General features: G+C 37.8%; 1 protein-coding gene across 14 annotated transcripts; it reads right to left on the reverse strand.

Moving 5' to 3' along the window:
* Positions 1 to 8,870: 8,870 nt before the first annotated feature.
* LOC145798560 (apoptosis inhibitor 5-like protein API5) lies at positions 8,871 to 36,530 on the reverse strand. Of its 14 annotated transcripts, none has more exons than XR_014339585.1 (8): positions 36,215 to 36,530; positions 33,436 to 33,529; positions 14,034 to 14,148; positions 13,874 to 13,939; positions 13,596 to 13,688; positions 12,583 to 12,811; positions 9,723 to 9,880; positions 8,871 to 9,142 (listed from the first exon to the last, which is right to left on the reverse strand). XR_014339585.1 is itself a non-coding variant. In XM_082886640.1 (8 exons), exons 5-8 carry the CDS (start codon positions 14,109 to 14,111, stop codon positions 9,023 to 9,025), a joined length of 357 nt encoding a protein of 118 aa, XP_082742766.1. In that variant the 5' UTR covers positions 14,112 to 14,148; positions 14,319 to 14,409; positions 24,529 to 24,662; positions 33,384 to 33,529; positions 36,215 to 36,530; the 3' UTR covers positions 8,871 to 9,022. The 14 variants fall into 14 exon arrangements, 12 of the variants coding, with proteins under 12 accessions (XP_082742766.1, XP_082742756.1, XP_082742763.1 ...); XM_082886640.1 differs by lacking the exons at positions 9,723 to 9,880; positions 12,583 to 12,811 and adding exons at positions 14,319 to 14,409; positions 24,529 to 24,662 and having other exon boundaries at positions 33,384 to 33,529; XR_014339586.1 differs by lacking the exon at positions 9,723 to 9,880.
* Between the last annotated feature and the right edge of the window lie 35,559 nt (positions 36,531 to 72,089).

A 72,089-nucleotide genomic window follows, 5' to 3' on the forward strand; every position in this document is an offset into this window, starting at 1 on the left:
GCGGTTCGAAAGATGGTTTGCTAATCTGTCGAGGTTTGCTCCAGAATTGGTGGAGACAGAGGACTTACGTTGTTTTGAGTTTGAGAGTAAGCTGCGTGACGACATCCGTGTAAGGATAGCGGGGTCTTGGCATAAAAGATATAGGGCGCTTGTTGAGGCGGCCGCCCATGTAGAGGCTGCAGTGCTAGCAATGGGGCAGAGTGGGGAGGAAGCCATCTCGGCGACTCCTGTGACTCAGGGTGTTGGTAGGCCTTTTAAGAGGCAGAGGGTTTTAAACTCGCAACAGGAAGGACGGGCTAGAACTGCCCTTCCAGTGTCAGATTTGGGTTCGGGGGAAAATAAGCAGAGGGCCATCGTTTGTTTCAGATGTGGTCTGCTGGGCCACAGGGTTTCGGTTTGCCCACAGAAGAAAGGGGTGGGGTTAGCAGTTCAACCAGTAGTTGTACCACCAGGATCATCCAACCAGCCGGGTTTTGGACCGATTAAATGCTCAGTGGGGAAGCAGTTGTTGGGGTCTTCATCGGCCCAGATTCTGAACCAATCTCGTGCTCAGGCACCGCCTACCTGTTGGGTGTGTAATCAGCCGGGTCATATTCGACGTTTTTGTACTCAGTCGGGAGCTTCTTTAGGGGTTTTGCAACCTAGCCAGGCTCAGTTTCTTTCGACTGGGCAGGAACAGTATCGTTTTGGGGGACTAGCAGGCCAGATTGCGAGGGCCTCAGTAGAGTCGAGTTCCCAAGCCCCAGCTAGGGAAGTTTGTAATTGTTCCAGGTGTGGGCAGAGGGGGCATACCAGTGGTTCTTGTCCGTGACTTGTAAGCTCGTAGGTTGCCTTATGTTCGGGGATGACCAACTTCGGCGGTCCAACAAGGGACGGTAGTAGTAGTAATACTGATGGGATGGTTTTGTTTTGACTAATCCGTTTTGTAATCAGTGGATTATTGTTTTGTGATCATTGGGTTCCGTTGTGTAACCAATGTGTTTTGGGAAGTTTGAAACATCTAAACTGTTTGTTTATCTATATATATACATATATGCTTTGTTTGTTAATTTCCCTAGAGTGGGTGAATTGGAGCATGTCGTAGCTCTAAAATTTTATTAATGTATAAAGTTGAAAAAAAAAAAAAAAAAAAAAAAAAAAAAAAAAAAAAAAATTTATGCTTGTGATTTGATTTGGGGAGGATGAGGGCTAGAGAGCCATGTTTTCAAAATTTGGAAGAACCACCGAGGGGTACGTGTCCTAGCCAAGGTAATATTGGAGCGAGAACTGTTTTACTTGCCGAGTGTGTGGAATTACATGGGTACGACCCATTTAAAGTTTTGTGCGTGGTATAGTTTTTGATCTACTGTCGAGTGAACTTGAGAGGACGTGAAGTGTACGATTAATACTAGATGTAACACGTATTTAATATGGTGTCCTACGGGGGCATGGCACATAATTTTGTCAAGGTTGGACTCGTACCTTCGTGGTAAGTAACGTTGTCAAGATTGCAGGTGTACTGATTGGCCGTTTCAAGTGAAGGGATGTCAGTCCCTATATTAGGTTGTGATTGTTGTATCGGGAGCGATGTGTTGTGAGTAGCTGGTACTATACCTCGGGCTGTAGTATAATGGATGTCTCCCTAAGTTTTCAAATTTCTTTATTTGGATTGAATGTGATAAGTTCGTACCTTAGCACTGGTCAAGTCAGAGGATATTATCAGAAGCGTTAATTGGGTATATAGCCCATGGTTAGAGTGTGACCCGTGGGTGGAGTCACAGTGGTATGGTGTTTGCGGATGAAGATGTGGGTTAATGACGAGGGAGGCGAGGACTTTTACCCCTCTGGAAAGTTAGAAGAGTGAATCTTTGGAAGCCCTATCGGCGACTTGTGACGGTGTCGGGGTTTGGTTCATGATGGTTGCCTAGCGGTAGTGTGGACTAGTGGTTTAGCACGGAGGCCGGGCCTCTTGATGGTACTCTCGAGATGAGTGACAAGTAAGATATAGAGTAACGAGTGGACCCTATGAGTTATTGGAGGATTCGGTGTAGGAGTAAGAGGGCTTGCAAAATAAGGAGGTTTTGCCTAGTACGGTTGAATGTGTTAGATGGGATGGTTTCGAGAGTTGCGCGGTGTTGACAAGACTATATGAGAATGTTCGAGGGAACGTGAGATTTGTATCTCGAGTTAGTGGGAATGGTACCTGTATGCTGGTTCGTGTGTTGGGCCTTGCTAGATAGTGAGTCTGTGGTGACCCCCTTGGTTGTATAGGGGTAGTGTTCATATTGTGATTGGTTATCCATTGTTGGGTGTGGGTTATGAGTGGATGCTGCCAGCATTCTTTGAATTAAGAGCAATTCGTGTTCTAAAGTAATGAATATAGCGTGGGTCAAAGTAGTCCTTCGTATTCGGGATGTTGTGATTGAGGTTGACCATGTCGGTCTTCGGTCAAGGAAGTGAGCAGGCTTGCTAGATAACCATGGCGGGGGATGGTGATTCCCTTAGACGCGATGTTGAGGCGGTTAAATTTTAGGAAATCCGATGAGATTCCAAAATTTGTGGTTCGTGTAGAGAACTCTGTGGTTGGGGTTAGTGGTCTGAGTAGCACATCAGTGTGTGGATTACTGAGTGTAGAGTTTATTGAGTTGACTAGTCAGCTTGTCAGTATCGGGTGTTGGGGTGGCATTGGTCACCTTGAGTTTAGTCTCGTTCGTTGTAGACTACGTATGTTGATTAAGGAAAACTGAAATTAATCGAACATGTTTTGTCGTTGAGTCTGACGGTTGGAATAATACATCTAATATATGTATTGATTGATCATTGTGAATGATTGGCTTTTTATACATTATGAATGTATGGTGTCTAGTTTGATGTTGATACAACACTATAATGTGTATCATTTGTGTGTTTCTGAGCCGTGTTTATGATTATAAAGTGGTTAAGTAAAGGGAGGCGGGATAAAATTGCAAAACCATGAATTTCTTATACCTTATGTGTTGATAGTACGGTTGTTATTTCTATTAATTATCATTATAGAAATGTTGTGTTCCGTGTTGGTTGTGTCATCACTACGTGAGTGATGGTTGTTGATAGTGTTAATTTGGAAAGAAATGGAAAACAAAATTTTCCTAGTGTTTGGGGTCATCTAAATGCGTTGTTGAAAAGTTGATTTAATTAAAGGATTTTCTTTTTTAGAATTCCAGATTACTCTTTTGGGCAAATAAACTGTGGATAACTCTGCGTTTTGGGTAACAGCGTATTTGTGAAAAATGTTTACAAAGCTTTTGAGTTTTCGTATGGAAAATGCAAGATTTATCCTGGAACGTTAACGTTGAAAATTTAAAAATCTTTGAGAAATGCCTCTTGAACAAGAAAATGTTTTCTTATTATCTACTTTAAGATTTGTTTTAGTCGTGTTGTTGAGTAGTGACTAAGCTTGGAGCACTAGTCGGTTTTTGGTGAATTGTTTCGGGGGAGGTTTGGTTTGTTGAGACTTGCGCACCTAAGGTGGTGTTATTTAGAATATGTTCCCTTGGTTGGTCTTTTCCTTGGTAGAGTGAGTCGGAGGCTTGTTTTGAAAGTAATTTCTTTCCTTGGGGTTCGGTTGTTGAATGCTCTATAATCATTTGGCCTTGTGTTTTGATGTATCTTTAATTTCGAGGACGAAATTCTTTAAGGGGGGGAGGTTATAGCGATCCCGGTATTCCCTGTTGTTGTATAACTATAATCTGGACTCAGTTTCGTAGATTCGTTGTTGTCTTATCCTCATTTCTATCCCTTACTCTTTGTTTTAGAGTTTTGGGTTGTGTTGGGCAAGTTGGGAATTAGTTGGTTGTGTTTTAAAGCTTTGAAATTTTGCCCAGGTTTTGGTCTCTCCGCTCGAGCGGCGGTTTTGTGCTCGAGCGAGCTTTTGTTGCTGCCTTTACGCTCGAGCGGCAGTTTGGACGCTCGAGCGTGAATTTCCTTCTCTCAGCATTTTGGTCGTCTGTAGAAAATTCTGGGAGAGTGCACCCGGCGCTCGAGCGGATCTTTGGACGCTCGAGCGTGAACCTGTGTCTGTACGCTCGAGCGGGGTGTTGTACGCTCGAGCGGACCTGCTTTTATATCAGTTCGTGAAACCACCTTTTTGATCACTTTTTGATTTCCTTTCTCTCTCTTACTTTTTCAAAACCTCCATTGGAGAGCACCTCACTCTAAAACCGAACTTCTCTCTTAGGATTGATCTACCTAGAGTGTTTTCCTCACCTTGGGCCTTTGTAAGAAGTGTGTTGATCGTCGAGGGCTTTGTTGAGATCTGAGAAATTTGGGATTTGGAGCACTTCTGAGTTTTACTCATCTTCTCCCTTGGAGCTCTGAATTTGAGGTAGGGATATCCTACTCCTCTCTATGGATTTTGTCTTTAAATTTTGGTAATTTGAGATGTTGGGGTTGGTTTGGTAATTTTGTGAAAGTTTGGGCCACTTGTGTTATTTTACAAAAGTTGGGGTTTTATTTGTAATAAACCTAGATGCATGTTTGGTATAGAGAAATGGAATAAATGTTGAATCATTGATGAAAATGGGACCTAAGGGTGGTAATGGTAATTATGGAAAATGACCTAATTACATTGTTTAATTAATTGAGATAATTAATTGTGGGAAATGAGGAAATGAAATGGAATTGTTGAGATTGGGAGTGCATGGGGTTAAAGGGTGTAGTTGAATTATTTATCACTCACCGAATTGAAATGTCGATTGAATATCCATTGTGCATTTATTTCCTGCTTAGAAATAATTGCTTTGGGCTACCGGTGGAGGGTAGTGTTGATTGTTGTAGACAATGCTTGATGATTAGACAAACTAAAACTAATCAATTGGATGTGTCATAGAGCATGTCGGTTGACAGAATACATTAATTTTATGTATTGATTGATTGTATATGTGATTCCGTGTTTATATGCATTACTTGTGTATGGGAGGAGATAGGGGATGTACTCCACGGTTTAGGGGAAGATGGGGGATGTACCTCTAAACCGGTTAATGGTTTAGGGGAAGATGGGGGATGTACCTCTAAACCGGTTCTTGGAATGTTGATATAGCTCATATGCTTATCGGTTGAAGTGTTGATACAGCTCATATGCTTATCTGTTGTAGTAGTGATATAGCTCATATGCTTATCTATTGAAAAGTTTGTTTGATTTGATATAGCACTAAAATGTATATCATCATTGTTTGCGAAGTATGGGAGTAGTTTATGTGTTATTGATACAACACCATAATGTGTATCCGCCTTGGATTTCGAAAGTGTTCTAGTGATGAACTATAATCTCATCAAACGTTCTGGCCAGAGTACTGAGCCTTGTTTTCAAACTCAAAGTTGAACAAAAATGAAAAGTGAATTGTAATATAGACTTGGCTGTCATGGTAACGTAGGGAGATGTAAATGGAAGTGTCAGTGTTGACCATTTATCAGTTGCTAATCTTTTAGTCATTGTTCATGGTTGGTTTAGTGTATTTCTACTGGGCTGTGGCTCACCCTATATGGGAATATCATTTTCAGGTACAGGTAGCATGCCACCTCCAAGGACGTAGCTTGGGAGGCCAGAGGCGGACTTTTTGTTGTTTTACTTTTGATGTATTACATGTAAATTCAAGCCAAGGGCTTAACGTGTTTGAGTTAGTACTCTTTTGTTGTAACCAAGTGTTAACTTGGAAAGCTGTAAGCCCATAGGGCATTTGCTTTTGTTGTTAACATGTAATACTTTTTGTAATGAAACTCTGATAAATGAAAGATTGTGAAGCTTTTGAATATCAATGCATGTCTTATTTAATGGGTTTAAAGTTATTATTTTGAGGGCGTTACAAGTCCCATGTACTAGGGGACAACAAACTTACTAATACCTCATAGGAATGAAATCTTCTTTGCCTCATGTGTGTGTAGTATTGGGTTGTCATGCCCATCATTTATTCCATATCATATTGATATAGCTGTATAGTAGAGTTGGTTATATACACAAAAACAGAGTTCTAGCCATGGCTACATCCTTTGGGAATTGTATTAAAAAAAAAAAATTAAGAATGAAATTCTAAAGCCAACAACATTTTCATGAAAACCATGAAGAGTGTGACACCTCTCATGCCACCTGACAACCAAACTAAACAATAATGGCTTGAAGCAACCAAATTAGAGGCATAACCACAACAAAACAACCATGGTCTGAACCAACCCAAAGAGGCACAACCTCCACCAATGTGAAAAATGATTAGCAAATACACTATGGTGGTATTCTAAGATTTCATTTTCTTGGTGTTCTCAATGTTAGTATTGATACAGATCTTTGCTAATATTTTAAAAAAAAAAATGGCAACTAAATTATTATATATACATGGAATTTAATTAAAAATAATCTCTCTTTATCTCATTTCTTTCTACTAGCATTATACTATTTAGCTTCTAATGAATTCAGGCACATTCTTAAGTTGAAAACAATTACAAGTAATCTCACTTTTTTTGGAGTTAAATAAGCTTAAAAAAAATCAAATAATCTAGAATCTAGAATTGTAGTCAAACACCATCATTTGACCTTTTTTTTAATCCAATAATAACACTAAACCCAAAGATTTATTTATAATTACAAAAAAACAAAATTCAAACCCATTAAGAAATGAATTGAACAAATACAAATTCTATTAAGAGAGTGGAATTGAACAAATACAAATTCTATTATATATTAAAATTAAGAATTCTATTAATACAAATTCTTTTAATCAATTGGGCTCTACCAGAATACGACAACACTTTATTAACTCACGATTGAATCCTCTTAGTAATCCTAGCAACCAATTGATCAGAATCTATTTTACACAACTTAGTAGAGACAAGAGGAACCCCCAAATACCTCATAGGAAGCTTCCCATATTTAAAATCCATAATAGAAAGCAACTCACCTCTCAAGTGACAGTCCATATTCCAGCAAAGAACATACGACTGTTAGGATGAAAGATCTTATGGGACTCTATTTATGAAAAATCTTATTCATTCATATACATTTTGTGTCAAATTGTACAAAATTGATATCTGTGTTACAGATTTATTCATAATTATGTACGCGCATGACTAAACGGAAGATAGATATCTAGAGGAAGCAATAAAAGCTTTATTTTTTATTCAATCTGAAATCTAATTCCAATGAGATGCAAAAAATGTAGACCAACTAAACTAACCTCAGCTGATCAAGAAACAAATGATGCCATATTACTGTCGTGACCATCAAAAATCAACCAGCCCTAGGAATTGATCTTGAACCCCAACAAATTAGGGCCTTCTAGATGACTATTTAAACCCTTCATCAATCATTTTTTGGTTTTAAAATTTTAGCTGATAAAGCAGAGAACTCATCATCGGTTGTGAGAGTGGATTGTCATATATATAACTCATCATCTGATCGCCTTATGTAGAACTCATCGAGGGTTTGAATTGGGGTTTCGGTTTGGGAGGGTTTCAAAGGGTAGATCGAGATTGAGAGAGATAGTGAGGCAGAGATTGAGAGCGAAGGTGAGGCAGAGATAGAGATAGAGATAGAGATAGAGAGATGGTGAGATAGAGATGGAGCACTCCAACTGGGACTGATCTTTGCCAGATGTCGGAGGTAAGGGTTTGACTAGAAAGAGGGTTGGGGTTAGAGAAGCGGACGGTGGAGAATCTAGGGTTTGTGGTTGTAGTGCTGGTCGTTCTGGAGAAGAAACAAAGAAAAAATGATGGAGAGAGAGAGAGAGACGAAAGCTATGGAGAGAAACAAACAGACAGAAAGACACAGAGAGTGCTAATGCTAGGTAGTGTTTGACACTCTGAAATTTTATTTTGGTGCTATTTTTTTTAGTCACATCTTTTAGGATAGCATTGTGTATTATGGAAAGTGTAATATTTTAAATGGTTAATTTTTTGTGGGTCGTGAAAAGTATAATTTTTAATGATTAATTTTTTGTGTCGTGAAATATTTAATATTTTTATCAATTTATAGACGCATGTTGTGTATAGTTGATTAATGTATCATCACTATGAGGGTGTAAGTATGCTAATTAATGTATCAACACTAATTATAACATTATTATTGACCCTATTCATTAATCACATTACAAATACCAAAAACCTCTTAAATTATGTCACATCATCAATTGGTATAATAGTTAGTGTACAAATTGATACATATAACATTATTCAATCAACATTGATACAATGAACCCACACAAATTTTCTTTTCAAGGAATTACCAGCTAGGGCTAAACCAAATTTTAGTGTTTATTTTTTATTTATTTATTTATTTTTTTGGGTAAAGCACTTTATTCTCCGAACTAAAGTTACAGTTTAAAAGACAATATTCAAGTTATTCAAGTTGTAATTTTTGTGATGAATAAAAAGTTAAATATTTCTTTTTGGTGAAAAACTAAATCATTTTATGACTTATTTTATAAAATTTTGTAACGACACCCCCATCTTTTTATAATGCAATACCAACCTGAGAATTTTGCTCCCCACAAAAAACATAAAAATAAAAATAATAAAAATAAATTAAATATATAAAATTTAGAACTTTTCTTTCTTTCTTAAGAGTAAACTTCCAACAGAATTGCTTCAATTCACCAAATCGAATTGAAAAATCACTCAGCATCAAACCTTAAGGCAACAGAACAATCAGATGAAGCTCCAGAGAGAAGAATTAGTGCCGGTCCATAATCCAAACCTCATCTGCTACAATTTTCAAAATTTGTTACAGTAGATAAGATATAATAATAAAACATTCCATGATTCTATGCTCGTATTCATCTGGTTAATAATAACTTGGTACAAAATTCAACCTTGTGTTACCGTGGATTTTAACTTATCACGCCCTACTTTTTATTACTCGGATTCTATTACCAAAACCATTATTATAAATTCAATTTTAGAGATAGCATACAGAAACTCGTTATATTTACAAGGAATATATAAATAATGATTCTCTCATTCGAATACAAAATGAATGCAACAGGAATACATCCAAATAAATTGCCCGAAGGCTTACATCTTAGAAGGCAAAGAAATGACTTAACCCTTTTATATCAATGGCATTCCGCCCACAAATATAAAGCCCCGTGGCTAACAGATAAGGAAGATCCATAGCCTTGAAACATTTCTCCATGTTCACCTGTAAAGATTAGCAACGTGGGATGAACATATAGTCCAGTAGGAATCTCAACATGATCCTCAACAATAACCTATAGATAGCTATGATCATGAATACTTAGTCTCATATTATATAACAATGTAACAATTTATAACTAAAGTATACTTACATAAATACTTTTCTCAAAATCATCTAGTTTATTCAACACAAAGGTCCGCTTTTACCTCTCATTTTCCATTTTAACAAATATCACACGACAACCGCATTTTTTTCATTTTTAGCAAAATACCACATAACATCCGTTTTAAACACATTCACAAAACCCAATTTTCTTCGCATTATTTATAACCCAATACATAACCAAAGTCCGTCTCCACACGTTCATCACATTTTCGACCTTAAGCTCAAGGCTAAAAAGATACTTTCAATAACTAATTTATGGTAGGAAACTCCTTCAACCATTCTCTAACACGTCTAAATATACATATACACATCTACTCAACATATAAGACAACTCAACCTTACTGAAACATGATCATCATAATACATGACACACAGTCAAACTGACACAACAATAATAAATAAGCTCTGCTCTACTTGCCTAAAGCGTGGTAAGCCAATGATACATCTCTCCACAATGAAATGCCAATTTACCAGACACCGACTGGACGGTAATGGTACATCTGCCAATTCTCCGGGCGCTAGCTGGAAGGTAATGGTACCTCTCATTCTCAGCGTAGCCAATTCTCCAGGCGCTAGCTGAAACGTAATGGTACCCTCTCATTCTCAGCGCATTACACATTTTTCCAACCATCACATTATATAACAATCATAAAATACTCGAGTGTACTACAGACACATAACCATTTCAATATTCATAATGTCATCCTCCACCTATAACCAAGGACAAAACCTCTAAGCAATATGTATTAAATGCATAAAATACAATCATCCAATTCTTATGAGGCATTAGGTCCAACAACAACAATGATGTTCCAAGGTTTTCAACTTTTACCAAGTGAAAAATCTAGAAATCCTCTAGATGTTGATTTGTGATTATGTATCAATTTTAAGCAGAATATAACAATCCCAATCAAACAATCAAGACAAAGAGACACAACAATTTTAACGTGGAAAAAACCACAATTGGACACCACCAACTGTGATAAAAAAACCACGGGCAACAGCCACAAGAACAATCCACTAAGAAGATTTAAAGGAATTACACAGGTATACTCTCAATTACCTAGCGAATCCACAACGCCTAATTGAACCAACCTCTATGTGCCTCTTCCAACCCCATCTTCACCACGGAATTGTCTTTCTGATGAGCCACTCCGGATTCCACCAAAGCTTCAGGCTCGAATTCTTCAGAATCCACAACTGAAGAATAACTCTCTCTTTTGTGTATAACAAACAAACCTTTGATGTACTCTCTTTAAATAAGACTTAATAGAAGCATCAAAGAAAACAAACAAAATATCTCCAGATATAAACCTTAAGATCCAAAAAATAAGATCTGGAGAACTTCAATCAAAAAAATTAGTTTTGGGAGAAAACCAAGTATTTATAGAGAACCAAAGCAATCCTAGATTTGGAAGAAAACAAACTCCTTGAAAAATCCAGATTCTGAGGCTCGCTCGAGCGAAGATTTGCTGGCTCGAGCGAGGAGTGTATTTTTCATGATTTCTACTAGTGCCTTGGCTCGAGCGACGGATCCTTGGCTCGAGCGAGGAATACACTCTTTCAGGTTTTTGTATGGACACAATCCTTGGCTCGAGCAAGAACTCCTTGGCTCGAGCGAACATGGGCGGACATGCAATTTTGAATGCAATTTTGCAATTTGCTTCGGCCGCGAGCTGACCGGTCAGCTCGACCCCCGTAATAATCAGCGAAGTGGCAATCTTGAAAGCATTAACATCACAAAATTCTCTGCATGGTTCGATTCGGGTTTGGATTCGCATCTAATAAACTCATAGCCTCACTGAAATAAAAGTGCGAAAAAAAAAATACATCTGAAAGGAGTTTTGTCAAACGGGGTTGCCAAGAATAAAAACCTAACACCAAGGTTCTTTCTTAATTTGCAAAAGAGTTACAATCACCTCTATCTTTCCAAGTCAATTTCCAAAATTTTCAATTCGCAATACACCAATTTAATATACATGTATATATACAATAAAAGAGACTCATTTCATTCATTTAACTAAAAACTCAACCCATAGATAACAAAGCCATAATCCGCTCAATTTCAACTCAACAAGGGCGTTGCCCAAAATTCCTAATCTCATGGTTAACTCCTCATTAACACTAAACAAATTATCCATTCGTTATATTCAAATATAATTAACCCAACACAAGGTAAATACCAAGATCATAAGATCCAATTTAATCTCAAATCAATTACCAACTCATTATTAAATTCCTCAATTCATAACATGATTATTTCACAATTTTAACCCTTTTTATTTATCAGGTATTATATAAAAAGAAAATTAGGTCTTCACCTCTCACTGAACATGAACATGTTAAATCACTCCCCAAATTAACCCAACAACAATTTATTTCACAAAATCTCAACCTCAACATCAAACCTTAGATCCCCTATCATGATTTTCAAAGAAAAATCCATAACAACATGGTTTTTATGCAATAAAAACATACATGTCTATCTATAAAAGAGGTATTGAAAAAGATGAAAGAAATCCCTGCCCCAAGAGAGAAGAGGAGAAAAGCCCAAAAATCAACTTTGCCAGAATTCGATCTCCACCGGTCAAGACGAAGCCATCGATATGCTCATCATTTTGGTATAAGGGACTAGCACCAAAATCTCAATGGATTCTTCGGATCAAAAGAAAATACAATGCTTTTAAGGTTTTGAATAAAGAGAGATAAGAGAAAAAGAGATTGTAGAGAGAGAGAGAGAGAGGTACATTCATATATGGATGAAAAGGGGACAAAAAGAGCTATACATAGCTGAAAAGCACAAAAACAAGACAAATCACGCGCCTGGCCGCACGTGCAGCGCCTTCTCCCGCACGTGCGGAACGTCCTCCCATACGTGCGGCTCTCACCCCCGCATGTGTGGGTCCTCCCTCGCACCTTCTCTCCGTACCTACATATATTGCACTGTGCACACAGCCTTCCCCTGCTTCCCGCACGTGCGGCCTCACTCCCCGCACATGCGATCCCTCTCCCACACTTGCGGCCCAAGGCCCCGCACGTGCAGCTCTGGCCTTCCAGCCCCGAAAAAACCTCGGCTTCTCTCCCGACACTCCGGAGTTGACCTCACACCCTCTGGGACAAGTGAAAACTCGAAATTTGAAACGAACAAGGACGAAAATTTTTAAAGAAAAATTTTCAAAAACAACAAACTCAACTGTTGACTGAACCACACTTTGGAATTCAACATTTCAACGAAGATAAATCCAACATAACCCAGTAGAACAAGGCAAAATACGCACCGATCATCACATAACCAAAGCTTACTGGTAGCTCGTTCCTCTCGCACGTCCACCCCAGCCCCTGCCTCTACCCCTCACACCACTTCTTCCTCATCCATGCGATAGACCTTGAAATGCCGTGTTAACAAGTTGGTTCGGTAAACCACCACCACCACCGCCACCACCACCACAACTTTTTTTTGATGCATTGTTGTTCATGACATTAGTGGCACTTGCAAGACGTTTCCCTCTGCAGAAAAATCAATAAATAAGAATAATAACAATAATAAAATGACAAAAAGAAAGCCGATACAACTATAAAACTCAAATAAAAGTAAGGGCTAATGGCACGTTGCTACCGCCTATAAGTTTTGTGAAAGTTTCTCCATGCCCCTCATAAAATTAAAAGTTGCACTCTGCACCCTATAAAATAAAATGCTGCACCCTCACACCTCACTAGGAGGTCAGTGATTCAAAACTTTCCACCTACGTGTGGGTCTTATTCCCCGTACATTTGTTTGGGATGTCCCTCTCCCACTTTTGAGAGTTTTGTTTGTATTAATTATGTGTTGTATTTGATCTTGATTATGATTGTAATTCATTTGGCCTCATTGTAATTTCATACAACAATCCAACAACTACATTAAAAAATAAATAAATAAATGTACTTTGCATCCTATAGTTTTTTTTTTTGTTTTTTTTTTATTTTTATAGAAGTTGCACTTTGCACGCTTAGTTTTTACTATATTCCCCAATATATATACATATATATATTTTAAATGAAAAGTGCAAAGTGCAACTTTTACAAAATTATAAGGTCTAAAGCAAAATCTGTTAATTTTACAAGGGAGAAAATGCAAGTTATAAGATTATAGGGTGCAAGCTACGGTTACTCCAATAAAAGATGGACCCCCATTCCCAACACGCTCCAGAATTACCTGAAATCCTTGCAGCATATACAAGTGTCATGCAGAACTCACATATCAACAAAAAGGGGAGTTTTACAGGAGAAGAATAAGAGGTTTTCAACATACCCAGCACCGGTAAGGTGCCGAAGCTTTTGCTACTTCTTTCCAGGAAAGGTTGATTCTCTTATCGCCAATGAATGAAGGTGATTTTGCATGCAGCTGAGTTATCAAACAATGTAAGAAAATTCAGTCCTGAGTGCATGAACTAGTATTTACATACCAAGCATTTTGTCCCACTTCAGTAGGGTTGGTGTGAGGTTGACTACATGAATCCTTATAGCCATTCTGTTCTATGAACAAGTATTTACAAACAAAAATAATAATAATACTAATCAATTTCAGACCTGTGTCATTGCCAAAATATTATTGCAGGTTTGCAGTCCAGTGGTAGTATTCTGCTTTTGAGCTTTCTGCAAATTATGCAAATCATCTTTGTCAGTTAAATTCAACGTAAAACCCAAAGATTGACAGAAGATTAAAGAAAGCTCTCCAAGATAAACTCACAACGCTAGCCTTTGCTTCATCAGATTTAGCAGAAGCCATTGCTTTGTTGTGCTCAGTCATACGCTGAGTTAACTTCATGATTGTAGCCCTGGCTAGCTCTTCAATGCTACTTAACCTGTCTCATAAACCAAGAATAAATTTCAACTGAATTCTCCAGGCTACAAATAAAAACTAAAAAAAATGGAAAATGGATGGTTGCAACTATGAGTGTCAAAAAAAAAAAAAAACAACGCCCATTATGTACACATTAATGTGTGTTTGGGAGGGGAAAGATTGAGACTTAACTTTTGGCATAAGAACAAAGCGAGGTCCCAAGACTTGAACCCATAACTTCAAGGTTATTAGGCCAAAACCAATGGTCACCCCTATGAGTAACCTGTACAAAAAAAAACCAGATCCTAGATGCCTCATTAGAAATAGAGAACACTTTTCAACTGCATTCTACATCAAATAATAGGACACTGCAAGTCAATTTGATACTATCTGTTGCATAAGTTGGATAGAAACTTGCACATGTTCTTAAGGATAATAAAATAATGTTGAACGTACTGTTTATTAGATCTCACAATCTCATTCACCCATCACTCCATGCATTGGCTAGTAGAGACGGTAAATGTGTAAGCACGAAACAGCACAGCCCCATCCTGATGCCGACTGATTATAGAAAACCCAACAAGGTAGAGATGGTTCAGCTTGGACAGAATGATGCTTAATTTTTTTTCCATCTTTCCTCTCCCATTGAATATACCAAACAATTGGATTTACGGCAAATTTCCAAAAATAAAAATTGACAAAATGCTGTCAACCATGATCACAGATGAGTCTTCAATCATGCAAAGTAAAGAGTTCATGATGATTGATGATATTCTAATGTCGATCATGGTTAAGGGCAGCTTTCTCCTCAATTGGCAATTACCCCTTTTGCCAATGAAAACCACCATGAGAGATTACAGAGTCCAGAAATCTAGCTAAGGAATCTAATAGTGATTAGCAAGGCGACTCACCTGCTAGATAGATGCAAGCAGCGTAGGAATTGGATCAAAAACCACCTCTAATCCCTTAACTATCCAATTTAGGCAGCCAAGGATAAAAGTTAAAATATTGGGACAGGCTTTTGGCAGGAAACTGAAAGTGAAACTGATACCAAATCAATCCCAAATTGGGCTGTGTTTTTCCCAAACTCTCCCCTAGCTTAACAGTCACCTGAACCTTGCTAAATAAACCTCATCATTATCCCTAGCTGGTCACAACCAGAGGGTATCATTAACGCCCCAAAAAATTCTTGCACTCATTACTTCACCAAAGTCTCATTCTTCATGCTAGAAGACCCATGAATCAATGTTTGTCCTTTAAAAGATTGCGAGATATTTGAATGAGAGATCTACAATATTGCAGCAGATATAAATGGGGAAGAAGAATAGTGACGGGAGATATATCAGTGATAGATCCCAAGGTGGGGTGAGAGGGAAAAGATATCCAGCAAAGGGAAGAAGCGAAACATGAATGTAGAAAATGTAAACACCATGTTTAATGCACCACAAAAACAACGGACTGCTGGATAACAAAGGACAAGAAAAAAGAACTTCACACTTTGATTACCACACAATAGACCTGAAAGGAAAGATAGGATCCCACTCAACAAACCCCAAGTAGGCCACAACTTTTAGAACAAAAGCCATCACCACCAATATTTATGAGCGTTGAGAGCATGCAGTTAATAATGTGCAAGGTTACCATGCTGAATCACTAATGAGTAGAAAACTTAATATAGAACTTTGAAAGATGTTCCAAATTTTGGGTTTACCCTCCCCGTTGGTTTTCCCTCTGGAGCATTACTGTGGCATTGCTTCCTCTCCAATTCTACTGACAATTTGTTTTGACAAACCAGCAGTCCAACATAAAAACTCCAAACGGCTCTACCATCCTAGTATGGTCCACCTTAAATATGTGCCTACGTTCCAGGAACACGTTACTGAAGTTATCTCTTTTTGGATAGTCAACGGGATTTGAACCCTGGCGTCCGCTCCACAATAGCTTCCACATATTACCACTGCCCCTAGACATCAGTTTACAAAGTTTTTCTGACTGGTGGATTCAGCTTGTGATCATCATCTCACCAAATTTGTCTGAACTGAAATCAATAAAGCAGTTTTTTAAGTTTCAATGAAACAGGTCTTCTATTTAAGTGCAATGAAGAAGACAGTATATGAGCATCAAAGACACCACCAGTCCTTCCAGTTGTCCCCGAAATTCTGAACCTTGTACACCAGTTGAAGAATATTCTTTGACAAGTATGAATATAGAAACACGAGGTTATTGATAAGTACAAAGAACTATGAAAGGACCAGTTTCAAACATTTTCAAATATTGGAGATTCAGCTATGCAAAGCATTACAAATGCAAAACATGTGCTACGTGTGTCCACCACCTTCTTGCAAACCAATTAAGACTGGTTTGTCACACGTGTCCCACAATATATTTGATCTTTGACACAAATCAGTATATAACAACTTATTTGTGATGAGGATGAAGTGATGGTATTTTCTTATCTCAAAATTGTAGAATATTCATTTTCCAAACTGGAAAAATATGTATGGATGTAGACCCTCCACAGTGACCATTGACTTTGGAGCATATTTTCTTAAATTACCTACTGTTCCTGCACAAGTGCAAGCTGACTAGCAAAACTGTTTCACCTCCCATCTGGGGCAGTTAAGAATCTTAACCACTCAACCAACTATGATATTCCATATGATGACACAGGGTGTGTGTAGACATCCCATTTTTGACCGACCTTAAGACTCAGATGTCATCATTTGTGCACGCGACGATTTCACATGTTGGTGCTTGTTTTGAGCGCCCGAAAGTCTCGGCTGGGTGCCCCTTGTCTTTGAGCCTCTTAACCCTTTGTGTTTTGGCCTTGGTTTTTGGGCCAAACCTTGTTGCCTCCTGCCTTGAGGAGAAGAGGGCCTTGCCGACCACTTTTCCCTCTTGTAGGCCACTTCAAGTGGCCGGCCGGCCACCTTAACTGGCAGGCAATCACTTTTTCTCTTTTTTAGATATTTTCAGATCTTTTGGGCCAGCTGTGGCTCACTGAATCATCCTCCGTATGGAGGGATGGAGGCAATTTTCAAGCTTTGTCAAGCAAGCTTTTGCTTGCATTGCTTATATAAGGGGAGCTCCCTCCCCCTTTAGGGGGGGTTCAGAATTTTGAGAAGCAAATTTTGACTCTCTAGAATTCTCTCCCTCTCTCTATATTATGTTCTATAGTGCTTGAAAGTGAGTTTTCTTCATATTTTTGCACACAACCTCTTAGCCAAACACTCCTACCTTGTTGCTGAGGTGCTTGAGGGTCTTGTGGGAGCTTCAAAAGTTGGTTTTGGCTCAGAAGTTGCTGGTTTTGTTGCTGTGCTTCAAGGGTAAGCCTTTTCCCCTTTTAAACTTGTTTTTGTATACTCTCTTAGCAACCTTTGCATGCTCTGTTACGCTTGGTTGTTAACTACAAAAACCCTTGTTTTTTAGTGTTAAAAATGGTTGTTTAAAGCCTTGTTTGAGTTAGGGGTAGTCTACCCCCTTTTATGGCTTATTTTGCTTTGCTTTGTGCAATCTCTTAAGGCCTTTGAGATCATCTCTTTTTGGCCTTTTAACCACTGAATTCCAGAGGAATTTCAATGGTGGAAAGGTGGTTTTGAGACCCCAAATAGGAGAGGATGGTCCCCTCTCCTCTTGTCTTGCTTGCTTGTCTTGTTGGCCTAATTATTGAGCATGTTTTTCTAGCATGTGTTGGCTTGTTCTCAGCTTATTTTTGGCCTTATTTCAGCATGGCATAACTCTGTTTTGGCTTGGTTGAGTCACATCATGCATGTTTCTTACATTTGTAGTGTAATCTTGCTATTTAGCCTTGCATGCTTGCTACTTTGGCTCATCATTCTAGCTTATTTTGGTTATGCTCTCACATGCTTTTACTCTAGTTTTAGCATGCTTTATTTCTGATTTTGGTTGGTGAGGTCACCTCTTGCTTGGTTTTTGCACTTGTAGTGCATTCTTGCTCACTAGCCTAGCATACTTGGTGATTTGGCTTACCATTCTAGCTTGCTTTGGCTTCACTCCATCATGTTTTTGGCATTGTTTTAGCATGCTTTAGGACTGTTTTGAGTGGTCTTGGCCTCTTGGGGCTTGCTTTGTATAGCTATGGCATAGTTGGCTTCACTAGTCTTGAGTTTTGAGACCCTTAGCATGCCTTATTTATGATATGTGCATGATATGGCATCACTTCTCATGTAATTTCAGAGCATAAACTCCTGTCGTACTCTCATATTTATCGCTCTTTCATTGTGTTTAAGAGTTGTGCCTTTATGCCTTGTTTGTGAGCTAACACATGAGCATACTGTTCTTGCCATCCATGCTGTGAGTCTAGCATGTTTTTGCTACTATTTTGACCTGCCTTAGGTCTGTTTTGAATGGTTAAGGTCATTTGAGCATTGCTTAGTATGGTTGTAATGTAAAGGGCCTTGCCTAGCTTTGGATTTTGAAGCCTTCAACATGATATGCATGTGATGTTTGCATGGTATGGCACCATTTAGTATGTAATTTTAGTGCATATAGTGTAGTCATGCTCTCATATACTTCACTTCTTCATTGCTTTTGAGGGTTGTGTATTATGCTTTGCTTAGGGGCTAGCATGTGTGTATGTTCTCTGGGCCTTTGAGCTTCGACCTCAACATGTTTGGACTATTATTTTGGCATGGTTTAGCCCTATCCATGGCTGGTTTAGTTATTTGAGATTGATAATACATGCCTTCTAAATGATGCTCTTTACTAGCTTGACTTAACGTATTGGGCATCTGAGCATGCATTACATATGTTGTTTGCATTGCATCGTGTTCAACCGGACGTTATGTTGAACACAAAATGGATTGGTCCACTCCATACTCAAAGTAATGAAAGTGAGCCAATCCCCTTTGTCTCCATTGCCTTTGATCACTCATGATAAGGCCGTGGTCTTAGAGTCTTGTGTATGCCACTTTAGCATGGAAAGATAAGCATGTTGTTTGCATTGCCTTGTGTTTGGATCGGACGTTAATCCGAACACAAGGAATGTGGCATGTTTTATACTCAAAGTGATGAAACGTGTTGCGTTTCTTGGTCATTGTCACCCTTGATCATGCATGATAGGGTGACGACACTTCGAGTCTTGTTTGTTCATTCAATAACATTGCGCAAGCTTGGCTATTTGGCCATCATGCATTGAGATACGTGATTGGTGGCTTGGGAGCCGAGTACTATGCTCCTTTGAGCTTGAGAAATGATAAGGATAGTAGTTGCACACACATTTCCTTGCAAATGCATTGCTATACCTTTGTTGATCTCTGTTGCCGCAAAGTTGGGATTCTGGAAAGAAAAGTGGCCTACAGCTTCCCTTGGTGGCCGACAGCCCACCAACTTGAAGGTGGTTCAAAGTTGTTCTGGTTCTGGAGCAGAAACAACCTGGAGAATGGTACGGTGTTCGGGATCAAGGCGAATGCAAACAGAGGCAACCGGTGGCAAAGCGACGGATTTTCGGGAGAAAGCCGATCGAGCATGCATGCATCCTTTGCCCTCGAGGCCCTTTTAACTGTTTTGCTTATATGGTTAATTCGTTGGTTCTGTATTTAAATAATTAATGTGTTTAGCTATTCATTTGTGTTTGTAATTAGTTAACTAGATAGTTAATTAGTTATGATTTGTAATAGTTAGCTTAATTAGCGTAGCTAGTCAGCATTCATTTCATTTGGACCCTCCTTCGCGAGGGCGTATTGTTGCAATAAGTGTGCGTGTGTGTGTGCATGTCTTCCAATCCCATTTCTTTTTCCTTTTTACTTATCAACTTTTGGTGGTTGGTTTAGGGCATATTTCGAGTAAGCATACCTTATGCTATGCATGTATACATCATTCATTTATTTTGCATGCACCGGGCTCGGTGCATCATACAGACGACATCTTATTTCAATACACTTTCTTGAATACGTGTTTAACAACATGTTATCAATTGTTGCATTCATATGCCATCTTAGACAGCCGAGCCTATTTTAGTTGCATTTTTTGCATGCATTGCATCAAGCATCTTAACATAACTAGGATCATGCATTGATTTCTAACTAGTTTTTTTGTTTTGGCTCGAAGTACACTGTGAGTGTTTACGTTTTAGCATACTGCATGAGATGTGTATGTTGCCATGTTAGCATGCTTGCCATGAGGCTATTTGCTTAACTGCTATAACAGCATGAATGCCTGTGGATGAAGGCTTCATTGCTTGAATTGGAATAATTCATCAAAGTGAGTTTCAAGCCCACTTGAAAGTGGCAAATGATCATGTTTTCAAGCCCACTTGAGGGTGGCAAATCCGCACTTTAGCCTACTTGCGAGTAGCACTTTCAAACCATTTTCGAAAAAGAAACATGAGATGTTTTGTTCCAAATCGAGTGATTTAGTCTATACTTGTATGCTGTACGCATCACATAGTAAGTTAGATTAATAACCGAAATAAGAACACATGTGTTTATGAAAACAACATATCATGCTTAGTAGAGGCCGATCCTTTGATCAGGCGAGCGGGAGTGCTCATTTCAGGACCTTCCCCTCTCGTACCCAAGTTCCCGAGCCGAGACAACTTTGGTGATGACAGACACGTGGGCTTTGGCGCGAGTCAGGGTTTCTTAAATTTCCCAAAACAAATTATTTAAGTGGTGACTCTAAAATCTGGCAAAACAGTTCATGTTTGGCGCTTTTTGATTAAAATCGATTTTCCAAAATGATTTGCCGGATTTGGACTTGTTGGTGATGTATCAGTCTTACATTGTACTTTGTGAGATTAGATTCAGAACCGTGACAAGAGTCCAAACTGTAGTAGCATGATCCGACAAATCCATGCCCTCTCCGAAAGGGGGGGCGGGCGGAGGTAGTTCGGGCAGTCTACAGTGTGCACGGGTCAAGTCGGCTCGGTTTTATCATAGAACTGTCACTCGAACCAACCTGTTTCGGGTAGAGAAATGTTCATCCGATTTCGACCGGGGTAATGATTGAAACCGTGCTCATCAGGTGTCCGGTTTAACGAGCAGTTTTCGATCGAGTGATTTTCGTTCACCATTTCAGTTATATATGGCTTCTGTTCCTCTCATCTAGAAAATCAATACCAAACAAATATACACACAACAAAATCATAACACATACTATACAAATCTGCCTCTCTTACATACACACTAAAAATGATAGAAAACAGTGGACAAAATTGAAAATAGAGAGGAGATACTTACCTTTCTACCATGGCACAATGTCACCATCATCCTTACCCACCGTTCATCTCTTCAATTGTCTCTCTTTTGTGAGAATGGTATCAGATTCGGTAGATTTATAAGTTGAAGATGAGGATTTTAGTGTTCAATTAGGTAAATCGGAGAGAGAGGGTGAGAGAGAGAAAGAAAGAAACAGAAGGAAGAGAGAGAGAGAGACGAGATGGAGACGAGAGTTGAGGGAAAGGAGGAGACGAGAGAGAGCCTTCATTTGGGAAGAGAGAGGGATGGGGATATCAGTCGGTGAGAAAGAGAGATATATGTGCTCTTTTGGAAGCTGGTAAAAAACCAACTTCCAGCTTTTTACCAATTTTGGGTCACATCACCTCTCATATAACTTATCCACAAAAAGATAAAATAAGTAAAAAAAGCCAAAAAGCCACGTTTTACAAACTTCCCAAAACACCCCTATATTTTACAATCTTTTGGGGGAGAGAGACAGAAGTAATGGAGAAGAGGAGAGAGAGTGGGTGTGAGAGAACTGAGAAGAGAGGGAGACAAGGTGGTAGGTGAAACGTCAATGTCTATGTACTCGGGAGAAGTGTTATTTGTCTTGGGAAGGGTTTTTTTTTTATTAAAAACATATTTATATTTTGAGTAGTGGGTATGTTTATCTTAACTCAGCCCCCACTAAAGTTATCAGTGTTCTGACGAAAGTAAATATATATTTGTATATAATTCGGTCGGTCGGTCAGTTATAATAATATTTTTTTTATTTCAGTTTGACCACCGACCGAACATAGATGACAATTTTCAAAATAGAACTACAGTCAACCGTTGAAGTGGTCGAAATTGTCTGTAGCCATAGCGGGTCAGGCGGGTGCGCGGTTAATTCGATTTTTTTGCACAACCCAAGACACATGATGGAGTCAAATTCTAACTGAATAGAAGTGTCACATCAAGATATTAGCAAGAGGGAAAGACCTAAACTAATATGAGATGCGACAGTATGAAAAGATATGAATTTATTAAATTTAACTGAGTATGTCGCCCTTGATAAAAAAGAACGGTGAAAAAATGATTCATGCAGCCAACTTCATTTGAGGACATATTTTTACTCTGTTACATGTGTTAATATCATTTTGTTTAAGCCATTTCCCTATTAATGGGTTGAAGAACCGCAAGGCATTTATTTTAGAGAAAATTGTTGAAAAATCCAATCTAATAAGGGTATAACGCATTAGGTTCTATGGGTATTTTAAGTCCACTCTCTGTAAAATATTGTAATGAGAAGTCCATTTATTATTTTGGAAGACATTTTGTTTCCAATTTTATTTTTTTAACCTACATGTTGAAATCTTTTTTCATCTGTTGAATTTTTTAACCTATTTTTTTCTTATTTGTTGAACTTTGTTCAAATCTCTCTCCATAAACCACTATCTATTCAAATCTATTTTATCTGTTTAATTTTTTTAACTTTTTTTTTCCTTAAATGTTTAACATATCTGTTCAGATCTAAGCCATCTCCCACTATCTGTCAAAATTTGCCTGTTCAAACATAGCATGAGAAAAACTGAACAAAACTCCTCCCAATTTTCTCAACAACCAAACAGATCCCAATCATCAAAACCTTAAAAAATTCCCCAAAAACATCTAAAATCCTACTGACCAACAAGTTCAACAGCCGAAAAAATATCTAAAACATCCAAAATCCTACTGATAGTTGTTTTTGATTCCTTTTGTTTTTGCTTCCTCTGTTTTCTAAACATTTCCCAACAAAAAAAAAAAAAAAAAAAAAAAAAATTCAATAGCCGAAACATAAGTAGATAGAGAGAGAGAGATTGGTGAGGGGAGAGATCCCCTTCCATAGCCGCCGCTGCTGAAACCCTAACCTCCGCCGCCATCCCCACCTTCAACTCCTCCGTCTACCGCTCCTCTGCTGCCCACGGCCTCGCCATCAAACCCCCTCCGTTCGCAAACGTCGTCTCTTTGTTCCCCTTCGCCGCCATTTATATTTATTTGCAATAATTTTGTATTCAATTAATATATTTTACTTATCATCATCAAAATCATAGAATCCGATTCATATACACACACATCATATTTATAACAAATAGATTAGGATTTAAGGTGAAGAGTAGCTTAATATTAGCCATCTAAATGTGAAATATATCGATCCATCAAACAATAGTAATCTGTATGTTGAGAGAAAACACAGATCAACACATATAAATCAAATAGTAAGATCTAAACACAAATCTAAAGAAAACACATCTAAAAAACAAAACACACATATATATATATATACACAAACACACAGAGAAAGAGAGAGAATAGTAGAGTTGGAAACATAGGTCTCACTCAAATCTGTGTGGTGGTGGTCTTTCTCATTGATTTCTGTGGCGGAAGGAGGTGTTGCAACCTCCTCTCGATGGTGTTTAGGAAAGAGAGGCGACAGTGGAGGAGATCGGCGGCTGAAGAAGGTGGAGGAGGGAGATCGCTAGCGGAGGGAGATGGAGCGGTGAGAGAGAGAGAGAGAACAGTTTGGTTCAGGAAACAATATATACACATGGGTAATTTGGTCATTTTGTAGAAACTTGTCCTTATAGACAGTATTCTAGAGTGTGAACTTTTGGACAAAGAAAATCCAAAATTGAATTTATGGACCGAGTGCTCTTTATTTTAATATTTAAACTAGAAATTATTCCTAGCTCTTTTTTCTTGTTATACTCGTCCATAATCCATCAAAAGTCTGTGACACATGAAAGGTTAGCATAGATTCCGTGAATATTCACAGCATAAAGTCCATCTAAAAACATAAAGAAAATAAAGAGCTAAAACGAACAAATCACCTCAGCGAAATCTTTGTAATACTCTGAGAAATCTTCCCCAAGCCAATCAGTTGGTTGGCCAACCACTATCTTGAAGACTGACTTAAATTTTGGTAAGAACACGCTCCTCTCTCAAACACTCACACGTTATAGAACTAAAAATACATTTCCACTCAAGCTTAACATTAAAAGATGCAAAAATATTAAAGGCAAACAATAAACTCTTTGTAATAACATTAAAGCACTTGAAGAAAGCACAAACGTCATCATGAACCTCAAGAATTGATTGAACCTCTGAGTTGTGGATAAAAAACAGTCAGTCAGTGCTTTGTGTCTTTTGTTGGAAAGTCCATCTAAAAACATAAAGAAAATAAAGAGCTAAAACGAACAAATCACCTCAGTGAAATCTTTGTAATACTTTGAGAAGTCTTCCCCAAGCCAATCAGATGGTTGGCCAACCACTATCTTGAAGACTGACTTAAATTTTGGTAAGAACACGCTCCTCTCTCAAACACTCACACGTTATAGAACTGAAAATACATTTCCACTCAAGCTTAACATTAAAAGATGCAAAAATATTAAAGGCAAACAATAAACTCTTTGTAATAACATTAAAGCACTTGAAGAAAGCACAAACGTCATCATGAACCTCAAGAATTGATTGAACCTCTGAGTTGTGGATAAAAAACAGTCAGTCAGTGCTTTGTGTCTTTTGTTGGGTTTGGGATGGATGGTGAGCAAGAACCCACGGGTAAGTAAACAATTCCCTAATATAAAAGCACCCTAGACTCTCTCACTCATAATGAGATAGCCTTAATGTCCTCCCCTCTAAAAAAATATAGTACAATGTAGAACTCCTTACAATAGCCGTTGCAATTATAAATTATAGATTTCTCTATCATGCATTACAAGCATGTGGTGTGGGGTAATTTTGTAGGCATGGAAAATGATTTTGGAGACACGAGGTGCTAAAAACAGATACTGGATTGTGCAGCACAATCCAGAGGTTTAGACACAGCTGTAATAATGATCTAACCCAACAAACCGTCCTTACAAATTGATTATGGAGTGATTACTACAATTCTTTTAAATTAAGACTCATTTGCACTTTGTCCCTGAACTTCCAAACGCAAAAGTTAACCCCCTCGAACAATTATACTGTAACACTTAACACCTTCCATTACAATTTTATCCTAGATTTAAAGGGAATCAGATCATATGTGACGCATATGACACGCTTATTAATTTTTTTGGGACAATAGTACACCTTTATTAATTTTTTTGATTTTATTTTAAATAGTAATACCCGTATCTAGTGATCTCGTTTGCATTTTGTCTCTCCTTATCTTAGTGGTAGAATGCAAACGGGATCACTAGAAAAGGGCATTATTACCCTAGAAATTTAATAAATGTTTCAGATATGTTTTATATATGATTTGATTGTGTAAAATACCTAACAAAATCCTTAACAAAAGGGGTCAACTCTTTTAAAGAAAAAGTTCATATCGTATCGTATGGGGGACATTGACGAGTGCAAATTTAGGCTTGATATGTACAACATTATTGAACTACCACTAAAAAAACACAAACTAATTTTTTTTAAAGCTTCAACAAGCTAAAAGTAGTTTCATTATGCAAGTTTATCTACCACCAAACCAAATCAAAGCACAAAGATGGAAATTGACAAAATGATAATGATTTCAGAACCACAAAGCAAAGCAAACCAAAGGAAAATCAGCCTCGTTTAGGAAGTAACATTTTTAGCCTAAAAGTCAAAAAGTCACTAAAAAAACCAAAAAGCCAACAACATATATCAAAAAGTTAAAGATTCTCTTTTCTCTCTACTTTTTGCATATCTTTTCATAAAAAATCAAAAAGTTATCTCAAACATACTAATTTTTTTTTTTTACATCATATTTTAGCCAAAAAATCAAAAAGTTACTAAAAAAGCCTGTTCCCAAACAAGGTAGAGACAAAAATATAACAACGCACAATTAATTCAGACATCAAAATAAAACAACTCACAACGAATTCAAACATTAAAATGAAACTACTACACATGCACAAGTATAGACCCTGCTCTTTCTCACCTTACTTTCTATGAAATTACATGCTCTAAATAAGTACGGAACAAAACCCAAAAAAAAAAAAAACAACTATGATAACCACACATTTATTAATTTAAATCCTACTTTTCTCTTTAAATGTACCGTCTTCTTGGACTGACTTAAAGTATGGTAACACTCTTGTCTCAATCACTTACAAGCTATAGAACTGAAAATACACTTCCACTCAAGCTTAACATTAAAATAAGTAAAAATAATAAATGCAAACAATAAGCTCTTTATGTAATAATATTAAAGCACTTGAGGAAAGCACAAACGTCATCGTGAACCTCAAGAATTGATTAAACCATTGAGTTGAGGATAAAACAATCAGTGCTTTGTGTCTTTTGTCGGGTTGGGATGAATGGTCGGCAAGAACCCAAGGGTAAGTAAACAATTCCCTAATCTAAAAGCACCCTAGACTCTCTCACTCATTATGAGACAGCCTTATCGTCCTCGCCTATAAAAGACAGAGTAAAATGGATAGCTCCTTACAACAGCCGTTGCAACTACAAATTATAGATTTCTCTATCATGCATTACAGGCATGTGGGGTAATTTTCTAAGCATGGAAATTGATTTTGGAGACACAAGGTGCTAAAAATAGATAGTTGATTATGCAGCACAACCCATAGGTTTTGACACAGTTGTAATAACGGCCTAACCCAACAAACCGTCCTTACAAATTGATTATGGAGCGATTACAACTCTCTTAAACTATGACTCATTTGCACTTTGCCCTTGAACTACCAAACACAAAAGTTAACCACCTCGAACAATTATACTATAACACTTGACACCTCCCATTACAATTTTGTCCCGAATTTAAATCGAATCAAATCATATGTGAAGCATATGACACACTTATTAATTTTTTAGGACAACAATACTGATTTTTATTATTTTTAAGACAATAATACCCTTTTCAAATCTTCGTTATCTTTGAGGCAAAGTATAACTCGGATCAACTTTTTAATAAATATTTCACTAGATTAGGGCATAACGGCCCTAAAAATTTAATAAATGTTTCATATACTTTACATATGATTTAATTTTGTATAAATTCCAAAAAGAATCATAACATAACAGGTCAACTTTTTTAAAACAAAAGTAAGTATGTGGGACATTGGCAAGTGTAAATTCAGGCTTCATATGTATAACATTGAACTACCACTATAAGTAGTTTAAATTCCTAAACTTTTAAAGCTTCAACAAGCCAAAAGTAGTTTCATATGCAAGTTTATCTACCACCAAACTTGTTGGAAATTGGGTCGGGTATAAAATCCATTCCTGATTGGATCGCTCATGGTAGCATGACCTAAGACCCATAAGGAGAGACCTAGTCAAAGTACGCTTGGATTAACCCACTATCTCATCGCTTGACGAGATAGAGTTATGACCCTCCCACATAATATACGTATTATATTTGGAAGAATAAGAATTTAATATGTTTTCTCTCTCCTAGACTCTCTTCTTTCCCTCTCCATAAAAACACATAATAGCCCTTTGTACTGTGACGAGTGTGAGTAATTCTAATAGTTTTAACCCATTGCTAAGAATTATTTAAAAATATCAATAAAAACACATAATAGCCCTTTGTACAGCGACGAGTGTGGATAGTTCTAATAGATCTACCCCATTGCTAAGAATTATTCAAAAATATCAATAGAAACACGTATGATCTATGGATTTGGTTTGAATGAAAAGGTATATCAAATCCATTTATTTCTGAGGCATAATATTTCTTATTTTTCCTACAAAACCGAAGCACAAAAGAGCAAAATGAGAGACAAAATAACTCACAAGCTCAGAAGTCAAATGATTTTTGTCGTCTTGCACATTTAGGTCTAGTTGCAGCTTATTTCCAGTAACTATGCAAGCCTGGCGCACTCTGATACGAGTGCCTGCAACTTGAGCCTCTAATTTGTTGTACTGAGATTGCAGAGTCTCAGGATCAAATTCCCTAGCTTCTGGGAGTAAACTCTTCCCCAACTTGATCTCTTGAATTTCCTTCCTCAACTTCATCTCCCAAAATGTTTTCGAATCCTCACTCAAATCTGGACGCATAAATTCGAAATTCGATTTCTTCATAGCCTCGTTTTGCTTCTCCAGTTCCGAAATCTGATTTGCCAGCCCAATCTCTTCTTGCGATATCTCCATTTGTTTTTCAGATATAAATCTCCTAGTCGTAGAGACAAGACAGATAGCTTACTCACTTCACTGCACTACACTACAACCCTAACCTGAGCAGCAGGACCAACGCTGACATAGGCCATTAGTGTAGTGAAGCGAGTAAGCTATCTGTCTTGTCTCTACGACTAGGAGATTTATATCTGAAAAGCAAATGGAGACATCGCAACAAGAGATTGGGCTGGCGAATCAGATTTCGGAACTGGAGAAGCAAAACGAGGCTATGAAGAAATCGAATTTCGAACTTAGGCGTCCAGATTTGAGTGAGGATCGGAAAACATTTTGGGAGATGAAGTTGAGGAAGGAAATTCAAGAGATCAAGTTGGGGAAGAGTTTACTCCCGAAAGCTAGGGAATTTGATCCCAAGACTCAGCAATCTCAGTATAACAAATTAGAGGCTCAAGTTGCAGGTGCTCGTATCAAAGTGCGCCAGGCTTGCATAGTTACCGGAAATAAGCTGCAACTAGACCTAAATGTGCAAGACGACAAAAATCATTTGACTTCTGAACTTGCGAGTTATTTTGTCTCTCATTTTGCTCCTTTGTGCTTTGGTTTTGTAGGAAAAATAAGAAATATTATGCCTCAGAAATAAATGGATTTGATATACCTTTTCATTCAAACCAAATCCATAGATCATACGTGTATCTATTGATATTTTTGAATAATTCTTAGCAATACAGTTGAACTATTAGAACTATCCACACTCGTCACAGTACAAAGGGCTATTATGTGTTTTCATTGATATTCTTAAATAATTCTTAGCAATAGAGTAAAATTATTAGAACTACGCACACTTGTCACAGTACAAAGGGCTATTATGTGTTTTTATGGAAAGAGAAACAAGAGTCTAAGAGAGAGAAAACACATTAAATTCTTATTCTTCCAAATATAATACGTATATTATGTGGGAGAGTTATAACACCCATAACTCTATCTCGTCAAGCGATGAGATAGTGGGTTAATCACACAAGCGTACTTCGACTAGGTCTCTCTTTATGGGTCTTAGGTCATGCTACCATGAGCGATCAAATCAGGAATGGATTTTAAAATTATGAAACTACTTTTGGCTTGTTGAAGCTTCAAAAGTTTAGGAATTTTAAAATCCATTCCTGATTGGATCGCTCATGGTAGCATGACCTAAGACCCATAAGGAGAGACCTAGTCAAAGTACGCTTGGATTAACCCACTATCTCATCGCTTGACGAGATAGAGTTATGACCCTCCCACATAATATACGTATTATATTTGGAAGAATAAGAATTTAATATGTTTTCTCTCTCCTAGACTCTCTTCTTTCCCTCTCCATAAAAACACATAATAGCCCTTTGTACTGTGACGAGTGTGAGTAATTCTAATAGTTTTAACCCATTGCTAAGAATTATTTAAAAATATCAATAAAAACACATAATAGCCCTTTGTACAGCGACGAGTGTGGATAGTTCTAATAGATCTACCCCATTGCTAAGAATTATTCAAAAATATCAATAGAAACACGTATGATCTATGGATTTGGTTTGAATGAAAAGGTATATCAAATCCATTTATTTCTGAGGCATAATATTTCTTATTTTTCCTACAAAACCGAAGCACAAAAGAGCAAAATGAGAGACAAAATAACTCACAAGCTCAGAAGTCAAATGATTTTTGTCGTCTTGCACATTTAGGTCTAGTTGCAGCTTATTTCCAGTAACTATGCAAGCCTGGCGCACTCTGATACGAGTGCCTGCAACTTGAGCCTCTAATTTGTTGTACTGAGATTGCAGAGTCTCAGGATCAAATTCCCTAGCTTCTGGGAGTAAACTCTTCCCCAACTTGATCTCTTGAATTTCCTTCCTCAACTTCATCTCCCAAAATGTTTTCGAATCCTCACTCAAATCTGGACGCATAAATTCGAAATTCGATTTCTTCATAGCCTCGTTTTGCTTCTCCAGTTCCGAAATCTGATTTGCCAGCCCAATCTCTTCTTGCGATATCTCCATTTGTTTTTCAGATATAAATCTCCTAGTCGTAGAGACAAGACAGATAGCTTACTCACTTCACTGCACTACACTACAACCCTAACCTGAGCAGCAGGACCAACGCTGACATAGGCCATTAGTGTAGTGAAGCGAGTAAGCTATCTGTCTTGTCTCTACGACTAGGAGATTTATATCTGAAAAGCAAATGGAGACATCGCAACAAGAGATTGGGCTGGCGAATCAGATTTCGGAACTGGAGAAGCAAAACGAGGCTATGAAGAAATCGAATTTCGAACTTAGGCGTCCAGATTTGAGTGAGGATCGGAAAACATTTTGGGAGATGAAGTTGAGGAAGGAAATTCAAGAGATCAAGTTGGGGAAGAGTTTACTCCCGAAAGCTAGGGAATTTGATCCCAAGACTCAGCAATCTCAGTATAACAAATTAGAGGCTCAAGTTGCAGGTGCTCGTATCAAAGTGCGCCAGGCTTGCATAGTTACCGGAAATAAGCTGCAACTAGACCTAAATGTGCAAGACGACAAAAATCATTTGACTTCTGAACTTGCGAGTTATTTTGTCTCTCATTTTGCTCCTTTGTGCTTTGGTTTTGTAGGAAAAATAAGAAATATTATGCCTCAGAAATAAATGGATTTGATATACCTTTTCATTCAAACCAAATCCATAGATCATACGTGTATCTATTGATATTTTTGAATAATTCTTAGCAATACAGTTGAACTATTAGAACTATCCACACTCGTCACAGTACAAAGGGCTATTATGTGTTTTCATTGATATTCTTAAATAATTCTTAGCAATAGAGTAAAATTATTAGAACTACGCACACTTGTCACAGTACAAAGGGCTATTATGTGTTTTTATGGAAAGAGAAACAAGAGTCTAAGAGAGAGAAAACACATTAAATTCTTATTCTTCCAAATATAATACGTATATTATGTGGGAGAGTTATAACACCCATAACTCTATCTCGTCAAGCGATGAGATAGTGGGTTAATCACACAAGCGTACTTCGACTAGGTCTCTCTTTATGGGTCTTAGGTCATGCTACCATGAGCAATCAAATCAGGAATGGATTTTAAAATTATGAAACTACTTTTGGCTTGTTGAAGCTTCAAAAGTTTAGGAATTTTAAAATCCATTCCTGATTGGATCGCTCATGGTAGCATGACCTAAGACCCATAAGGAGAGACCTAGTCAAAGTACGCTTGGATTAACCCACTATCTCATCGCTTGACGAGATAGAGTTATGACTCTCCCACATAATATGCGTATTATATTTGGAAGAATAAAAATTTAATATGTTCTCTCGCTCCTAGACTCTCTTCTTTTCCTCTCCATAAAAACACATAATAGCCCTTTGTACTGTGACGAGTGTGAGTAATTCTAATAGTTTTAACCCATTGCTAAGAATTATTTAAAAATATCAATAAAAACACATAATAGCCCTTTGTACAGCGACGAGTGTGGATAGTTCTAATAGATCTACCCCATTGCTAAGAATTATTCAAAAATATCAATAGAAACACGTATGATCTATGGATTTGGTTTGAATGAAAAGGTATATCAAATCCATTTATTTCTGAGGCATAATATTTCTTATTTTTCCTACAAAACCGAAGCACAAAAGAGCAAAATGAGAGACAAAATAACTCACAAGCTCAGAAGTCAAATGATTTTTGTCGTCTTGCACATTTAGGTCTAGTTGCAGCTTATTTCCAGTAACTATGCAAGCCTGGGGCACTCTGATACGAGTGCCTGCAACTTGAGCCTCTAATTTGTTGTACTGAGATTGCAGAGTCCCGGGATCAAATTCCCTAGCTTCTGGGAGTAAACTCTTCCCCAACTTGATCTCTTGAATTTCCTTCCTCAAATTCATCTCCCAAAATGTTTTCTAATCCTCACTCAAATCTGGACGCATAAATTCGAAATTCGATTTCTTCATAGCCTCGTTTTGCTTCTCCAATTCTGAAATCTGATTTGCCAGCCCAATCTCTTCTTGCGATATCTCCATTTGTTTTTCAGATATAAATCTCATAGTCGTAGAGACAAGACAGATAGCTTACTCACTTCACTGCACCACACTACAACCCTAACCTGAGCAGCAGGACCAACGCTGACCAAGACAGATAGCTTACTCCCAAAGTAGCTTCGACTAGGTCTCTCTTTATGGGTCTTAGGTCATGCTACCATGAGCGATCCAATCAGGAATGGATTTTAAACCCGACCCAATTTCCAACAAGTTTGGTGGTAGATCAACTTGCATATGAAACTACTTTTGGCTTGTTGAAGCTTCAAAAGTTTAGGAATTTAAACTACTTGTAGTGGTAGTTCAATGTTATACATATGAAGCCTGAATTTACACTTGCCAATGTCCCCCATACTTACTTTTGCTTTAAAAAAGTTGACCCGTTATGTTATGATTCTTTTAGGAATTTACACAAAATTAAATCATATGTAAAGTATATGAAATATTTATTAAATTTTTAGGAAGTTATGCCCTAATCTAGTGAAATATTTATTAAAAGGTTGATCCCAGTTATACTTTGCCTCAAAGATAACGAAGACAAAAGTGAAAATGATAATCTCAGGCCTTACATGAAGAGAAACAATACCAATAACCTCTGGCCTACTTCACAAACACATTGAAGACAAAATGCTCTCCCATATAACAGAGCAGAAACCTAACCTCTAATTCAAATATGTAGGCTTCATTTTCCTCATGCTTGGATTTCAAGATATCTAGAAGCCCGAACTTTTCCCCGAAATAGCATAGATAAAAATATGTCTTCAGGTTTCTTATATATATATATATATCATGCTGGAGAGAACAAAACAAAACCAAAATAAAAATAAAGGATTGCAATCATGTGTAGCACCCATATAAAATGAACTAAAGAATGCCAATGCTCTGCATCCATAAGAACTTAAGTTAGTACCAAAAGGGTAATATAGATGAAACAATTGACATATCAAACTGTACCATAAAATAACTGAACATGAGAGATGGCCTCAGCTCCAATTGATATTTTAACCTGTAATTCCAGAGTTTGCTCATCAAGAGAGGACTTCAAGGTCTGAACATGAGCCCATGCCTTGTATTCAGAATCCCTAGCTTCAATGAGATCCCTACAGTTGCAAAATTGAAATATAAGCAACCTAGATACATGTATTGAATTCAGAAAACCAACATTGAAATCCTAAGAAAGAATACAACAGATATGGTGGAGCTAGGACCCCATTTCACTTGTATTAACAACAACCAGCTTTCATAGACATAAAAAACAAACAAACAATCAGGTAAAGAAAAGAAGATTTATTCAATCCCCCCATATTTATATCCTACATTCCCCCCAAAATATATATATATATATATATATATTTAAAAAAATACTCAGAATTTGAAATGTTAAAATTCTAAGTTTTTTTTTTTAAACAAAAAAAATTAAATTGAGAAAAGGGCAAAAGGAAAAATGGCAGAGAGAAGAAAAGGATCAAAAGGCAACAGCACTTTTGTGACAACATAACTTCTGCTTCTAGGATACACCAACAACTCCTTCCTAACATTAACACCGTTGTAATTGTTATCCCCAAACTCACAAGGCCTCTCTTCATCAATCCTCCCCATCCCAACACTAAAGCTCCTTAGCACCACTCTCACCGCCGTGGACCGCCTCATCTACGTAATTATAAGATTCCATGGGCTCATAGAAAATTCTTACACGCAAAGGGTGACATGAGCTGACTTTGTATGACTTTTTGGTTCATAATAATTTAATAAAATTGAGTAGGATTGGATTATCAGCTTCATAAATAATTTATCACATGATGCATTGATGCTTGTTGAGATGGACTTGTTCATGTTTGACCTTCTTATTAACTAATAGATAGCAATTATAAGAGTAACTAGTACTTCAAGCACACACTTCATCCCCTAATTTGCAAACTCATATTAATGAATATATTATAGTCAGTTCAATAATTTTCAAGAAATTACATTAATTTTCTTTACAATAAATTTGTGTACAATGATTCTTCACAACAAAGTCAAGACATATACAAGTCCCTACGGATTGATTCTATCCCATTCCCATCTAGTTCTTCAACATATTGTTTCCATTATCCTCACCATGAACTCTTCAACAACTTCTGTCAAGTTCTGCAAATTTTCATCAGATAATTTTTCTGTGAACCTCTGCAAAATTCTTGGAATTTCAGGACTAGTCCTCTACTTAGCAGAATTTCAAGAATTTCATCAGATAATTAACTAACCAGACCGAAAGGCAAATCAAGAGGTTGCTGTGACTTGGACGCAACAGACAACGCCAAATGGGTACAGATAGAGAGAGAGAGAGAGACAAATTGAAGCTTTAAATTACAATTACATTGAAGTGAACGCAAAACAGAATTGATGAATATCATTTTCCAAATATCTAGTCACAAATAGTAATCCTCTACACACAAAATACAACTAATTGAGATTCCATCAAGAAGTATGAACATGAAACAGGAAAACTGGAGTGGAATTTAATTTAGATTCCATCAACAAATTATTATACAGCAAATTGCTCAAACAAAGAAATTCTTAAATAAAATGCACTGGTTTCGTTATCTGACCAAACTCGACAGGAAGGAAGAGCTTGAGAGAGAGAAAGACAAATATGAAACTGAGAGAGAGAGAGAGAGAGAGAGAGAGACGGTAGTGCTCACCTTCGTAGACGATGGTGCTCGCTCCTATCGCCGGTGCAGATGGTGGAGGTAGGGGAGCTTCGAAATCTCAAAATCGAAATTGTAAATCGCTCTGAGATTGGATCTGAGATGAATCACCAATCACTCTGAGATTAGATCAAACGGGGTTGAAGAAGGTTGATTCGATCGGTTGAGAAAGAATAGGGTTTGGAGAGGGTTGAGAGAGAGAGAGAGAGAGAGAGAGAGAGATCGAGACCCAGAGAGTGAGTGAGAGATAGGGATGGCAACGGGGCGGAGCAGGGCTGGGGACTACACTCCCCGTCCCCAATCCCCAAAAGTGATATACTCCCCGTCCCCGCCCCCAATCCCCGACGGGGACCCATAGCCCAGCCCCATCCCCGCCCCCGATCGGGGATCCCCGACCCCGAAAAATCCCCGGTGGTTTTTTTTTTTTTTTTTGATCTGTAAAAATCTGTACACATCCTAATCCTATTGAAATATATTTGTCAACATATTTGCCAATTAAAAAAATTCTATAAACATCAAATTCAAACACAGCAGCATCAATGAATCTGTCAAAATAGATCAAATTCAAACACAGCATCAAAATGGATCAAATTCAAACAGCAGCATCAAAATTCAAACAGCAGCTTCAAAATTCAAACACAGCAGCATCAAATTGAAACACAGCAGCATCAATAATGGATCATGGAAGAGTAGTAATGGTGCAGCTGGAATAAATCTGTCAAATATTCAAATCAATAATACAGTTCAGCCTCAGGTAATTAATAATAACAGATATGTGCACGATTCAACAAATTAAAGATTAATAATACAGTTCACGTGCAAGATTCAAATTAAAGATTATTAAAGATTCAAAACAGATATGTGCAAGATTCAAATTAAAGATTATTAAAGATTAAAAACCATATCATATATATATATATATATATTTAAAATAAATAAATTTAGAGAGAAAAAAAAAACAGAGGTCGAAGAACAGAGATACTATGAAAAAAAAAATCGAATCGAATCAAAGAACAGAGATACTATATACACACACATATACATATATATGTGTGTGTATGTAAACCCCCCAATATCGAAATCCCGAGAGAGAGATACCCATTGAAATCGACGGTGAGGGAGGATCGCCGACGAGGGAGGAGTGGCGGTGAGGGGCGAGGAGCCGTCGTGTGTGAGAGAGAGAGAGAGAGGCGGAGGCGAAGCTCTAAGTTCTAACCAGCAGCGGCGGTGAGGGAGGAGGATCGACAGAAAGGTTCGAGCGGCGGTGAGGGAGGATTGGCGGAGGATCGGCGCCGTCGGAGTGTGAAAGAGAGAGAAAGGCGAAACCCTAGATAGATAGATAGAGAGAGAGAGAGAGCAGAGCGGCTGTCTGTATGTGTTGTGTGTTGTGTGTGAGTGGTCTCAGCCAAAACCCTATACGCACATATGTTAATGTTATTATATATGGGCAGGGGCAAAATAGTAAATTTACGTCGGGCAGCCAGGAGGGGGATAGGGGCCGGGGCCGGGGCTGGGGTGAAACATGTATCCCGGCCCGAATATCATCGGAGATTTAATTTTTAATACTATTTTTGATCTGTTGGGAGTATTTTTTGAGAAATAACTGTTTAATTCGGAGTCGGAGGATCGGGTCCCTATCAGGTCGGGTTCCGATTACCATCTCTAGTGAGAGAGTAACGGGGCAATGTTAATTGAGCAAGTTTTTAAATATTATAAATAATTTCTTTTTTTCTTTTTAAATTCAAATAATCTACATATAGTTAAAAGAAAATTATTTTTTAATTTTTTAAAAAAATCACTAAATTCAAAAAAAATATAAAATTTAATACATTTCATATATATTACATTTTATTATATTTTTTTACAAATATTTTATTTTTTTGTTGTATTCAGATTAGGCACATCTAAAAAGTAAAAAATAAATAAATTATTAAAAGAAGGAAAAATATCAAATCAAGGTAATTTAAAAAAAATAATTACAAATTAATGAGAAGCCAAATAAATATTAATTATTAAAATTATAAACTTTTTTATGAATATGTAATTTTTTATCGCAAAATCCCACTGGGTGCAATTATCCCTCAAAAGAGACACTAAATTATAAAATAACGTATAAATTATTTTTTTACATTGTCCTCAATTAGGAAAATGTAAGGTGAGAAGCTTGGTTAAAATTGCTTTTTTAAATAAAAAAAATTCGGATTGAAATTTTTTTTAATAAAAGTTTTCACGACATACTAATGCATGTCGTGTAAAGTTATAATATTTTACAACATGAAATGTATGTCGTCTTAAGTACAAATATTTTATGACATATTTTTATATGCCATGAAAATATACATTTTTTACGGCATACTTTTGCATGCCATAAAAAAAAATTCATATTGAATTTTTTTATTTTTTTTTGCAAAAGCTTTCACGATATGTTAATGCATGCCGTGTAAAGTTATAATATTTTATAACATGAAATGTATGTCGTCTTAAGTGTAAATATTTTACGACATATTTTTGTAAGTCGTAAAAACATACATTTTTTACGGCATACTTTTGCATGCTATAAATATATGAATTAATGACTTACATGGTACGTATATTGTTATTGACAAAACATTAACAGCTTGCAAAAAAAAAATGCTGTAGAATGTACTGACTACGACATGCATTTAATGTAGGGTAGGGTGCTTTTAGATAGTTAGTGTAACTCTCCCACGTAATATACGTATTATATTTGGAAGAATAAGAATTTAATATGTTTTCTCTCTCTACTAGACTCTCTTCTTTCTCTCTCCATAAAAACACATAATAGCCATTTGTACTGTGACGAGTGTGAGTAGTTCTAATAGTTTTACTCCATTGCTAAAAATTATTTAAAAATATCAATAAAAACACATAATAGCCCTTTGTACAGCGACCAGTGTGGATAGTTCTAATAGATCTACCCCATTGCTAAGAATTATTCAAAAATATCAATAGAAACACATATGATCTATGGATTTGGTTTAAATGAAAAGTTATATCAAATCCGTTTATTTTTGAGGCATAATATTTCTTATATTTCCTACAAAACCAAAGCACAAAGGAGCAAAATGAGAGACAAAATAACTCACAAGTTCAGAAGTCAAATGATTTTTGTCGTCTTGTACATTTAGGTCTAGTTGCAGCTTATTTCCGGTAACTATGCAAGCCTGGCGCACTCTAATCCGAGTGCCTGCAACTTGAGCCTCTAATTTGTTATACTGAGATTGCTGAGTCTTGAAATCAAATTCCCTAGCTTCCGGGAGTAAACTCTTCCCCAACTTGATCTCTTGAATTTCCTTTCTCAACTTCATCTCCGAAAATGTTTTCCGATCCTCACTCAAATCTGGATGTATAAGTTCGAAATTCGATTTCTTCATAGCCTCGTTTTGCTTCTCCAGTTCCGAAATCTGATTTGCCAACCCAATCTCTTCTTGCGATATCTCCATTTTTTTTTTCTGATATAAATCTCCTAGTCGTAGAGACAAGACAGATAGCTTACTCACTTCACTACACTACACTACAACCCTAACCTGAGCAGCAGGACCAACGCTGACATAGGCCCTTAGGCCATGGGTTAGGGTACTTCAAAAAAGGACTCGTACTTTAGGGTTGGCTTGAGATGTTCTAAAAAAGTGCACTTTTTGACTTATTGACTTATATGGGTTGGGTTTGGGTTGGGTTTGATGTGATGTGTTAGAGAGGTGATATGATTTAAATAAGATGATGTGATTTAAATAGGATAGTAACTTTTTGACTTTTTGTATTATTTAGTTGATGCGAAACCTGGCCTTAATTTACTTTAATTTAATGTTATATATTAGGTATGTTTTAAATTTAAAATAAATTAAAAAAAAACTTAAATTAACTTAAAATAAATTGATCCATTAAAAATTTGAAGAGCCCATTTAAAATTAAAATGACACATTCTCTCTACCTATCTAATTCCTAACCCTAACTACTCTTAATCTAATTTTTCAACAGTTTGACAGCAGCAAGCAGCCCAACAAAGTAACGGAGCAGCAACACACAAACAGAGCACACGGAGCAGCAGCAGCACAACAAGCACAAGTAGGTTTTTTTTTTTCTATTCAATTAATTAAATATTTGTATTGTCTTTTTCTTAATTTCTATTATAATATTGGTAATTACATCATCAAGAAGAATTTGTTTAAGTTTAATTTAAAAGTTTAAACTTAATTTAAAAGTTCACATCACATAATTTAAAAGTTTTGTGTTTTGTTAAGTGGTGGTGATGCTATTTGTTTTGAATTTTGATCTAAAAAAGTATTTTGATCTCAGCTCATCATGACTCTTAAAAGAAATTATCTGTCTGGATTTGCAAAAAGGAAAAAGAAGCAAAGAGTCAAAAAATTGGTCGAGTGTCAAACAAGAGCTATTGATAAGTTCTTTACAAGTGACAAACAAGCAGAACAATCAGTTGAAGACTTGAATAATGAAGAATTTGAAACTTTGGTGAATAATGAGAATGAAAATTTGGTGGATGAAGAAGGAAATGGGGAATTGGGAGTGTAGAAGCCAATCAAGATGATGAGATGAATGTGGAATGTAAGCATTCAAATATAGATGAATTGGGAACTTGGAAAATAATTAACAAGAATTTATGAGATTTTTTAGTTGAAAAAGGTCCTTTGAGAAGAAATTATGAGTTCAACTTCCCTAAGGATGATTCTTCTAGGCATAGGCATTTCTCACATGTTCATTACATTCGGCATTTACCAAATGGAGAAAATTTTGATAGGACATGGCTAATATACTCAGAACTTTTGAATAGAGTATTTTGCTATTGTTGTAAGTTGTTTAAGCAAGAGGGAAATAAGACTCAATTGGCTATCGAAGGATTCAAAGACTGGCAAAATGTTGGTGAGAAACTTAAAGGACATGAATGTGGTAACGAGCACATTACTTGCATGAGCAAATGGAAGTTAGAGGAAAGATTGGGAAAGCATCAAACAATAGATAAAAGTATACAAGAACAAGTTAACAAAGAAAGAGAGCACTTGAGATGGGTTTTATTGATGATAATTACAATTGTGAAAACACTTGCTAAGAATAATTTGCCTTTTCGTGGAAGCCATGAGAAGATTTATGAAGAGAGCCACGGACTTTTTTTAAGCATAAATGAAATGATTGGTGAGTTTGATCCAACGATGGAACAGCACTTGCGGTAGATAGAAAATTATAAGATTCATTACCATTATTTGAGTCACAAAATTCAAAACGCTGTGATAAAAATGTTGGCCGAGGAAGTCAAAAGTGCAATTTTGTCTATAATCGAACTGGCAAAATACTTTTCAGTCCTACTTGATTGTATTCCGGATATAAGCCATCAAGAACAAATGTCTCTTGCTGTATGATGTGTGGATGTTTCAATAATTCCAATTACGGTGAAAGAGTTTTTTTTTGGAATTCTTAAATGTGGATAATACATCGGGAATGAGACTTTTTGAAAAACTTCCAGAAGCATTAGTTAACCTTTAACTTGATATTGGTGACTTAAGAGAGCAAGCACTACAAGAAAAGTGGGTATATGAGACGGGACTATTTGTGACGGCACACTTGCCGTCTCAAAAAAACAGAGTATTTGCGACGGCACCATTTGCCGTCTCAAAAAAGCATAGCATTTGCGACAGCACAATTTGCCGTCTCAAAAAATGAGAGCATTTGCGACGGTATTTTCTGCCGTCGCAAATACTCTGTTTTTTTGAGACGGCAAATTGTGCCGTCGCAAATGCTCTTCTTTTTTGAGACAGCAAATGGTGCCGTCGCAAATACTCTGCTTTTTTGAGACGGCATTTTCTGCCGTAGCAAAAAAGTGACTTTCGTGTTTTTTTTTTAATTTTTAGTGAATATTTTTAAAATTTTAAATATTTTTTTTAGATGCACCTTACTTAGATGTATCTAAAAAAACATTATGAAAAATTATTTTTAAAAATTAATAAATACATAAAAATGCAAAAAGAAATGTATTGAATTATTGTATTTTTGGTATTTAGTGAATTTTTAAAAGATTTTTTTTACAATTTTTTTTATTTTTAGGTGTATTTATGTTAGGTGTGTCTAAAAATTTAAAAACAAATTCTTAAAATATTAAAAAAATTCAGTAAAAACAATATAACACAGAAAACAAGAAAGTATAATTTTCTCAAAAGAGTTTTTGGAAAACTCTAACCTAGCATAGTGATTGTGGTTTTGAGACAGCTTCATAGATATACAGTCACAAAATGGTTTGAATAAATTCTAGTACTTTTTTCTGTTGCAAAAAAAAATTAAAAAAACAATGTGTTCTTACTCTTTTGATGTAACATATTTCTTTTCATTCATTTTTTCGTCTTCATGTGTCTCGTTCTCTATCTCTCTCTCTTCTCTTTATCTCTTTCACTCATCACTCTTCTTTCTCTGTCTGTCTGTTTCTCTCTCTCATTTTCTCTCTGTGTCTCTCGCCTATCTCTCTTCTCTCTATCTCTCTCATCTGTTTTCTCTCTCTGTCTCTCTCGCTTATCTCTCTTCTCTCTATCTCTCTCATTTCTTTTCTCTCTCTCTCTTATCTTTCTATCTCTCTCACCCATTTCTCTTCTCTCTCTGACTCTTTTCTGTTTTGTCTGTCTGTCTGTCTCTCTTTTTCTCTGTGTCTCTCGTCCATCTCTCTTCTCTCTATCTCTTTCATCTATCTTGTCTCTCTGTCTCTCTTTTCTCTCTTTTCTTTTTTTCTCTCTTGCTTTCTCGCTCATCTCTTTTTGTCTCTCTCTCGTTTATCTCTTTTCGCTCTTTTTTTCTCTCTCTCTCTGTTTCTCTATATCTTTTCACCCATTTTTTCATCTTTTTTCTCTCTATTTCTTTCTCTCTCTCATTCATCACTCTTCTCTCTCTGTCTGTTTATTTGTCTCTCTCTCTCTGCGTCTCTCATTCATCTATCTATTCTCTCATCTCTTTTTTTTTTCTCTCTCTCTCTCTCTCTCACCACTCATCTCCTCTACCACCTTTACCACTACTGCAAACGCCATTTCACTACCACCACTACTACCACGGTCGCCATTTCACCTCTACGACTACCATTACTACTACCATCGCCACCACTCCACTACCACCACTACCACTATTGCCACTACTACTACTACTACCATTACCTCTCTTTTACCCCTGCTACTCCATCTACTCTACTACTACCACAACTTCACCACTAATCTCCTTCGTCATCATCACCACCACTACCACCACCACCATCATCTCTTATCCACCACCTTCACCACTACTGTCGGTTCCTCCTCTCTACCACAAAATATAACCTCTCTTCTCTCTCTTACTCATCACTCTTCTCTCTCTCTCTTTCTCTCTCTGTGTCTGTTTGTCTGTCTCTCGCTCTTCTCTCTCTCTCTCTCTTTCTCTCTATGTGTCTGTCTGTCTGTCTGCTTGTCTCTCTCCTCCATTGTGTTCACCTTGCTCACTCTCTCCTTCATCTCTTCTTTATTTACCGAGCTCTCCACTACAAGAAAATGCACTTTTAGCGACCACTTTGTCTCTCTCTCGCTCATCACTTTGTCTCTGTCTGTCTGTCTGTCTCTCTCTCTGTCTCTCTATCTCTCTTCTCTATTTGTCTCTCACTCATCTCTCTCTCACCACCCATCTTCTCTACCACATTCACCACTACTGCAAATGCCATTCCATTATTACCACTACTACCACTGCAAATGCCACATTGACCACAAAAATTTAACTTTATTTTAATGGAAAATATTATCCCTACTTCTACCAAATAAAAAAATAATAATAATTTTTTATTCATTAAAATAAATATGAAACAAATAAATTTTCAACCTTACTAAATGAAAAAATAAAAATAAAAATTCATTAACTATAAAAAAATTATTTTAATAAAAAATAATTTTTTTTAGTAATGACATCCTCTATTGCAAAAAAAAAAAGTCATTTTATTATTTAAATATTTATTTGTAATGAAAGTAAAAATAAAAGTAATCCAAAAAAATTTCCATCCCCTCATTTTTTCCATTCCCGCCCGGTTCCCCCCTCTCTCTTTCCATTCCCGCTCCCCCCTCCCCAAAAACCCAAAATCCCCAATCTGTTTCTTGTTTTCCATTCCGCTCCTCCCTCCCCTTCCCCCCAAAAACCCAAAATCCCCAATCTGTTCAGTCTTTGATGGGGCAACCAGGCAAAGAAAAGAGAGAGAGAGAGAAAAGATCATCGATCTTGTAGATCATCGATCTCGTCTCCTCCCCGCCCTCTCTTTCTCTCTCATTTTCACCCTCTTCAAACCCTAATTTCTGCCTCCGATCCACCGCTCGTCGCTCAATCTTCCAACCTTCTCTTCTCTACAGAAACAGCCGATTCTTCTAGGGTTTCAATCATGACCCGAATCCGTTGAATTTCTTAGGTAACTTGACTATTTTGTTGAATTGTTGTTTCGTTTTCATTTTTCGATTACCTTTCTGTTTCGTTTTGATTCGTCCTTTACTGTTTTTGCTGATCTTGTACTGGATTTGAATTTTTGTATCTTCGTTGTGTCGAAAATGAATCGATTTCCAAGGTTTACATCGATCTTATACCCTTTAAATTAAAGGGGAAATTTCAATTCAGTTGAAGTTTATAAATTTTACTGGTCAAAGTCTTGAACTTTTTCATGAATATGTAATTATTTTGTGAAAACTCCACTAAATTGTAATTTCCCCAATTAAGACAACAGATATATGGATCGATATATGTATATATATATAAATATATATATATTTATGCATCTAAGCTTTTTGAAAAGTTACCCAATTTTGCTTTTTTGCTGGGATGTGTTAACGAACATGTGATTTTTACTTTGCAAAGATTTTTCTTTTTTCCAAGGAGTTAAAAGTGTCATGCTTTTTGGGTGAACTGTGTCTTGGGACATCACAGAATAGCCAAACTTCTTTTGCTGCATTTAAGGACAGAAAGTGTAGAGTAACTAACACTTTCTAAGTATTTGAGGTCTTTAATTGCTGTTCTAAGAAGTCATCTATTGCATTAATGATCTTCCCAATTATATTTCTGGAGTTATATAGATTACTTATTGATTGTTGGTTGGTTTTGGTAGTTAGTTGAGTTGAGTCAGTGTCTCCTCCAACACAACATCGGCCTCTATTACAGAACCAGGTTTTTTTTTCTAAATTGGGAGCTTTGAGGATCTTGGATTGGTCTTCTCATGGCACATATTGTTGGGCATCATTTCTCTGGAGGGTCTCTATCAGGTTTGAGATTTTTATGTATTCAAATTAAATCCTATCATATGATTTTGCAATTAGTTGGAGTGTTTAATATCCCAATGGTGGTGGTTTATTGCTTATTGTTTGTGCCCACTTCACTACCAATTATAAGTGGTTGGAACTAAGAATTATGTAATGAAGTCTTTTGATTGAAACTTGTTCTTTAATTGTTCTCTGTTTGGTTGGTCTACCATAATTTGAGACCCAGTATTTCAATATCTTGGCACTAAAGAAAAATAAATAAAATAATTAAGGCTCAAGCAAGACCAGTTGAATTCCTTGTTTAGTTAAATAAGATCCAGTTGTTCGATAAAATACAATACTTCTAAATTCATGTTTGTTTCACTTTCCTCAAAATTTGGTGGTGAAAAAGCATTATAAGCTCCATTTTATTCAGTTTTTTTTTCATTAGCTTGTCCAGATGACGCTGATTGAATCACCACTACTTGTGCCTGATTCTTGGGCTATTATGGGGTTATTATAGAAACGTGAGTCTTGGGCTATTAAAGCAGTTGAAAATACATGAACAGTGCTTCTTTGCTCTCTTGTTAAAACTTATCAGTCATTTAAAGGATTTTTAATCTCTATGGTTGCTACTTGCTATGTCATACTCCTATAACATGCTGGAGGTTTGGTGGCTTATCTACTCCATGTTTTAATTTGTTCATCTATCAGTTAATCAATTCAACGAAACTATTATTGACAAAGATACTTGGAATCCATAAATAAACAGAGGCATATTCTTATGTTCACCTTATTTAAATTATTTGTTGTACTAATTATGCATTGTATATCTAAGCTTATCTACTAATCTAAAATTTGAATGAAAATATGTTCTTGGAACTCTTTCTGTTGCCTTACTTTGATCACTGTTGTGGGTAATGGTTCTCTAATCTTGTTTTTTCTGTTGATATGAAATAGTTGTCATCAGTGGTTTGTTAATTGGGAAAACAAAAGAAAGTTTTTAATTTCTATCTTGTACTGATCATTCTCTATACATAGGTTTTACTTGGCATTGGGGAGATCATTGCTTCAAGGTCTTGCCCCAAGGTAATCTCCTATCAAGGCATCATGTGTATGCTCTTTGACTAGAAAAGAGTCTGTCGAGTAATTGTTGTAAATTTGGTTGATAGTTCAGGAAGTTACTAATTCCTTTGTGATTGGCTCTGCTGAAAATATTCAGTTGAGGCCCTTAATTCCTTTGATGTTCGGATGACATTAATTATATTCGAAGATTCTAGCTATTAAACACCTATTGTGGCTCTTATTATGTAGGGTTTTCAACATTGTTATGTTGTATTAATGCATTTACTTCCTTTATAGGTACTTTTGTTGAATGGTATTCATGACCGAGAAACTAGCGGCTTTTCTGCTGCTTGCTTTGGGTTGGGAGGGTTTCTAGCACAATCCAACTCTAACCCACATAAATAGGTTAGTCTCTCTTAATCAATTCATATACATCATTGTATTTGTTTGCAATTCTCTCAAATTTTCTTTCTTTGCTGTTTCCATTAGTTTGGAGGGATTGAATTAGTTTTTGGTTTCACTATGAGGACTTGATGCTGCAAATGATATCATCTACGCCAAGTGTTTGTGTTTTTGCTTTTGTTTCTGTAATATGGTGTTTGTTGCTTTCATAGTTTTGCTCAAGTTCAAATCATAGAATCATATCAATTCATTGCTTGTCCTTCTAAGAATTAGTACATGATTTGTTGTTCAAGCTCTTCGGTGATCGAGTTTGTGTCTCGTTTGGTGGCTCGGGGTGTTGTTTTAATGATATAACTTGTTATATTTGTAAATACAATCATGCAGCTTTAATTCTCCGAATTTCTTAGCATATCATTTTTTGCCTTTCTTGACGTCATTAGGGATGGATGCGTCACTTATCTATTACAGAAAAAGTATTTAGAACCATAATTGTTTTCGAGAACCCAAAATAATTCATATACTGTCCCACAGTGGAGGCCTCATCGTGCATATGTATGTCATGTAATCATATATCAGCGAATAAGCATTCTCCCTCACATTCTTGTCAGAATAACTTTTTTTCTTCCCTTCTTTTTTCATTTTTAAATTTTAAAATCTTGACAAATAGACTGCCTAATACTATATATCAAATGACAGTAGTAAGAGATGTAATTAGAAGGCTGTGATTGGTGGGCTTTGCCTAGAGTTCTGTTATTTTGTCAAGTTTTGTTTCTTTGAGACATCTTCTTTCATTGTGGGTTGATGCAATTTTGCATAATTTCTATTACATCATTTGTATGATGCTTCAGCTGAATTATTATGTTTGCCTTTTTATCAGTGAATTAAGGTATGAACTCTTCATCAACTCAATTTGCCACTTCAGGAATGATGGGTTTATATGAGAGACAAATTTTTTAGAAGTGGGTGCACCAATAAATTTTGTAAAATCTAGTCAATTCCTGAATATTTTTGTGTTCATTCATGTATTTGGTTTCTAGATTCGTAGTAAAACTCTTTCCAGATAAACCACAAACCTAGAAAAAGTGTCCACAAAAATAAAATGTAAGATGTAGATTAATGAATCTTTGGTCTATATATTTTATTTTCTACAATTAAAAAAATGTCTAGCATTACTCTACATTTTCACACCCACCAACCACTTCATGGGTTTTTATTATAATTCCCCACTCCTAAGGTTTGGAAACCAAATCAAGTAACCATCACAATCTTATAACAAATTATTGGTTAATTTACAGGTAATGAAGCTCAAGGAACAGCTTTTCGAGGCACAAAAGGAGATACAGAGGCTACTGGAGAGATGCGATGGTGTTTCAAGCAACAGCCCGGCTTCATTGTTCTCCATGGAAGCCATGGATCCACCTCCTTTTCTAGGGGAGTTTGGGATGGAAGGGTTTGGAAATATTTTTTATGTGCCAGAAAACAATTACAATCACAGCATGGATTGGGTTAATCTTATATGATATGTAATTAAAGCAATTCTAGTATTAATGTAGCTAGTGACCATCTTATGTACATCTTTTTTTCTTCCATTTTTTTTTTGTCCTTGGATTTGTTTTTATGTTGTAGTGTTTCAGTGGTACTTTACATTTGACTAGAAGATGGAATTGTTAATATAACTTGCTTTTTAATTATGGATGAATTTTTATTTATATTTTGGACTTTTTATATTATTATATAATTATTGGTTTTTTTATAGTTATTTTTCATTTAATACATGTCATTTTCATATTTTTAATAATTTTATTATACGTTTTTTTTTTGTTTTTTTTTAAAATTTTTTTTGAGATGGCAGAACACCTCGTCTCAAAAAGAAAATTGAAACAGGCTTTTTGCGACGGCATTTATACTGTCGCAAAAGGTAGGGAATATAATTGAAAAAAAGGCCTTTAGCGACGGTATCATAGCCGTCGACAATAGTCATTAGCGACGGTTTAGGTTGCTGTCTCAAATAGACTTTTAGCGACGGTATTTTTGCCGTCGCAAAAAACCCTTTTAGCGACGGCAATACTGTGCCATTGCAAAAAACTCAGATTTTCATCCATTATTGGCGATAGAAATTTGCCGTCACAAAAAAGGAATTTTCCTGTCGCAAAAGCAAGTGCCGTCGCTAAAACCCTTTTGCAACCCCTTTTGTTGCGACCCCCACTTGCCGTCGCAAAAAGCCATTTTACCGTCGCAAAAACCTTTTGAGATGGCATTTGGGGTATTTGCGATGGCGTTTTGCTATCGCAAAAAATAATTTTTTTTTGTAGTGAAGGATATGACAATGGCTTTAACACGAAAGGTAAAAACAAAGGTGTTCAAACAAGAGTACTTCAAGTAAATCCTAGAGCATTCTATATGCCGTGTGGTTGTCATAGTCTTAACCATGAGCTTTATGATATGGTCAACTCTTGCTCTAAAGCAAAAACTTTTTTTGGTTTGGTACAATGCATATATGTATTGTTTTCACCTTCCGTTCAATGTTGGGCAATTTTTAAAGATAATCTAAAGGAAGGCCTCATGGTTAAGTCGTTGTTGCAAATGCATTGGGAAAGTCGCATTGAAAGTGTTAAACCACTAAGATACCATGCTTAAGAAATAAGAGATGCTTTAGTTGACTTGTACAACAATCCTACCACAGATTCGATTGCAAAAAGTGAAGCTAAATCCTTGGTAACTCATGAACTTGAGACTTTTGAGTTCTTGTTTTAGTATTCTAATTTGGTACAATTTGTTATTTCATGTGAACCCTGTTAGCAAGCTTCTTCAAAGTGAAGATATGGATATAGCAGTTGCTGTAAAGCTGTTAAATGGGCTTGTTAAGTATGTTACAATGTATAGAGAAGTAAGTTTCATGGAGGCTATGGTTGAAGCTAAAGAAATGGCAAGTGAATTGGGAATTGAACCTACATTTGTTGAAAAGCACATCATTTCTAGAAAGAAACAATTTGATGAGAATGTTAGCGAAGAGGTGACCTAGTCGATTGAAGAATCATTTAGAGTTGGTTACTTCTTCTATTTTGTTGAACTAGCCCTTTGTTCACTCAAAAATAGGTTCGAATGATTCAAAGTATATGAGGCAAACTTTGGCTTTTTATTTGACTTGAAAAAGTGCAACAATGAATCGTTGAAGGCGGGGTGTGTGAACCTTGAAGAATTTTTAAAACATGGTGAGATTTTCGATATTGATGGAGCTAAAAGTTTTGAAAGATAGATTTCCAAAAGAAGTCCATAAACCAATTGAAGTGCTCAATCATCTGTAGTTGATAGCAAATTGTTTGCCAAATTCATGGATTGCTTACAGGATACTTTTGACTATTCCGGTTACAGTTGCATCGGGGGAAAGAAGTTTTCCAAAGTTGAAAATGATAAAAAAATTACATTTGATCAATCATGTCACAAGAAAGATTAAATGGATTAGCATTGTTATTTATTGAAAATGAGTTTGCAAAAAAGCTAGATTATGCAAGTATGATTGATTTATTTGCTTCTAAAAATGCAAGAAAAGAGAGGATCAAGTGATACTTATTAGTTGTTGTAATGTAATGCTAAGTATTTTTTTTGTGATTTTGACACAAATCTTTTGTCCATTACCTTCAGTTTTTTTTTATTCAATGAAAAAAAAAATGTGAAGGACCCTAGAAATATATTAGCTGATTATCGGCTTTGGGCCCCGAAAATCTCAGGGCTAGGCGTGTTGAGCAGAGGGAGGGGGGAGGTTGATATGATATGTTTGGTTGGCTGGCTGGCTAGGTGGGCTAACGTCCACATAGGGTTTGTTTGTAGTGACAACTACACTATAGTGGTGGAAGTGTAAATAATTACAGAAAGTTTTATAATTTTAATTATTATTATGTATAATAGAGTGCTACTATTAGCATCCTATGAATTATTTTGGACCCTTAATTTTTAACTTTTTTTTATTACAATAATAACTTCAAATAAAATTATTAAAAAGGACATCATTAATTTTGGGACACCTCATCGCACAATTAAACCCACTCACAATTAAACTCACATATCCACTACATCATGAATTAGGGTTTGTGAGAGCATCCACCTCCATCACCATTCATTCATCTTCTCCAAATCCCACATTCAAAACTAACCCACCCTCAAAACCTTAAAAACCCTTTGGCAGCAACATTCTGGCGGTAATGGTAGCAATCATTTGATTACCTACACTTCTCCGACAATGACAATGAGTTAAAGTTTTTTCGGCAACCACATCTTCATGAGACGAGAGGAGTACAACAATAAAAGTTCAGAGGAGGTTCATAACTTTGATGGTGTTCTTAATTCGGAGGAGATTGGCCTTGTAAAGGTAGTTTCTTAAAAAAAATGACAAAAATAAAAAAATATGTTCGTCATTTTTTCGGGACTGAATTCTCGAACATATGACTAAAATTCAGGAATACAGGCCACAACATTATTTATTTGTTCGAGGAACCGGTAACCGACCATTTATTATTTGTTCAGAAATAGGTAACCGAACATTAATCACTAAAGAAAATGATAAGGTGGCAGAGAGAGAGAGAGAGAGAGAGAAAGAGCATACCAACTGTGATAATGGTTAAACCGAAGAAAATGATGAGGCGGCAGAGACAGTAATCACACTTGGCTCTTTTTCTTCTTCGTGGGTTTTGTTAGGGTTTTTGGAAGAGAGGTTTTTTGGGGGTGCGAGGGGCGTGCATTTAATTGAATAGGTGAATGTTTTCACAAAGATAATTTTGGTATTATTTGGGGGGAGGAAAATAAATTTTAAGGGTTTCAAAGAAATGAGGGGTCCAAATAATAGATGGGGTGCTAATAGCACCACTCTTATAATATTTTTTATTTTTTAATAATTATTATTCAGTATATTTGGTTTCAATTTTTTGAATTTAATTATTTAAAAATTGAATTTTTTGTTTTTTGCTTTTTTTTTTTTGTTTTTAATGAATATTTTAAAAATTTTAAACAATTTTTTATAGATGTACCTTACTTAGATGTATCTAAAAAGTAAAATGTTTATAAAAAAATATTTTAAAAAAAATTAATAAATACACAAAAAATGAAAAATATACTAAATTTTTGTATTTTTTTTAATATTTTTGGTATTTAGTAAATTTTTTTAAAAAAAAAATTCACCAAAATTATAATTTTTAAGTGTATTTTTATTAGGTGTGCCTAAAAATTAAAAAAAAATTGCTTAAAATATTAAAAAAATTCAGTGAAAACAAAAAACAAAAATACGAAAAATAAGAAAGTAGAATTTTCTGAAAAATGAATTCTAGAAACCAAAACTAAGCAGAGCGATTATTATTATTTTTTTCTTGTCAGGTTATTTCCATTTGTTTGTTTAGGGAAATGATTAGGTGCGGGCAACAAATTAATTTTTTTTTTGGAATATTTAATCTAATATCTTTCTCAAACTTTTACTAATGGAAGAGATCTATAATATTTTCTTTTTTTTTGGGTAGATTAAAGTCTCTCACACACACCTATATATCACATCCACCCTCTCATTTTTTCTCAACTCTTCTCTCACTCGCCTTACCCACACCCACACCCACACCCATATCCATACCCATATCTACCAAAATCGTTGTCGAGGCAGGTGATGATGGCTCAGACAATGGCCGATGCAACGAGAGAAGAGGAATCGGAGATTATGATTGAAGTTTCGAATTCTGTTGAGAATAATGAGAGTGGAATTGGAGCGATGATAATGAGTGATTCATTGTCGATATGTTCATCGTCTTCTTCTTCTTCTTCTTTATTGTCATCACAAGTAACGATGACACTGAGTGGTTCGTTGAAAAGGATGTTAAGTAGAAATAGATCTGAGTGTAAAATTCATCCATCAATGTCGCCCATTGTTGATGAATCAGACGATTGAGAGAGAGAGAGAGAGTGATGAGACAGAAACCATTAGTTTCCATCCATTTTTCAAGATTAGATATATGTACAGTTCCACCATAGCGTAGTAACCATATTTGTTTTGAATACTGACACTCACCACCGAATTCTTTGTATCCAAATTTTTAATTTTTGTGCTTTAAAGTGTGTTGTCAGTGCCATTGTATCAAAAGTTCTTATTCAATGTATTAAATACATTTTGTGCACTACTTTAAAATTAAATTATAGACATACAAATAAGAGAAAATTATAAGTAAATTAGAGAAAATTGGTCAAAATATGAAAAAAATTGTGAGCAAATCACAAAGAAATTTGTGAGTAAATCAGAGAAAATTCAAATTAATGAAATTTCAAAACACAGAAAATTTGAAAACATAGAAAAAATCAAACAAATTTCGGACAAATTTCTCTGTGTTTTGAAATTTCTCTTGTTTGAAATTTCTCTAGATCGAAATTTCTTTGAAAAAATGTTGAGGGACCCCAACCACTATGAAAATATTACATGTCATTTATCCTTTAAGATCTTAATATCAAGGATCTTTGAAAAAAAAAATTCCCCTTTTTTTTTTTAATGTAAATAGTAAAATAAAGGGTTAATTTCACTTTTTATCCCTTAAAATTATTTTTATTTTTCTTATTTCATTTTAAAACTATATCAATTTTGTATATTTTAGTCTCTAAATTTTTTAATTTTTATGAAGAAATTTCAATCAATTTTTTTTGACACTTATAACAAAATAAATTTGTTTTTTTTGGGTCAATTTAAACACTATTTTTTTTAAAATCTAAATCATCGTTTACTTTTATTAAGTCAAATTAGCATCATTTTTTTTTTGCTATTTTAGTCATTAAACTCAATATAGATGTACATAAAATATCTAAAATATCATTTTTATTGCTTTTTATTACTAAATTATCCTTTGTTATCAGTTTTATTTAATAAAAAAATATAGTTTAGATTGAAAATAAATCAAAATGTTATGTACACAAGTGTGATTGGGTGATGGGCAACAAATTTTAAAAAAAAAATTACATAAATAAAGTAAAGAGTAAATTACATTTTACCTTTAAAATTTGCCTCATATCATTTTACCTCTGTTATCTATTAATTTTTGGGTAATTCTATTTATACACCATTCATTTGCTCAATATCCACAATTTCTCATTTTTTTTATTACAATTATGTCCCTCAGCTAAATTACTTTTTTAGAAAAAATTCCAAACCATAATTTCTCAATACACATATACACCACCACTAATCACCACTGTAACCCACACACCTCCGGTTTCGGATCCGCGTCGACGTCGATGCCACCCCCTATAGACACCTTATTTTTTACCACCCTTATGACTTGGGCATCACCGCTTGCGCACCTAATGATGAATTTGTATATGCTTGTCAAGTGCTTGAAGTCCTCAACAAAATGCCACAGCTTTGAGCCTTCAAACCCTACACACCTTTTGCCTTGTTTTGGACCAAAACAACAGTTTTTCAAGCCTAAAAACCCTGTGACCTGCTGGCCACCAATGTGGGCTGCCGACTACCAATGTGAGCTGCTGGCCATTTGTGTGTTTTTGAAAATATTTATGCCAGATGTGCCAACTGTTTCCATAGGTGCATGTATCTGCCTACACGTGTATGTATGGATATTTCTGAGGGAGTTTCATGTTTTTCTATAAATAGAAGACCTCCCCTTCCATTTTTGAGGGTTGGAAATTTTGGAGCAAAAACATTTCTCTCTCTCTACAATTCCCTCTTTTTCTTGCAAATTCTTAAGCCTTTGTCTATACACTCTAAACCAAATCTTTTGGTATTTGAGCTGAGGTACTTTTGAGCTTACTTTGAGCTCTTGAGGGTGTGTAAGTGTTGATTTGTCACTTAGAAAGGGTTCTCCTCTTGAAGAGGTATAAGTCTTGGCTTGTTTTTTTGATTTATTTGCTATTTTTCCTACTGTTTTTGAACTGTTTATATTCTGTATTTTTTGGTTGAAACTTGTGGTTTAAGGCCATTAAGGGTGGAGGAGTGGATCACCATTCTTTGCACCTAACTTTTTAGGCCTTTGCTCTTTTGTTTTCTACCTTTCTATTATTTTTTAAAGCTTTTTACTATTGAATATCAGAGCTTTTTTAGTGGCTAAAACCATTTTTTGAAGTCCCAAAAATGGAGGGGGTAGCCTCCCCTCTTTGTGCTTGCTTACTAGCTTAACTTGCTCCATGTTTTAGCTTATTGTTCTAGTTATTGTTAGCTTAATTCCAGCACTTTTTTGGACTGTTTTAGGACTGCTTTTAGTTGTTCATTGCATTTGAGCTTTGTATAGCATGTTTGTAGTGTAATTGTCCTCATTGGCTTGGTGGTTTAGGCCTTAGCCACCAACCTATTTGAGTTGATAGTGTTTATTTCTTGATTTCCATACTTGTATTCATCTCTAATTATCTCCGCAACCTCCCTAATTTCTTGGATTTTTCTTTGCTTTGAAAGTTGTTTCAAACTACTTGCTTGTTTACGCTTGAGATTGAGGTATTGTGATTAATGGTTTAATCCCTTTGGGGTTCATTACCAACATCATGACACTTCTCTCATGCCTAAAACAACACTTGGTTTGGTACTCCTTTCCATTAGAGGACTTAATCTTCACTTTTGGACTTAATGAACTAAGGAATGGTTGGTAATTAAAATGAAGTAATAAAATTGGGACTAAAAATGATGCAAAATAATAAGTAATTTGGTGTTCAATCGGACGTTAATTGAATATATGGGAACTTGAGGCATTTCATACTTGCTAGTGATAAAATGGTTCAAGTTTTCGAGGTCAACCACTTCCCTTGATCAATCCATGATAGGAAGGAGGTTTGAGAGTCTTTTTATTGTGCATTTATTGAAATTGTACGCCTTGGTTCATAGGCCATCATGCAATGAAATTGCATCGATTGATGGCTTGCAAATTGAGCTTGCCACTCCTTTGAGCTGTTTGATGATAAAGAGGGGTGAGGTGTACAAATATACCTTGAGAATACCTTGTTTGTGCTATGTATGCTTTCTGTTGCAGCAGGAGGAACCAAACTTCAGTGGCCGGCCAACCACTTTTTCTAGCCGGCAGGCCACTTCTTTTGGATGGCAGGCTACCATTTGTGGCTGGTTGGCCACTACTTCTGGCCTGCTGGCCACCTTTGTCACATTGAGCAACAATTTTTTGGAACAAAACAAAGTAGAGGCTGAGGTGAAAAGATGTTCTAACTGTGCAACAAAGGCATTCTGGTAGCAGAAGAGTGGGCTTTTTGGGTGGAAATCCGCGCATGCATGAGCATCTCTCGCTTCTTGGGGCCGATTAGTTGGCTTAGTTACTTCTTTCATGTTGTATTCATGTCGTAATTAATTAGTTAATTCTAATTTGTAATTAATTAATTAGCGTTAGTTCCATAGAATAGTTAATTAATTAATTGGCTTTGTCATAACTAGCTAGCATAGTTAGTTTATTCGATTTGTAATAATTAGTTAATTCATTTTGTAATAGCTAGTAAATGAGCTTAGCTAGTTAGTTTATTCAGTGGAAGGATGTCAAGACCACAGCCGGAATCTGAATCGACCCTCCTGTGCGAGGGCACAGTTGTAATAATGTGTATGTCTTCTAACCCCACGTCTTTCTCCCTTTTATTTACCTGCTTATGATGGTTAGTTTAGGACATCATGTTTCGTTTAGCATCTCTCATTCCTTGCATCCATTGTCTTGCATGCATTAAGCTCGGCGCATCATTCTAACTTGCATTGTTAGTTAATACTTCTTTGAATACATGCTTAGACTGCATGCTATCAAATTGATTTATATGCCATATTAATAGCCGAGCCTAATAATTGCATATTGTATGCATTGTATTAGTCATATTGCATAGTTAGGATCATGCATTATTCTAACTCTGTCATCTTTTTTGGCTTGGAGTACTACATGAGCTTTTGTTTGTTTTAGCATATCGCATGAGTGTGGTTGTTACCATGTCAAAACATGTCCACTATGAGGCTAAGTGCTTAAGTGATAAACTGTTTGAATGCTTGTGGATGAAGGCTAGTTGCTTGAATTGGGATAGTTTGATTAATGTACATTTGAGCCCACTTTTTCTAGTGGCATATTCACAAACTCTTTTAAAAAACAAACATGAAATCAAATGTTCCAATTTTTACAAATTAGTCTATACTTGTGTGCATCACATAGCAATAATAGCCAAATAATTGAAACCAGAACATATATTATAAATAAAAATCACATCATGATTAGTAGAGGTCGATCTTTGATCGGGCGAGTGGGGTGCTTAATTTATGACCTTCCTCTCTCGTACCTAAGTTCCCGAGCCGAGACAATCTTGGTGATGACAGACATGTGGCCTTTGGCATGAGTCATGGGTTTCCTAAATTTTCCAAAAATATTTAGGTGGCGACTCTGTATTTGGTAAAGCAGTTCATTTTTGGCATTTTGATTCAAAATCAATTTTCTAAAAGATTTGTCGGATTTGGACTATTTGGTGTTTATCTATTTCACATTGTACTTGTGAGATCAGATTTAGAACCGTGGGAGTCCGAACTGTAAGGCTAGTCGTATCCGAAAGGAGCACGGAAAGTCGAGCTATAGTTTCTGGTGACTCTACTGGGAAATTTAGAGAACTTGACTCAAACTTCAAGATGTGAAATTTTATCTGCACTTATATGTTTCTTTGCATTTGCATTTGCATTGGTGTGCTTAAATCACTGTGTTTACCATCTGCTATTCCTGGACGGTTTGCTGGAGACTTGCCCAAAAGCTTGCCAAAAGGCTGACCAATAGTGGGCTCTGCCATGATAGGAACACAACCCTTGGTTCTGGGTTGTCGCTGTACCGTTTGATCTTCCTTTCACTTCTTAGTGTTAGGTGTGAGAGGTATATTAGGTAGTCTTACTGAGGTACCCTCTTTGACCATTTGGCCTAGCTGTATATAGTAAAGCCTTAGTGACTGATCTAAACTAGGACAGGATGCTCACCCAAAAATATAGGATTGTGTGAAAACCGTTTGATTGACTAGTGAAACCCTAGTTCTTGAGGAAACTAGGGCAGGGTAACCCTAGCCCTTCATAGGGGTGTTTTGGCTCTCTCTTAACTAGTATGTGTTTTACAGTGAAACTGTACAGGAATGTGCATAGCAGTTGCAAATTTGGTATCTGTTTGGGGGGCAGAATTCAGTGTGGAGTACTGTCCTATAACTTTGATCATGTCTGTGTTGATAACATCTTAGCTGAGGTGTTGTGTGGTTTTTGATTACTACTATTTTGCTTTATTTCTTTTGCTAGGTAGTTTAAAACCATAGCTTCAGAAAGTTCGAATATCCCCCAAGTACTTTGGACCTGAGTCAGAAGACTTTGTAAAGTCGGGGATCTTGTTCGGGGACAACTTGTGTTTACCTCACTCTTGCCGGTTACAAGATGGAGGAGAATCAGACAGAATTCACCGGCTCAGTTTTTACAGCAGTCACCCCTCAACTCACCTGTGTCTTGTCTGTTTCGGGGATAGTCATCTACTTCTAGCCTAGCACAAGATCGATTGCCTATTCCAATGACACAATATCCCCCAGTCAGTATGAAAGAATTGATACATCATCTGCAGTAGACAGTTGAGACCCTACAGCAAGATGCTGCCCGCTAGGCCGAGGTCACAGCTCGTCAGGCCGAGGTTATAACCATGTTACAATAATAGCAACCTCGGCCAGCTGTGGCCTCTGCATCTTATGTACCTACCACGGGTATCCCATCACCCAGACCCACCTTTCATACTGCCAATGTCCAAGTAAACCAAGGCAATCCAACAGAGCTAATCCCAATACAAGCCTCAAAAACCCCTATTTATTAGATCGAGGCTCAATTCGAGTTTGAGGTTGACCCAACTGTACTCAAGGTCAATAACTAGAAAAGTTATTGAAGAGGGCATAAGGGGTTAACTCCATCCCAGACATAGAAGACGGGTATACTGATTTTGCAGTTACATTACCAGATCGGTTTAAAATGCCGCACATCGATTGATTCGATGGTTCCGGAGATCCAATGGTCCACTTGCATTTGTTTCCTGATATCTTAAGGCCAATGGGCTTAACTAGACTATAGAAGCTGTCTCTCTTTGGCCGTACGATGTCTAGTATAGTGGCCATATGGTATGCTAAGTTGGAAAACTCTGTTAAACAGAATTGGGAGGAGATGGCCGGGGCCTTCATTGGGTAGTATTTGTACAATACTCAAATCACGGTCACAACTCGTGATTTCGAGGCAACACGTCAAGATCCGAAGGAGGGTTTCTTTGAATTTATGACATGATGGAGAGCTAAAGCCTCAATGATGACCACAAAGCCTTCCAAGAAGGACCAGATAAGCATGGTTGTCTTGAATCTACATGACAAGTTACTGCAAAAGATGATTGTCCTACCTCTGTTCACATTTACAGAACTCCATGAGATAGGAGTGCAAATAGAAGACGCCATGAAATAGGGGCTTATTACAGATGAGAAGGAGCCAGCAAAAAGGCTGTTTGTTCGCAGTTCCAATGCTGCCAGTGGTAGCATAGCTGTGAGGTTATTAGACGTAAGTGTTGTCACCACGACCAAGATTGCTGACGTCCAACCCTACCCGATCCCAGAGGAACTTTAACCAACTTTACATGACTCTCTCTCAAGCCATGAAGGTGCTAGTCAAGAAAAGGCATCTCAAACCTTTAGAACCTCGCCGACTTCCTGATCCTCTCCCACCCAAACACAACCCCACAAAATACTGTGTGTTTCACCAATAACATGGTCATGATACCGACCAATGCTTTTGATTATGTCATGAGATTCACGATCTCATTGACAACAATGTGATCGCTCTATCTAAAAAACAAAACGTAACCAGAAATCCACTCCTAGACCATAATCAAATCCCCTCACCTCGAAATCTCAATCTGATCTGTGCATGATGGACACGTTCAACCCTCAACCCAAGCCTGTGGTAATGAGAGTTACAGTGGAAGGGGAGTCAACCTTGGAGGAAGGTACTAGTCTGTTGTCAGAGTGTCTTGAGGACTTACCTGATAGGTTGTATGATCCAAGTTGCTACATTGTGTCAGCTGGTCAAATCAAGTCTAAATTGGTGCTGCCAACCTTGGTAGACATTAATGTGGCTAGGGAAGATGACCCGAACTAGGGGGTTGGATGATTTGGACAAACTCGAAGAGGATTTGGACAACCAGTAGTTCTTTGACGAGCAGGATCAGGAAAATGTGCAGATTGGGTGGTTCAACCTGAATGAATCAACTAACAATGTTGGATGGCTGAGTGATGAGCCAGACAAAAAGGAAGAAATTGGAATGAAACTAGAAGGAAAGGAAACAGAGATAGCTATAGTAGTCGGAAGGGCTGATGAGAAAGGAAAGCTATCGGAGAGCACAGGTGTGGAAAACCCAGCCCAAGAACTGGGTGTTGTGAGCACTGTGGATACTGAACAGGAAGCTGCACTAAGGCAGTTTGAACGAGAAAGGATTGAAGACAGCCAGGAAACTGTGAATTCATAACACCCTATGAGGGACACCTATGATGTAAAGGTGATACAAGCAGAGCCAGACAACTGTTTGCCGATTGCTGAGGGTGAATGGTGGAATGATAATGATCTGATCTGGCCCACACCGACGAAGACTGGGGCGAGTGCCTTTTGGACAATAGATGGTATGCTAAAGAAATATACCATATGACGAGAAGTGGGCGGTATTTTAAGCCACCGCACCTAGATGAAGCAGAGGTGTTCGGAAAATAGAGAGAGGTCGAGAAACAAAAAGAGAAACAACTAGAAGAAAAGGCAGTGTTGAAACAACTCAAAAAAATCCAAGCTGACATCTCCATCTGGGGTCCTTTCATGGCCTCTCGGGCATACCGACATGCGGTGTTGTCGGCAATAGACAAGGCTAAATTGTCCATTGACACCACGCCTGAGCAGCTTGTGGGTTTGGGGGTTTGGTTTGTCCAAGTGGTGCCAAGCCAACCCTTACCTTCTCTAACAAAGAGCTTCCGCCAAAGGGCTTGGCTCACAATAAACAGTTGTACATATCTGTGGAATGTAGGGAGAAATGGGTGTCAGTGGTGTTGGTAGATACTGGTTTGGCCATCAATGTTTGTCCTTCTCGCATTGCTTATGCAATTGGCCTCAAACCAGCGGATTTTGTTCCCACAACCCAAGTAATACGGGCCTATGATAACACGAGCAGAGAGGTCATGGGCACAGTGCAGGTCAGAGTCCAAGTGGGTCCAGCTAAGCAAGAGGTCGAGTTTCATGTCTTAGATGTGCCTGTTACCTTCAATTTGTTGTTAGGGAGGCCCTGGTTGCATCATGTGAAGGCCGTCTCCTCAACTCTCCATCAGATGTTGAAATGCCCTCATGGGGGAGGAGTGGCGATTGTTTTTGGGAATTCATCCATCCATCCGCTGCCAGAGATAACTACGTCAGTGCTGGAGATCAACCATGGCGAGGAGGATGTATTCCTCTTGGGATTCACTCTAGCTAAAGCCCGGGTAGTACAGACCATTTTGGCCACAGACGAAGGCATGTATGTCAGTGCCCAGTTTATCTATTTCATGAACAAACTGCAGCATGTTCCAGGAATGGGACTCGGTAGAAGTGGCCGAAAAGGTGTTGCAACACTGATAGATATGCCATACAACCCACATGCTTTTGGACTGGGCTATGTGCCCACCAAAGAGGACTGGATAAGGAAGAGAGAGAAAATGAGAAGCAGAGCCAAGGCCAAACAAGCCGGGAAACGTTATAAACTTATCCATAGGCCAATCCAGGGGACATTAAATGGTTTTTTTGTTTCGGGAGGGAGAAAACTTCCCTTTTTGCGATTTTCCTGAGCCTTGGGTGAATTCCTCGAAGTAGCGTGTCCCCAAGTTTGAGATCTTCTTTGATCTGTAGCTGCAGGACAGTGATGATGAGGAAAGGGCTGAACCAAGCATCAAAGCTAAATAGAGCATGGAAGGTGACTTAGATGGCAGCGAGCTTGGAGTAGGGGCAACACTGGCTTGTCTCCTGATAAATCCTGCGACTAACCTAATGAACTTGCGAGATAACCTTACTGTCTCCATGATCGGGGAAGAACCGGGTGTGAACCCAACCAATGGCATTTTGGATGCATTAGGGGCATCATCTCTTATCTGGCAGCTGGAGGAAGGCTATCTGTCTGGTTCTGAATTGGGTGATGAGTTTGAATCTAATTCCACTGAGTCTGTGGGGTTGGGATCAGATTCAAATTCTTCTGAGTCTGAGTCTGGTATTTCTGGGGGTGGTAACCCGGATACCAAAGTCCTGTCTAGGTCTTTATTTAGCTTTTCTTTTGAGTCTATAACCGAAGATCTGGACTTTTTGAATGAAAACTTTACAAATTTTGTGTGCTTTTCTGTGCCGTTGGTTTATTGTATTGACTAAGATTTTCAGAATTTTAATGAAAACGAAGGGGAAGAAATTCCTCTGGCTTTGAAAACTTGATTAATCGGGAGGAGAAGAGGTTTGCTAAACCTTATGCTGATGAAATCATTGGCATTAATGTGGGTACTGAGAAGGATCCGTGCCTGGTCTAGATTGGGTCCACGTTGTCTTCGAAGGAGCGCGAGTGTTTAATTGCTTTGTTAAAAGATTTCAAAGATGTTTTCGCGTGGTCCTACGAAGACATGTCTAGAATCGATCCTGAGATTGTACAGCATTGGATCCTTCTTGACCCCGAGGCCCGACTGGTCAAGCTGAAGCTGCGGAGAATCCATCCAGATTAAGCAGTAAAAATCAAGGAAGAGGTCACTAAGCAGATTGAGGCAAGTTTCTTATTAGTATCTGAGTACCCGCCTTGGTTGGCCAACATCGTCTCAATGCCAAAGAAGGATGGTAGAATCCGTGTGTGTGTGGACTTTCGGGACTTGAATAGAACCAATCCAAAGGATGAGTTTCCTCTGCCTACATTGATGAGTTAATCGATTTCATCGTGGGCCATGCATTGCTATCATTTATGGATGGGTTTTCTAGGTACAACTAGATTCTGATCGTGCCCGAAGATAGAGAGAAAACTGCATTCACTACATCATGGGGTACCTACTACTATCGAGTTATGTCGTTCGGTTTGAAAAATGTTGGAGCCACCTATCAGAGGGCTGCGACCACCATTCTGCATGACATGATCCACAAGGAGGTTGAGGTGTGCATGGACGACATGATTGTTAAGTCCAAAGAATGAGAGGGCCACTACATCGCCTTGAAGAAATTCTTTCAACGAATCAGGTAATACATATTAAGGTTAAACCCGTAGAAATGCACCTTCGGCGTAACGGCAGGAAAAATGATGGGCTTTCTGATCACACAAAGGGACATTGAAGTAGATCCTTCCAAAATAAAGGCCATCCTAGAAATGCCACCACCAAGGACTGAAAAGGAGGTGCGAGGCTTTTTGGGTAAAGTGCAATTCATATGATGGTTTATTTCCAAATTAACCTTGACTTGTGAACCACTATTTGGTCTCCTGAAGAAAGGGAAGAAATTCCGATGGGATGATCGGTGTCAGTTTGCCTTTGAGCAAGTTAAGTGGTACCTCCAAAATCTGCCTGTGTTGTTGCTGCCAGAGCTAGGAAAGCCTTTGATTCTATACTTGTCAGTAACAGACACGACCATGGGATGCATGCTCGCTCAAGAATATGAAGATAGGGTAAAGAAAGCCATTTACTACTTGAGCAAGAAAATGCTGGATTACGAGACCCGCTACACCCCTTTGGAGAAAGCTTGCCTAGCCTTGGTATGGGCTACCAGGAAGTTGAGGCACTACTTGTTAGCTCACTCTGTAATCCTAGTTTCGAGATTAGATCCCATCAAATATCTCTTTGAGAAACCAGCGCTTATGGATAGGCTGGCTTGTTGGTTGCTTTTTCTCTTGAATTTGATCTCAAATATGTCACCCGCAAGTTGGTTAAGGGAAGAGCTGTAGCAGAGTTCCTGGCAAACCACCCAGTAGAAGGAGATGAGGCAGTGGAATACTTGTTCCCAGATAAAGACATTCTACAAGTCGAAGAGGAAACTTGGACGATGTACTTTGACGGAGCGTCCAATTAGTATGGTTATAGGATATGTGTGTTGTTGATAGCACCTGACGACTCCCATATACCTTTAGCCTTTAAACTCCAGTTCAAGGTGTCCAACAACGAAGTAGAATATGAAGCGTGTATTGCTGGTTTAGAAATCGCCTTGGAACTAGGGGCAATAAGGTTGGATGTCATCGGGGACTCGAACTTGGTTGCTTCTCAAGCAAACGGAGACTGGAAAGTAAAATAAGAGAAAATGAAGGTTTACCATCATACCCTGGATGTTCTGATTCCTAGGTTTGAAAAACTGAAATTTGCGCATCTATTGAGAGAGAACAACCGGTGCGCTGATGCTTTAGCAACTCTATTTTCTATGGTAGACATCCCATTAGGAGTTCGGATGCGTCCGATTATCATTGAACAGAAATACACGCCGGCTTACGAAATTATTGCTGCGATAGATGAAGTGCAAGACAAAAACCCTTGGTATTACGATATTTGGAACTTTCTGGAAAAGGAGCCGTATCCACCAGGGGCAAATGCTAAGGACAAACGGGGAATACATCAAATAGCCATCCAATTTATCATTTGCAGGGGTAAGCTATATAAAAGAGGTCGTCTAGGAATGCATAAGTTGTATGTGGAAGAAGAGGAATCTAAGCGCCTTATAAAGGCTATCCACGGCGGAGAATGCGGGATGCATATGAATGGTGTGATGCTAGCCTGGAAGATTCTCAGGCAAGGTTACTACTGGTCCACCATGGAGGAGGATTGTATTGGTTTTGTGTGGCGATGCCACAAATGTCAAATTGATGCCAATCTCATGAATATTCTGCTGTCAAAGCTTTATAACAAGACCTTGTCATGGCCTTTCTCAGTTTGGGGAATCGACATTATTGCTGCTGTCTCGCCAAAAGGGTCGAATAGGCATGAATATATCTTGGTATCGATTGATTATTTTACAAAGTGGGTGAAAGCTCAGTCCTATGCAGTGTTGAAGGCATCGCATGTGGCCAAATTTATTAGAAACAATATCATCTGTTGGTACGGAGTTCCGAACGAGATCATATCAGATAACAGCTCCCACTTCAAGAAAGAGGTGATGGACTTGTTGGACAAGTACAACGTGGCTTTTCATAAGTCATTTACATACAGGCCACAAACCAATGGAGCTATTATAACCGCCAATAAGAATATCAAGAACATCTTGCAGAAGATGGTTGAAACATACAAGGACTGGCTAGATAAATTGCCATTCGCACTCTGGGACTACAGAACTTCGATCCGGACATCTATAGGGGCAACCCCTTATTCTCTCGTCTATGGGATGGAAGCCATTTTGCCAATTGAAATTGATGTCCCGTCGCTGTGAGTTATGGCTAAGTGTTAGATAGCGGAGGCGGACTGGCAACAGAGTAGATTTGAGGAGTTAATGTTGTTTGATGAGAGGAGGCTAAAAGCATTGTATCATGTTCAGGGCTGCTAGCACATAATTGCTAGGGCTTTTAACAAGAAAGTTAAGTCCCAGAATCTCAAGGAGGGAGACATGTTGCTAAAAGACAACCAAGCTCCCATCCATAACTCTAGGGTCAAGTTCAGACCCAATTGGACTGGTCCTTACATCATCAAAGCTATCTGGTTAGAAGGGGCAGTTATTCTCACGGACTTAGATGGCCTGGAATTTTCACAACCGATCAACATGGACAGATTGAATAAACACTACCCCTGTGAGGCTCACTAGGCCGAAAACCCGAAAGGGCAACCAAGGCAAAAGTTAGAGCATGAAAAATTAGAAATAAAGAAAAATTGAGCTCGCAAGGTTGAAAACCCTAAAGGGCAACTTTGGCAAAAGTTAAAGCGCAGAAGGAAAGAGTTAATACTCAAGTGAACCTGAACTGCATTAAGTAAGGCCTGATTCCCATCATTGGGATACGTAGGCAACTTCATCTTGAAGTTCGGCCGTAACCATCTCCAACTCAACTATCCTGCCCATGTGTCTGATCAGGACATCTTTATTCATTATCTGAGAGCTTGGTTGTGATCTTCAGTTTGGGCAGAAGAGCCGGTATTCAATCAGGGGCAGTTATGATCTTTTGATTTGAGGTTATACATCTTGAGGATCGATTTTGCGCGTGTCATGTGGTGATCATTTTTGAAAATGGTTTTGAAAAGTTTTAATAAAAATTGATTTCTCTCAAATTTTTTCGTTTTACAACGTAGACCATTTTTTGGACCGAAAAGGAAAATTTTTAGTGCTCACAACTTTAATTCCATTGATTTCAACATAAAGTTCTCTAACTCTCTAATACAAATTAAAGTTGCTTTTACATCATTAACTTGAAAAGAAAGGTCAAAGCAATAAACTAGGGGCATAGGTGAGTCAGGTGCTCCTGCGTCCTTTACTTGTGCCTGCTGAAGCTTCTGTAGCCAAAGTTGGCCCAACTTGTGCCTCATCCTCAAGCCAAGCCAAGCACTCACCAGAAAGGGAAAAACTGAAACTAGGGACAGGGGCCAGAAGCTCTCTCATCCTCTAAGTAGCGAGGTACCTAGCCAAGTGTGGACCATGAATCGGGAATGAAGCCGGGTATTCTACTCCCTCCTCTGGGCAGGTTTGATCATGTCCAAGCTGGCGTCTAAACCGAAAGAGAAAGTAGAACATGCAGTGCATGTGGCTAATCAACTATATGCCAGGCCATCGACTCATGCTGTAATTTATCTCAGTCAGATTGAGCTAGGGGCAACGCCAAACTATGTCAGCTGCAGACCTGCTGCACATCTAGTTTCACCACCAACCCTCATTGGGAAAGTCCATTAGTCGTTGGCGGAAGAAATAAGCTCGAGCTGAATACTTGGAGCAAGTGTCCACCACCTTCAGCTTATCTATGAGCCATACTTGGGAAGGAATGAAAAATAAGAGAGATTAAAGAATAAAGAGATGTGTGTGGAAAGAAAAGTAAAGAAAGGGCTTTGAGAGAAAATAGAGCATGAGTGCTGAGTGATATGTGAGGCATATATTAGAAAGGGTGGGAAACAATACCTGAAGAAGTAGTGGACTCCCCACAAATCTGGTGGTCTCTTGCCGATGAAAATCTAAGCCCATCAGGGTCTCGGCTAGCACCAAACCGATACAACTCTTACCTTCTTTTAGACATTGGGCCACATCGATCAACTGAATGCTGTAACTGTCGTAACTAGGGGAAAGAAGGAAATGTGCAACCATATACAAACAGAGGGCATGTTGCTAAAAACCTTGCTGTGTGAGGGCACAGTTGTAATAATGTGTATGTCTGCCAACCCCATGTCTTTCTCCCTTTTATTTACCTGCTTATGATTGTTAGTTTAGGGCATCATCTTTTGTTTAGCATCTCTCATGCTTGGCATCCATTGTTTTGCATGCATTGAGCTCGGTGTATCATTCTAACTTGCATTGTTAGTTAATACTTCCTTGAATACGTGCTTAGGCTGCATGCTATGAAATTGATTCACATGTCATAGTTAGTAGCCGGGAATATTAGTTGCATCATTGCATGTGTTGCATTAGCCATGTTGCATTAATTAGGAACATGCATTTTTTCTAACTTTTTTTTTGCTCGCCTCGAAGTACGAGGTGAGCATTTTTGTTCTTTAGCATATCGCATGCATGTGATTGTTGCCATTACTAGCATGCTTGCCATGAGGCTAAGTACTTAAGTGATAAACTGTTTGAATGCCTGTGGATGAAGGTTAGTTGCTTGAATTGGGATAGTTTGATTAATGTACAATTGAGCCCACTTTTTCAAGTGGCACATTCACATACTCTTTTCAAAAACAAACATGAAATCAAATGTTCCAATTTTAGCAAAATAGTCTATACTTGTGTGCGCATCACATAGTAAGTTAGCCTAATAAATCGGAACAAGAGCATATAATGTAAATAAGATATACATCATGATTAGCAGAGGCCGTTCTTTGATCGGGCGAGCAGGGGTGTTTAATTCATGACCTTTCCCTCTCGTACCTGAGTTCCCGAGCCAAGACAATCTTGGTGACGATGGAACGTGTCCTTTGGCACGAGTCATGAGTTTCCTAAATTTCTCAAAAATATTTAGGTGGTGACTCTGTATCTGGAAAAGCAGTCCATTTTTGGCATTTTGATTCAAAATCGATTTTCTAAAAGATTTGCCAAATTTGGACTCTTTGGTGTTTATCTATTTCACATTGCACTTGTGAGATTAGATTCAGAACTGCGAGAGTCCGAACTGTAGGGCTTATCATTTTCCGAAAGGAGCACGAAAAGTCAAGCTACAGTTTCTGGCGACTTCGCTGTGGAGTTTAGAGAACTTGACTCGAACCTCATAATGTGAAATTTCATCTATACTTATTGTAGACACCCCATTTTTGACCGTCCTCAAGACTTGGACGTCACCATTGGAACACTTGGTGATTATCCATGTTTGTGTTCGTCTTGAGTTCCCAGAAGCCTTGGCAGCCCACCTTGCCAAAGGATCTCTCGACTCGACTGTTTCGTGTTTGGTTTTGGCACCAAACACTTCTATTTTTTCCTTGAAGGGCGGGGAATGGCTTGTTGGCCATCCCCACATTCCACCGGCCTTCCCCTAGCATCACCGGCTATTTATGGGTGCCACCGGCCATGGTTTCTTAAAATCAATGGCCGGTCGGCACTATATTTGGCCAGCCGGCACTTTATTCTGCCGGTGACCTCTTTTGCTGGCCGGTGTGACTCCTTTGCACCCTTGAGGCATGGTGCATGCCAGCTGTGCCAGTTGGAATGCACTATCACTCCTCCCCGTGCAGTTTTTGGCTGGTGTGAGCCTTTTTTCCTTCTAGAAGCTTGAACCCTTTGGCCAAGTTTCTTGGGGAAGCTTGGCCAGCTGTTTTAGCTTCTCCAAGAAGCCAAGACTCCTTTGCACCCTTTGCCCCTTTCATTTAGCTTCCTTGAGAAGCTTAAGTCATGGCCCTTTGCCTATTTAAGCACCTCTCTTCTTCCTTTGGAGAGGTTAGAGCTTTTGAACCAAAAAACCAGAGCTTTTATATCTATATATCTGATATATTATCTTCTCTCTCTATATCTCCCTCTCTCTCATCCTTAGGGTGTGTTTGGAAGCCTAAAAGTGCATTTTGACCTTACTTTTGCATTAAAACACACACCTTTACACCTTGCTCCGAGATTGAGAGGCATTGAGAGTTGTTTGTTGAGGTTTTGGACTGGTTTTGATCAGTAGAGAGTGGCTGGATCATCTGTTCTTCAAGGCTTCTTCAAGGGTGAGCCACTTGCTTTAGTTTCCCCAATCTTGCACTAGTTTTCTACCTATCTTGCATGCTGATTTAGGCTTTGTGTTTAACATGAAAAAGTCTTGTATTTTTGTGCTTAACATCTTTCATTAAGGGTGTTTTGGCATTGGGGGTCGAACTCCTCCCCTTAGGCCTCTTTTGGCCTATTTTGGTGCCCTTTTCTTTAAGCTTTGTTTACTTTGTTGTGTTGGTCTTCTCACCACTAAAATCCAGTGGATTTTCAGTGGTGATGGAGTGATTTTGAAGTCTTGTGTAGAGGAGGGACACCCCTCTCCCCTTTGTCCTTCTTTTACGTTTGTTTTGGCTTAAAAGGGCAACATGCATGCTTGATTATTTTTGGTCCCATTTCAGAAGTTTTTTGGGTGTTTTGGGTCATATTATATCTCTGTCCAATGGTGGTTTGTTGGCCCTTAGCATGCATTTTATACTTGCTTTGTAATTCTCCATCTTGCCTAGAAGTGTGCTATGTGTTTAGCCTAGCATATCCTCTTGTTTTGACTTAACCTTGTGAAGTATTTGGCCATGTTTTGTCATGCTTAAAGTCTGTTGGCCACTGATTTTGTCATGTTTGGCATGCTTGATATAGTTGCTTTGCATTTTGGCTTGTAAGCCTTGGTTGTATGGGTCACCAACATGCTTAGCATAAGCTTGTTATCATCATTCGACATCATTTAATATCATGTTTCAGTCCATATAATGTGATCTTACATTATCATTTGCGTCTCATTCATTGCCTTGAAGTGTTGTAGTTTTGCGCCTTAAAGGGTGGTCATTGTGTATGCTACCATGCTTAAGCATTTGGGCTGCCATATCATGGGGCCGCGGGGACTCATTTCACATGTTAAAAACCTTTTTTTGTTGCTTAGTTCATGCCACGAGTGGCCTTGTTAGTGGCAACAAAGTGCTCCACTCTGTGCCTTAGTCCTTGGGCCTATTGGCATGCTTGTTTGCATTGGGTGTTTGTCCACCTTTTTTTTTTGGACATTTTGGGTCACTGTTTTGGGTGGGCTGAGGTCCCCCCCCCCTTTTGTGGTTTGGATCCACCATCGCATGATCATGTTGCATAGGATTCATGTTACCTATGGTATCTTATTTGCATGATTGCATATTATTGGCTAAGTTGCATGTCATGTTTTAGGTCACACGTTTGAATGCATCGCATTACACCTTGCATGCCTAGCATTGTGCATTTGGCATGTTTGTTTACTTAGCCTCATGTTGCACAACTTGAATCACAAGTGCATACATGCATTACATTGTTTGGTTTGGGGTGTCAAACCAAACTTGAAGGATGAGGGGTGTTTGTACTTTGAGTGACAAAACACACCTCAACCCTCGGTCACCGAGGCCCTTGACTTTAGCATGATAGGATCTTGGTCCTCATTTGTGTGTTGCATGCATTTTTACATTGAATTGCAACCTTGGCTCCTTAGGCTATCATGCATCAAATGCACAATTGATAAGCCCGAGGGTCAAGGGCCATATTCCCTTGAGTCCGTTACATGATTGGGAGAGTAGCCATGCATACACTTGCTTGAAATTCCATGCCATACACTGTCTGTCCTTGTTGCTGTAAAAAACCAGCTTCTGCAGGAAGTTTTTGCCGACCGGCACTGTAGAATGCCAACCGGCCAGGAATCTGCAGCCGATATATCAAAATGCAGCCGGTGATCATTCCCCATGGCCGGTGGTCATTTCACTCAGCCGGTGGTGTTATGTAGTGCTCATTGAAGATACCCTGAGACTTTGGCAATTTTCAGAGGAGCAGGGCAGCATTAACAGAGGCAGTAGTGGTATGGTATGGGTTTCCGGGCAAAATGGACCGAGCATGCATCATTCGCGCATTCCGAGGCACGGCCGCGGCCACCTTCTTTCTGCGTTTATTTTGTTAATTAATTAAGGGTCTGTAATAATTAATTAGTTAGGATAGTTGATTTGTTATTCGGACTGTATTATTCTTTCGGTCCCTCCGAGCGAGGGCAAATTTGTAATAAGTGTGGGTGCGTGTGTGCATGTCTTTCAACCCCACGTCTTTCTTCCCTTTTATTTACCCGCTTATGATGGTAGACTAGGGCATATTTAAATTAGCATACCTTATGCTTAGCATGCGTGCATCCATACATTTGTCTTACATGCACCAGGCTCGGTACATCATGCTAACTGCACTCGTATTTCAATTCCAAGTTAAGTATTTGTTAGTTGCTGCATTTCACATGCTATGTTTAGGATAGCAGAGCCTGTTTGGATTGCATCTTTGCATGTGGTGCATTAGCCATTTCAAATATGAACTAGGATCATGCATGTGATTACTAATTGGTTTCTGTTTTGGCTTGGAGTACTAGGTGAGCTTTTATGCTTTAGCATGCCGCATGCGTGTGAGTGTTGCCATAATTGCATGATTACCGTGAGGCTAGCTGCTTATGTGATATAACTGTTTGAATGCCTGTGGATGGAGGTCGAATTGCTTAAATTGGGATAACGCATTACAACTGTGAATTTTAAGCCTACTAGATAGTGGCAAAACCATTTTTCTAAAAGCCCACTTGAGGGTGGCAAAACCTTCATTTTAGTCTACTTGCGAGTAGCAAACCATTTTCAAAACAAACATGAAATGTTTTGTTCCAATTTAGGCGATTTGGTCTATACTTGTTTACTGTGCGCATAACATAGTAATTGTAGGCTAATAACTGGAATAAGAACACATAATGCTTTCAAAACAAGATATCACGGTTAGTAGAGGCCGATCTTTGATCGGGCGAGAGGGGGTGCTCATAGCTGACCTTCCCCAATCGTACCCAAGTTCCCGAGCCGAGACAACTTTGGTGATGACGGACACGTGGCCTTTGGCACCAAGTCAGGGTTTCCTAAATTCCCCCAAAATAAAATATTTAGGTGGCGACTCTGTATCTGGCAAAGCAGTCCATGTTTGGCACTTCTTTCTAAAAATCTGTTTTCTTAAAACGATTTGCCAGATTTGGACTCTTTGGTTCAGATTAAGAACCGTGACACAAAACGAGTCCGAACTGTAGTGAGACCCACGCGGGCGCGTCTACAGTTTCTGGCGACTCTGCTGGGGATTTAGAGAGCTTGACTCGAACTCGTGATATCCTGTTTTGATTTCATTTATGTGTCTCGTTGCATTGCATTTGCATTGGTGCCCCTAGGACACCGTGTTTGCCATCTGCCATTCCTGAACGGTTTGCTGGAGGCTTGTCTTGTCAAGGCATGACCATAAGGCTGACCGGTTATGGGCTCTGACAGTATGGGAACACAAACCCCGGTTTTACCGGGGCACCCTTTTCGACCATTCGACCTAGTGCATATCGAAATCCATAGTGACCATTCCAAGCTAGGACAGGTTGCTTACCCGATGTTAGGTTGTTTGAAAACTGCTGCGTGCATAGTGGAACCCTAGCTCCTGACAAAATAGGACAGGGAAACCCTACCCCAACATAGGGGTGTTTTGCCTCTCTTTACTTGCTATATGCTTTTAGAGTGTATCTCTACAGGAACGTACATATCAGTTTGCAAGATTGAGTATTAGGCCCGAAGGCACCAGTATCAGTGTTATTGAGGAATCGGTTATCCGCGGATATCAAGTTTGATTTTGGGGACAGTGATTCTGGGGAACAATGATCAGTATCGAGGAACAGTGTGTTCGGCTTACCAACTGTGTATTATGAATACCCAACTGTGCGTTGTATGTGTTTATTTTACGCCGTTGTGCTGTCCGATTGTTTGTTTATTTATTGCTTTATTTATCTTTTTGCTAGGTAGTTTAGCACCATTGCTTCCAACCCGGTAGATATTCCCCAAGCACTCTGGATTAGATGTCGTTGGCTCCATCGATCTGAGGATCTGGTAGACGGACAACCAGTGTACCACTCTCTACCCCCAGTTACTAGACGGAGGATAGCTAGGCAGAGGGCATCAGTTCAACA

The sequence above is a fragment of the Camellia sinensis genome, chromosome 9, assembly GCF_055761805.1.
Source record: "Camellia sinensis isolate YWXY chromosome 9, ASM5576180v1, whole genome shotgun sequence".
NCBI lineage: Eukaryota > Viridiplantae > Streptophyta > Magnoliopsida > Ericales > Theaceae > Camellia > Camellia sinensis.

Coding starts and splice junctions, on each gene's coding strand:
- LOC145798560 (XM_082886628.1), bottom strand. CDS start 33,458: ATGAGCAAACTCTGGAATTACAG. Junction 13,940..14,033: donor ATGAAGCAAAGGCTAGCGTT/GTGAGTTTATCT, acceptor CATAATTTGCAG/AAAGCTCAAAAGCAGAATAC. Junction 9,881..13,595: donor CGGCACCTTACCGGTGCTGG/GTATGTTGAAAA, acceptor ATTACGTTTCAG/CTAGCGCCTGGAGAATTGGC.